The 72089-nt window shown below is 40.6% G+C and overlaps 1 long non-coding RNA gene and 1 pseudogene across 1 annotated transcript; one reads left to right on the plus strand and one right to left on the minus strand.

Annotated features, from left to right (window-relative positions):
- Positions 1-10508: 10508 nt before the first annotated feature.
- Positions 10509-12346, minus strand: LOC117451541 (uncharacterized). Its single transcript, XR_004552677.2, has 4 exons — positions 12092-12346; positions 11891-11969; positions 11753-11798; positions 10509-11647 (listed from the first exon to the last, which is right to left on the minus strand). It is a non-coding gene; the product is annotated as an uncharacterized lncRNA (long non-coding RNA).
- A 2167-nt stretch (positions 12347-14513) lies between these two features.
- On the plus strand, positions 14514-29828 carry LOC117451363 (nuclear GTPase SLIP-GC-like; annotated as a pseudogene).
- Positions 29829-72089: the final 42261 nt, after the last annotated feature.

Below are 72089 nucleotides of genomic sequence, written 5' to 3' on the forward strand. Positions count from 1 at the left end.
GCAGCTTCCATGGAAGAGCTGTGCTTTTGCTTCTGGTATGCACTTGGCAGGGGAAGAGGAGAAAACGAATGACGAAGAACACGAAGGCGGATTGATGTTAGTCAGGAGAATACATCTAACTGCTGACAACACTAATAGTCAGGAATCGGATAGAGTGGCCAGTTAAGGAATGTTTTGTTGAAGATTTAGCTTTCACTAAAAACAAAGTTTTAACGGATGCTTTGTTGCTTCAGAAAATAGAAATAAATAAAAGTAACTAATAGAAATGGTGATAAACTTTGGGACCAATCAGTACCACCAATCGCCTGTTGGTGATATTGAAAAGCATACCTATTATTATTATTATTATTATTATTATTATTATTATTATTATTATTATTATCCATTCATTAAAAGAACTGCACCCTAGTACTGAACCTGTTTGGCAGGAAGAGCACACATTTCACATAATTTCACTCAAAAACAATAGTCAATAACAAGTTTGGAAAATCATTTGATTATCTAACAATAGAAACTGATGTTATCAAAAACCTAGAGCAGATAGATCCTTCAACAAGAACATGAACAATACAAGTGATTTGTATTGGTTTAATGGAGTGTATTCCAAATCAAATACATGTATGCATTAAGAATCGGTGTGGATAAAAAAAAAGTAGGTAACAAGAAACCAGAGAAGCCATCATCTCGATCTCCCTATTTCTCATATATGAATGAAAAACACAAAATACCATTAATTTGCAGTGAGTTTTGTGCTTTAAATTAAGAAAATACAGATCAAAATCATTCTTTAAGAAGCCTAGTCTACATCCAAATCAACCTCCAGTAGTGCTGTGATCAATGTTGAGGATTTAAATCATTCATTGAAATGTCAGCCTAAACTAGAATCAGACATCAATCTGCCAAGAACTCCTGTTGCCTGAGCTAAGGAAGCCTGTTGTATAAAATACCAAGATTCAAAGTGTTTAGTAAAAGTGTACTGAAAACTGGATTTAAAAGTATTTATGCTTCTGGCCAGTGACGGGGTTCTAGCTGATTTGGTGCCCTGGGCGGTGCACCTCCCATCGTATTAATTTGACTAATTGCAGTACTACTTTATAAACATTGAAAGTGTTAATTTGATAGAGATAGTTTACCCGCCGCCCCCCTCTCTCTCCCCCATATTGAGGCGACCTGAGATCACCCCCGCCCTTCTTTGAGTATGAGAACTTCTCTGCCAGATGCCTGCTGTGATAACCCTTCGACCCACAACACCAACAACAATACACTATGAATTTTTTTTTTTCATTAAGACTGTTTAAAACTGTTTCCCCTTGCTCGAAAACACTAATACTTACTTCAGGAACTTGTTGAGCTTGTCGTCTTGGTCAGGTAGGTAATCAAGGACACAACTCATGATGTTTTTCACCTTAGACAGAATGACTTATTCTGCAAGAGTAAAAGTAAAGAACTATTCAGCAGGAACCAATAACCAGTATATCCATTAAGATGTATTCCCAATGAAGCAATCAAGAATACCTGAGAGTATTATTTGCATCATGTATATACTATGGCAAGTATCTTCCAGTTTCAGGCCATTATAACTTTAAGACCTGTGTTGCTACCTATATTTAAGTCCATTTGCTGAACAATAAAACATTAAACATATTATACTTATCAACCCTACTTTCTATTATTTTGGAAAGTATAATAAATACCTCTTTGTGTAACTTGTATATCCACACGTGGCTGTTTTCTGGCGGGTGATTGGCTGGACTCACCCTGGAGATCCAACTTCCTCTTGTCTTGTTTTTGTTGTTGTTGTAAATAACATATATATTTTTTTTAATTCTCAAAAGTGTTAAGATAAAGCAGGTTTATTATTGTTTATGAAATATCAATAAAACTCCATGTAAGAAACTGTGTACCTTTCTCACCTTTATCATTTGTTTTGCTGGTGGACGGACAAACCTGAGGATGAAGAACATGAACATTTGACTCTTTGTCCTCTCACAGGGTGCTACAGGCTTGAACACACATCGTCACAATTCACACACACCAACATTTGCATTTAATTTCCAATTCAAAACTCTGTGCGAAATAACATATACTTCAAACATGGCTATGAAGTGATTACATTCAGCATTCTTTTAACGAATGAACAGCACTGTGAACAAATTAAAGAGTTCACAGTTCTTCAGTTAAAGGTGACTTTATCTCAGGATGCTTCAAATATCAATGCGTGAAGGATTGAGTCAAGTTCAATGATAACAAGCATGGTCAATTTAAAGTTATCATTACCTGAGCAGAAACAGCTTCCTCCCATTTACATTGTGAATAAAATAAATACTCTTGGTGGCCATGTAAAATGTTGAACAGACAATGACAATACAAAAAGTGAATTAAACTGCATTCAACTAACTTCAACAGAAGATTCAGATGTTTCCGGATCTGTTGTGTTTTGTTCCTCCTAGTTAGAAAAAAAAATAGTCTCAAGTACCTAATAGTAAAGAACTTTTATAAAATGATAGTAAAGTCAACAAGATATATTATACTCCTTTGTATGTAGATGTTGTACATTTCTTGAGATGAATGAGACCAATTCATACAAATGCAGATATTACCTTTAACAACCTGAGTCTCTTTTTGAATTTTGACCGTGGTCCCACATATGGGATCAAAGCAACAATTTCTTGATCTTCCAGACAGTAAAGACTTTCCTTGTCAACGCCCTGATCTGTAAACAAAAATGTAAATTAAGAAATGTCAACCAATTGCACATATCTGTAAATGTGTATTTCGCATGGAGTGAGTTCAGGTGTTGAAAATATGTTTTAAAGAGCATTACAGCCTCATAAGGTTGTCTGAACTGAATTCATATTGGTAATATTTTGTTATTATTTTCTTGATTTCTTGATTTCAGTGCTGCTGAAAAGATGCTACAGAAAGTGAGTTACTCTGAAGTTAATATATAATAGTTTCTTCTCTGTGTGAAGATGAAGTCTTTATGATTGTTTAGTATGTCAGCGATATGTTAGAAAGTTACTGAGTAACGATGTTGAGGCAGTTTATGTGTCTTCAAGTAGATGCTAAGATATTTCAGTATTGGAAGGTCATATCGACTTTCTATAATATTTTTTTTCAGAAATTCATTTATAGGAGAGCCTGCAAGCTGTTTACTTACCTGCTATTTGCATTCATCTACACCCCAACAGAAACATGAGCTTTCAAGTTTTCCAGTGGAATGGAATCTATGAAACATAAAAAAGTTTATTCTGAACAAAAGATAAATTGTTGTCAATCACAAGCTGACATTAACATTTGAATCATGAACTACTCTATGCCAGAACATTTATTGGCAATTTTCTTGTCTGATAATTGTTTGGTTAAATGTTCAAGTAAAAATCTTCCAGGTGGTTCCAGATTCTCAGATGTTAGCTGTCCAAACAAAGTGATTATAACCGTCTTGAAGGCTACCAAACTTGATTTCACCCAAATAAAACAGTAACATTAATAATACTAATCTAATGATATCATATAATGGTATAAGATATTCAAATTCAGGGCCGAATCAGAAATGCTCAATGCGGTTGTTTTTCCAGAGAAATATGCTCCCCTCTGGGATACTTTTCTGCTAAATGACACTTTTATGTTCGGTTCTGTAACATGACTTTAAGTGCGTGGTTTCTTGTTTGTTTTATGTGTTACAATTTGTATATATTTAAGGCAGAAAAACAGAACAACATGGTACAGAACACAGACATACCACATGAAAGAACATACAGCTCCCTTACAAAACAAACTAAAATACGTGCGTTGGTGTTTAAACTAATTTAATCTTAATGTGTTTTTCAAGAGCCTGGGACAAAGGTAGCAACCACACAAGAAACCCTAACACATTAACATACAACATATTACCATTCATTTCATATCCTCCTGGGACTTGAGGAAAAAAAGTGTCTTCCAATTTCCTTTTTTTTGTGATTTCCTACCTATTTAGGGTTAAAAAAACATCTTGCAATTTAGAATTTTTTTATTTTATTTTATTTTAAAATGTTACAGTATGTCCACTGCGAGGACGTCGGGACCATATTAGTTTGAAAAGACAGCCAAAATTAACAGATGGACTATGTAACGTATTATGGTTATAGAGTGATATTAATACAATAAATAATACATTCACGTTTATTTAAAACATGAATAAGTAATTGATCTGAACATTGCTGTTTATTTGGTCAATACAAAACTATAAATTGTTTGATGGTGAATCTTTCCAGATCTTCAAAGACTTTGTAGTCAATGTCCTAGGAAAGTACCTCATTGGACTCCAGTCAGCATGGGCTGTAGGCTCATCTTGACTAGTTTTATGGATGTTGTCTCCATTTGACCAAGCTCACAGAAACAAAGCTTGCATTCCTGAGGCAATTCTCATTTTTCATGGCTCCACTTAAAATAAAAACAACAATAAGACATACGTGCTACTCTTGGCCCACAGGGGGCCTTGTCTTTCCAGCTCGTCCCTATCTGTCTCTATGTATCTATCTGTGCGCTCATGGAGCATCCTGCATCTTCCCCCCCCCTTCTTCTTGACCCTCTTCTATCCCAGGTGTGAAAGCCTCATCTCTCTCATCATCTGAGAGCTCAAAATCTTAATCTCCCTGAACTATCTGGTACAGAAAATGTGTGCTTCAGTTCCGTCTCCTGCAACAATATTGAGTCATAAAGTCCATGAAGATGGTCCTGACGTCCACTAGAATGGACATTTATAAAAGGGCTGTTATTTGAAAACTTGAATTATTTAATTGCTTTCAGAACTAATTATATAGTTCCTCACATGTTATTAAACAAGAATATATATGATTTTCATGGTACAAATGACAATTATTCAACAATATTTGACTTCTCCTCCTGCTTCAATACAATTTTGTTTTTCGTATGCCAGCCATTTTGGATGAAAAGAAAGAGGAACTTCCCAGCATGCATTTTTAACCAATGACATATCACTGGAAAGACCAGGATGTCCTCTGTACAGCACATCAGGGATTGATAGAGTAGCTCAAAAGAGTAAAAGGAGATGCATGTTAACAAAATGTCCACTACAGTGGACATTTTCAATGGACTGGGTCCCAGGAGGATAATATAGAACAAAGCTAAAAATGAAACAAAAGAATATGAATCGTTCCAAAGCTTACCCGTAACGTACAGCCTGTTGATATGAATATGCCCAACCCAACCTGGAAAACAAACTTAAAGTATTTTTGTTTCCGCTGATAGGTGCAGAACGTTACTCCTCCCACACTAAATTAATCATGTGTTATTTTAATGCAATTTGAACTGCATTTGTGTCTGAAATGTAAACCCTTATCCTATTCCCTGTTAAAGTTGTCCTTTTCTCTAATCATGCGGGTATTTTTATGTCAAGTGTTTGTATAATTCTAAACTCATAGGGTAGAATTAAGAAGTCTAAAATGTGAAACAACTCTTCAATTCTCAAACACTACATGAGGTCTCTATAAGGGTGGTACACTTTGAGACCAATCAGTAAGTAGCACATTGGTGACATTAAAAAGCATACTGACTCCATTACTAGGCCACTCATCATAAATTAAAAAAGCTGCACCCTAGTACTGAACCTGTTTGTCAGGAAGAAGGCCAAATGGAAAATTATTTGTTTATCTAACAATAGAAATGTATGTTATTAAAAACCTAGAGCAGATAGATCTTTTAACAAGAACATGAACAATACAAGTGAATTGTATGTATTTATTAAAGTGTATACCACATCAAATACATGTATGCATTAAGAATCGGTGTGGAATGGATGAAAAAAAGTAAATAACAAGAAACCAGATCAGCCATCATCTAGATCTCTCTATTTATCATATATGAATGAAAAAACAAGACACGCCTTTATTTGTTTTTTTAATCCCCAATTGTGTTTTTGATGATCATGAATTTTAATCCTGTAGGCTCTAGATATTTACACTGAAACCTTGACTGAAGCGGAAGGGGAGTACATGACGGATAAACATCTCATGATGCTTTGCTGTGGGTCTTGACACAGGTGATTTTGTTTTAGTCCTTTAAAGTACATGAACATACATCTAGATACTTTTCTTCTTACTTGCTTTCATTTAGTTTTATGGTTTTAGCAACATTTCTGGTCATTTGGTCTCAAAGGATTCAGTTTAAGATAATGTTTTGTTATAATCTGTGTGACGGCCCCTAGGCCTTAGACTCAGGTCCCTGGTTAGCCACTCCCCCAAATCAGGAGAGATTGCTGACACCTGATTTGGGTTGACTGCTCAGCTACAAGTATGGGTGCCTGAGCAGGCAGTCTTTCTCTCCACTTGGGTTTGTTTGGCCTTTCTTTATATACTGATGCATGTTCACACACACACACACACACACACACACACACACACACACACACACACACACACACACACACACACACACACACACACACACACACACACACACACACACACACACACACACACACACACACACACACACACACACACACACACCTGATTAACTGACTTCATAGTTAATTTAGTTTCTTTAAATGGGCGTGACATGGGGGCTCGTCTAAAGTCAAAAGTCAAATTTTGACACATTTTGTTGGTATGAATTTATTTTCTGTGCTAATTTAGGTTGGAGTATCACACATGGATGTAGTTGTTTTGGAGAGCTTTATTATAATCTAGTTTGGGCCAGTTTTCTTTGAGGTAAATATGCTAAATGTTTGGTGTGGCATGTGACTGGTGTTTTCCTCTGTGAGGCCAAGCAGCAGGTTCTAATAGAGAGTCTGTTGTCAGGGGTTGGGTTTATTAGTGTGACAGAGAAAGTGGCTAGAGCAGTTGTCTCGGGATCACGTCCATGGTTTCTTGTGGGGTCGCTGTGTATACAGTTGCTTTCCAGTGCCACTGGGTTTCAGTGAATAAATACCCGCCACAAGTATCTGTACGAAGACTAGGTACGAGTTTAGTCAGATAAGGGACATACTCTAATTGGTTAGTTGAGCATGGGGAGTCACCAGTTGTTGCTGCTGTAAAGGTTTGGTGTATGTTACCTCAATTTGGTTATCTAGGTTGCTAGATTTTGTGGTTTGATATGGCTAACATTGTGGAAGATTTTGTTCAGTGTCCCTCGGCTGAGTTGTTGGAGCAATGTACAAAGGAGCAGTTGGTGAAGATTGCTCATTATTACTCTGTTGATTCTGATTCCAAGCAAACAAAGGAAACCCTGAAAAGTGTTATAAAGGCTCATTTGCTAGACTGTGCGGTACTGATGGACAGGGGAGGTAAGAGCATTGTCACTAATTATGTGTCTGGCTTAACATTTGAACAACAGAAAGAATTGTTGATTCTTGAAAAAGAGGTGGAACAAATCAAATACAAAAAGGAACAAATGAAACTGGATTTGGAACTGCAAAAATTGGCTTTGATTAGGGCAGGTAAAATGTCTGCATCGGCATTGAATGAGGAACTTGTAAGTTCACGCTTTGATGTTGCAAGTAATTTACTGTTGTTGCCAAAGTTTAATGAAAATGATATAGACACTTTTTTTGTCTGTTTGAGCGTGTTGCTGATTCAAGGGGCTGGCCTGATGAGGACAGAACTTTAATGTTGCAGTGTGTTTTCAGGTAAAGCACAAGAAGCCTACTCCGCTTTATCTTCTGACGCCTGTAAGGATTATGATACGGTGAAATCGTCTGTTTTGAAGGCTTATGAGTTGGTGCCTGAAGCGTACCGCCAACGTTTTAGAGACTGGCGAAAGAACACATGTGGGATTTGCACAGGATTTGATCTTGCATTTCAAGCGCTGGTACTCTTCTTCTGGGGTAAAAACATTGGATCAGTTATGTGATTTAATCATTCTGGAGCAGTTGAAACAGTCGGTCCCTGAGAACATTGCAACCTATATTAATGAACATAAAGTCACATGTCCTAGGGAGGCAGCAGTACTGGCTGATGAGTATGTGTTGACGCACAGGCGCATCTTTGGTGAGCGTTATGAAAGGAATGAATCTCAGAAAGCAGGATCTTTGTCCCCAAAGTTTGCACAGCATCCTAATGGCACAAGCAATGCAAATGTGTGTAATTATTGCCATCAACAGGGTCATTGGAAAAAAGAATGTCCTTTGCTAGAGGGGAAAAGCAACAATTTTCGTGTGAAGTCAGTTGGTTTGGCTACAACTGTTCATAATCCCAGAGTTGGTGAAACAGAAGTCTTGGCTCCATTGCAAATGCAGGGTAAGGCAATTGATATCTCAGAGGTTGAGTCGGGTTATGCTTCGTTTATGTCTGACGGTTTTGTAACCCTAGTTGGGAGTGACAAGAAAGTTCAAGTCAGGATTTTGAGGGACTCAGGCGCTTTGAATACTTTGGTGAGGGAGGCCATCTTGCCTTTTTCTCCAGATTCAGACACGGGGCGCTGTGTTCCAGTTCGAGGGATTGGTCTGCAATCCATTTCTGTGCCTGAGCATAAACTGTTTCTGTCCTGTGATTTGGTCCAGAGAGAAGTGGAGGTTGGTGTTCGTCCAGAGTTGCCCGTGACTGGAGTGGACATCATTTTGGGAAATGACCTGGCAGGTGGTCGTGTTTGGCCAGATCATGCAAAGCCATTCAGGGGTAACAAAATAAACATTGCAGGAAAGAGTTTTCAAGTTAGAAGCGAGGACTGGTTTTGTCCAGATAAGTGTGGAATGATGAACTTTGCTAGAAGAAGCAGTTGTTACAGATGTGGCAAGAAGAAAACCATGAGGGCACAGATGATGAAAGCTGGAGGAACAGATAGTTGGAAAACTCTGGCTGGGAAGAGCAGGGGTCTCTTCAGTGTAATGATTGGAAGTGCAAAACATGTGGCAATGTCAATTGGGCTAGAAGGTCAGAGTGCAACATTTGTAACACACGGAAGTATGTGAAAGAGAGCTACAGTAACCTCTTTGGGTAAGATGGGGCAGGCAAGGGGAGCTTCGTCCCATTCTTCTTGAAGTTTTGGCCGTACAGGCATTCCCTGTTTCGTCCACTAAGCAGCAGTAGTTGCTTTTCCTGGGGTTAGGCTGTAATGATTGTGGTGTTTTGTGCAAATTTCGGTAGTCACCTCATGTACTTTTGTCATAGTTCCTTCTTTGCCTAGTATCACTTTTGATAGGCTTATAATGCAGTTTTTGTGTGCTCTGAACGTGTTACTCGGATTTATGAATTGGAAGAAAATGTTGTGTCTAATGTTCTTGTTTTGTTTCAGGATCTGAGGTGCTACCTCATTCTTAAGGGGGGAGGTGTGACGGCCCCTAGGCCTTAGACTCAGGTCCCTGGTTAGCCACTCCCCCAAATCAGGAGCGATTGCTGACACCTGATTTGGGTTGACTGCTCAGCTACAAGTATGGGTGCCTGAGCAGTCAGTCTTTCTCACCTCTTGGGTTGCTTGGCTCTACTGGACCTTGGTTTGTTTGTCCTTTCTTATATACTGATGCATGTTCACACACCCACACATTACTGATTAACTGACTTCATAGTTAATTTAGTTTCTTTAAATAAATGCACTTCAATTGGATGAATCATGTGTGGTCTCCTTCCTTTGTCCGTCCTTGAGCTAGGGCGTGACATCTGGCCTACGTATAAGGTCATTAAGCCACTTGGAGAGGGAGATTTACTTGTCAGAAGTTTTTCTTGACATGTTATACTGGTACCAACAGCATCCTAATCACCATTGCACACACTTTAAAAAGACAAAGTTCTGCAACAATAATGCAAATGTAGCAGGTTGGAAATGTTATGTTAAGTTTGACTTAAACAGACACTATTTTTTGTTAATAATATAATCTTTCCAACACACTTCGAACTCCTCACATTTAGACAATATACTGTAATGTCAGTAGATGGCGCTCTGGCACTGCTGTGGATCCATTAGTGAGCCTATAGCCAGGAGCTCAGATCATGCGCATGTCAGAAATTAACAAGCTGTGACCTGAGGAGGACGTTAACTTTGGTTCTCTCTCTACCAATCCACAGGCACTGTTTATATGTTGGCTACACAGTGCTCCCTAGTCTGTGTGACCCTTGCTGCTGGTCCAGATTACCCCTAGGTCTGGTGCTGGTAACGCACACTGAGACATTAACATTTAACTTTTATATTAAACGTTTACTGTTATTGTAAAGAACATTCAACACTGGAGTAAGTTGAGTAAGGATGTCACTTTCATGCTTCAAAGAGATATTAGTATAGGGTGGCTTTGCTGCTTCAGAAAACAGAAATAAACAAACATAATAAGAATGGTGGTAAACTTTGGGAACAATCAGTAAGTAGCACGTTGGTGACATTAAAAAGCATGATGCATTACTACTCATTAAAAAAGCTGCACCCTATACTGAACTGGTTTGGCAGGAAGAGCAGATGGAAAATGATTTGTTTATCTAAGAATAAAAATGTATGTTATTGAAAACCTAGAGCCGATAGATCCTTTAACAAGAACATGAGCAATACAAGTGAAATGTATTGGTTTATTGGAGTGTATACCACATCAAATACATGCATGCAATAAGAATTGTGGAAAAAAGAGTAAATAACAAGGAACCAGATAAGCCATCATCTAGATTTCATACATGAATGAAAAAACGCCAAACACCATTAATTTGCAGCGAGTTTTGTCCTTTAAAATAAGAGAACAGATACAAAAAAATCATTTGAGAAGCCTAGTCTATCCAAATCCCCCTACAGTAGTGCTGATTTAATTAATTCATTGAAATGTCGCCCTAAACTTATCAAACAATACAAACAGATTCAAAACAGAAAATACATATATGAAAAAGTCAAAACAACTGTTAAATCATTAAAAGCAAAATGTCTCTGTGACATCACAGCAGTGGCTGAGATCCAATATCTATTCTCCGATACATGGGCTTAGTGAGGACCTTTTCACTGGGGGATCTCATTCAAAGCAAATCAAAGACAGCAAAGCAACTCATAGTTTGTCATTATGGTCAACATGTTCCCAGAGATCTCTCCTCCTCTCCAAAACAAACTGATCCAGAGAGTAAAGCTGCTTCAGCACTGAATAAAGCAGTTTACTTTTAAAGTCAGTGTTTCCTTGATGGATACAAGCCAGAGAGGCTACACGCTAATGCAAAGTGACCTTAGCTTATCTGCAAACAGTTCTGGAGGTTTAACGTTTCACAGTTGATCTGTAAGTCCTCTTACATCGCCAAACATTGGTACAAACCAAGGTGTTAACCTCTGATTGTCGTCCTAGAATCAGACATAAATCTGCCTAGAAGTCCTGTTGCCTGAGCTCGGGTAAAAGACTGTTAGTTAAAAAATACCAAGATTTAAAGTGTTAAGTAAAAGTGTGCTGAAAACTGGATTAAAAAGTACATTTATGAAAGCTAAAATGCTGATGCCCACAAAAGCAGGGGTGGATGTGGGGGTCGCTATTGACATGGAGATATATATTGATAGACTGTACAACATAAGATTATCATCAAACTGCTTTTTTGAAAGGATTTTAAAATGACATGAATTAGGGCAGCCCCTTATGCTAACAGTAAAAAACAGTAGTAGTAAAAAGAGATACAAAAAATGGTTGAGACCCAATCCAGAGGCCTCATGTCTTTTATCCTCGGTAGGTTAACTGGCATCTGCTGTTACTCTCCACTGATCAACCCTGAAACGTCCACCAGAGAGACAAAGAGCGATGTTGTGAAATTGAATATTAATAACACTTATTAACATCTTAACAGTTTGGATCATCAGGTTCACTAAAACCTACCTGTGCACATCATGGACGCACTGCAGCTGCTTGACAGGGTGAATCACTATTGTAAAAAAAGGACTGTTAGTATTTTCTGAAAACAAGTCATAAACTGGCTAATTTTATATTTTACATTATGTTTAAATGTAGTTTTACCAAATAATTGCACCATAATCTGGATTTTAGGTCATTTCATTGTAGTGTTTGTTTACCAACTCAAGCTGCTCACTTACATCTAAAAAACCAAAAAAAACATTGTTTCAAAGAAGTGGATTAATTTAATACACTAATGAAAATGTATCGCCTTCTTAATTACGATCAAATGTACAGTATTTTTTTTGTGGTTGTTTCCTTTACCTGGGATGGAGACACCATCTGTTTTGAGTGACAGCTCGATTGATTCCTGCATCGTGCTCTCCAGATTCTCCTGGATCTCCGACTAAATCAGCATTGAAATATTTATCACTTAAGTTATCACTGCCCCCTAGGCCTTAGACTCAGATCCCTGGTTAGCCACTCCCCAAATTAGGAGCGATTGCTGACACCTGATTTGGGTTGACTGCTCAGCTACAAGTATGGGTGCCTGAGCAGTCAGTCTTTCTCTCCGCTTGGGTTGCTTGGCTCTACTGGACCTTGGTTTGTTTGTCCTTTCTCTATATACTGATGCATGTTCACACACCCACACATTACTGATTAACTGACTTCATAGTTAATTTAGTTTCTTTAAATAAATGCACTTCAATTGGATGAGTCATGTGTGGTCGTAAGAGTCGTAACGCACGGCCGGACTTATCTCAGCCAATGACAGCTCTGCATGCATCCCCTGGATATTATTTTAGAAACTGCTTTCATTGCGGCGATGTTTACAGTGAGAACAGCTGTGAGGTCCTTGCAGAAAGGAGAGCAGTGTGTATAATATATATCACTCAGTATAACAGGCCTACTCTCTTTATTTGCTGTAGTTTAGTAGATATCTACAAACAAAGAGTCGATATTTTTCTAAAACCATTCAGATCGTTTGCTAAAATCACACTTAGGCCTTTTCTCATTTCATTAAATCCCCCTCCTCCACTCCTCGGTCCTCCAGTAGTGACCCGGGCCCTTTCTCATTTCTCGAACTCCCCTCCTCGAGACTTAGTCCCGCCCACAGGCGATGCGACCGGAGGAGCCGAGGAGAGAGGAGGGCTGCAGTCGAATAGTCCAAAGATCAGCTCCTAAATTCTAACCCTATCGTCTATTCCTTGACCTCTGAGTGAAACGTCACGGGGTTAAGGGATAGTGGATAGGAGAATTCAAAAGGACTTAGGAGAAGAGACTGCGGTACTTTAGAGAATCCGAATGCACTTTCACTATCCGACGTGTTTATGATGCGCCAGCAGACGTCATCAATGTGCCTCTGCTGCTGTGGGGGAACTATGGAAACTACAGTTTTCTATACAGCGGACTATAACATGGATGTTCAATAAGAACGAGGGACCACTGTAAAGTCATCTAGAGACTCTGCACCGTGCTCTGATGCTGTTGCTTTGCTTTGTGAACGTGGACAACAGAGAAACATATTCTTCATGATCAAAGTTGGAATTGAAATAAAAAAGGAAAGTGAAACTTATGCTTGTCATCCTCTCCCTCCGGTCCACATGAATACCAATGATCCCAATACGTATGATTGTATGAACTAAAGATCTTAAAATCAATACAAATGTATTTATTATAAACGTTAGTCCTTAACATCTATCACTGTGTATATCACCATTCAAACATCTTTTAAAAGTTAAACAAACCCCACACAGCTCAGTAAAGACTGTGAAATGTTGACTTTATTTGATAATTTCAGTAAAAACTAACGTTCATATTTCTCTTTTTGATTATAATACTGATGAACGTTCAAAACAAAGCACTTTGGCAACTTACCACCTATGTTTTAAAATGCTTAATAAGCACCGTAACTTTCATGATATCATTTCTCGGTCATAATCGGTTGTTTCCGTGAACGGCCGACTGTGTGTTGAGTGACGGCAAATGCTGCGGCTGCAAGGCATTGTGGGGCAGCATTTTCGCTTCTCCTGTCGGTTAGGGAGGTCCAGTGGTTCCTAAGCTAAAGGAGGTTATAAAGGAAGTTTGAAACCTCCTTTCCTATCATTCTCATCATTCTAGAGAATTCGAACGGCACTTATCATGGCTGCCTGCCACTGAGGGACTTCCGGGTCATTTCACTCCTTTAGGAAGGTTCCTAAGCTAAATGGACTATTCGACTTCAGCCGAGGAGAAGCAGCAGGCGGTTAGAGAAATGAGAACTCCTCTCCTCTGAGCGGTCATTTTAAAGAGATGTCCATTAATGATGACAGGAGGCACAACAGCCATTCATTCACAGTGCGGTATAATGAGACAATAACAGGCTACAGATGAGGACACACACATATATGTATATAGTTATATAAATATATACAATTTCAGAATCAAACAGAGCACTCATAATAACGTAACACTATCAGAGACTGGATATACCCCCCCCCCCCCTCTCTGGTCGTAACAATGAGGAAAATAAATTATGGGCCAAAAGTTTTTATTTACAAGTATTAGTAAGCAGAGGACACCAAACCCACTGAGACCTGTCTGTCCGCTGCATCTACGCACTGTACAACACACACCTTCACATAATCAGGCTACTGCTGTTGTGTATTTTATTATGTGAAGCACGTGCTTTTGTTTTGAAATCACTTCCATGAGTTTCGCCCCGCCCCTCGCTCCAATGACCATTAGTTAGGTAAAAAACAAAAAGGCCTCTCAGACGATCTTCCGTTTACGTGTTTAATAAAGAAAAACAATTGGACGGTAGCTTTGGAACGGGTAAGCGGGTAAGCTTTGGAACAGTGTTAATTTCGTCAACGAAAACTATGACGACAAATGTTCGTCAACGACCTTTTTTACATGCCTTGATTTAAGACGAGACGATGACGAGCTAAAAGATTATTGATAACGAAAACTTTGACGAAATGTATATTTAGTTTTTGTTGACGAGACGGGACTACGGTGCTAATGGTGGACTATCGGACATTCAAAATGCAGGGTATTTTCCCCCAATTGTCCGTCTTGTCAAAATACATCTTACGTTTTTAACTTGCAATATCATTATTTCCGCTCTCCAGAAGAGCGATCTCCCATTGTTTCTCCCTGTGTGCAGGGGGCGGGGCCAGTACGCTGCAGCGGCACACAGAGATCTGCCGGGGACGGAGCGTTGAGAGTATAATAATAATAATACATTATATTTCTATAGCGCTTTTCTTGAACCCAAAGATGCTTTAAATTTGAGAGGGAGGTTAGACAAACAGAACAAGAAAGAAACAAAACAGAAAAGCAGTCAGGAGGAAGTTGGTTGAGAGGGGGGGCTTATGGATATACAGAGTTCAAGAGGTGGGTTTTGAGGCGGGACTGGAACAGGGTGAGGGACTCAGATTCACGGAGGTCTTGGGGGAGGGAGTTCCAGAGCGTTGGGGCTGCCACAGAAGGCTATATCCCCGAAGCTCCGGAGTTTGGACTTGGGGATGGATATAGAGACACTCTACAAGGCTCGATGTGGGCAAAGCTCGTTTAAACTAAGCGCGTTGACACGAGTAGAGTAGTCTGTCCAAACAGCCGGCCAAAAGGCGTCATATTCAGTCGGAGGAATGCACAATTTTAGACTTCCTTAACTGGTAGCTTGTGAATTTGCTCCAGGTGGAACTAAAGTCTGATTTAACACTTGATTATATTTCACATCATTTATCCAGATCTGTGAAGTAACTAAAGGTATTGATTGAATACATGTAGTGGGGTAAAAGTACACCATGTACCTCTGAACTGTAGTGGAGTAGAAGTACACAGGAGCAAAACATTTAAATACTCCAGTAAAGCACAAGTACCTCAACATTTTACTCAAGTACAGTACAATATAATAACATTATTATATATATTTCACATTTAAATAAAGCAATTCATTTGGTTAACAATTTGTTAACGATAACAAAAAGTAAATACAAGAATACATAGCCGTGGGAACATGTTTCAAATGGGGGGTGCTGTGGGGATGACACCAGGGCCGGTTTTGACCAATTTGCTGCCCTAAGCAAGATTTTAGCTGGCAATGAAAAACTTCTACAAAAGACCAATACACTACAAAAAGAGAAACGTATTGACATGGTGGACAGCTTATATAAAAAGATTTTTTAAAACATTTTAAAGTAAAATGCTTCAATCTGGGGCACTTTGAGCACCCAATTACTAGAGACTGATCTAGGGGGTACAACTCTAGTAAACACCCATATGAAAAAGATCGGTTTGCATTTTATTAATCAAATAAGTATGTGAACATATAACCTACCATAGCCAATAACAAATAAATGTAGGCTAACTTGTTTTTATTTTTGTGGTTAATTTATATCTTATTTGACCAGTTAACATTTATTTATTTATGCATATTTTTAAATCTCTCCAGTTTTAAATAATATGTTTGGTTTACTGTCCTATAGTATACATTGGAATGATTTCAAACCTGTTTTTATTTATCCTAATAATTATAAAAGGTGTGCCTTATTATAAATATTTGTTTACATAAATTGTGATCAAAACGTTTGAGACCCACTGAGACAACTTAGACTAAAGGGAACTATCTAAACCCTCAGAGTCCTTTACCTCACTGAACCTCTCAGTCTGACAGGATAGAACTCTCCCTCCACATTATTGTAGAAACAGCTTCTTATATCCGTTTATATCTCTCTCTCTCTCTCTCTCTCTCTCTCTCTCTGGCTGTGAGCAGCGGGCGCCTGATAAACCAACATCCCCCACTTTCATCACCCATCGTACAGGGCAAATGGAAAATCTAACCGGGGCGAAAAGGGTGTTATCTTTACTTAATTATGAATGTTGTTACATCAAGGCTGAAAATTCGGGTTTTTTGTATTATATTTGTATGTAATCTTGTGGAAGGGCAGATCCCCTGTCCTCCACCAGGGCGTGCTGCAGCACCCCTACTTCCCACGGCCCTGCAAGAATGTCGTTAAAATACCGGATCGATCTTCTTATCGTGTCCACAAGGCAGTCAGTTACAGGGCTTGGTTAGATGTGGTTCAGCCACAGCTGAACACATTGCTGTCCCTGTCCCTGACAATCGCAGGGGTGCCTAAACGTAAATATTTATTGTTTTCTAGAAAGCCACACATAACCAAATATTAATAACCCTTTCCGGGATCTTCACAGAAAAAAAAGTCAGGAAATAAATAATAACACTATTAATTAAATAAATAACACTATTTATTAAATAAATAATAACCAAATAACCCTCTCTGGGATCTTCACAGAAAAAGTCAGGAAATAAATAACACTATTTGTGAAATAAATAATAACCAAATAACCCTCTCTGGGTTCTTCACAGAAAAAATAAAGTCTGGAAATATATAATAACACTATTTGTGAAATAAATAATAACCAAATAACCCTCTCTGGGTTCTTCACAGAAAAAAAGGTCCATTGAACATTAACTTTCTGTTGTGCCGTGCACAATCTTAACAGGTAAAAGTTTAGCTTAGTTGTCAGAGCAGAATCTCTTACTCAAATGACTCATATGAGCAGTCTCTAAAAGTTCTTGTGTTCCTTCCTTATAATCCTTTTGTAGGTTCCAGTAGGCTTGTAGACACCACTGTTTGTAGCTCTCTCTCATCAACTTCCCTGTGAAAACCACAAAGCAAGCAGGCTGAGAAACCAAACTAAGTGATACAGCACCGACACAGTAAAATACATTTCACTACCAGTATGGTTGTGGAGATGGATTTTATCGCAGTAGATTTTATTATGATTACATTTGTTTATACTCAGAATGACTCATTCAAGTCAGAAAAGTGAGCTTACCTATGTATGTTCATCAGTGTGAACCGTGGGCCTGCATCTGGCTGGTGAGAAGTTGAATGTCAGGTTCCATTCTTGTCACAGCCAGTCTCAAACACTGATGCAGATGTTCATTGTCAATCTTGATCTCATCGGAGTTTTCAGGTGTTTCATGTGTGAAAAGGTTTGCTCGCAGATATACGTGCTGCCAAAAAGTGTAAACATCTTCATTGCGTGTTTTTTTATGTTAGGGTACGTGTCGTTTGGGAGGGGGCGGCATAGAAGTCAATGAGACTGTTGGGCTTGAATGCGTCTTTCAGAACATCACAGTTCTGTTACTCGGCCAACTCAAACTGATAAGAAGGCTGGGCTTCATCGATGTCGGCAAGAAAGGGGTTCTGGAAAAGACGGATTTCTTTTTCATTAACATGTAGTATCCGGAATCGCTCACCGAACTCCGCCTTCAGCATTTCCAGTGCTTCCACACACTTTTCAGCTGGGAACGGGACCGCTGGGTTCTCTGCAGAGAGGTTTTGGGTAGCAGGGAGATGGATGAAGTTGTGCTTTTTCACTTGTTCCAAAAGCAGCGCAAGTTTCACCTCAAATGCTTGTCAGAATACATGTCGCAAATGAGTTTCCCCTGGCCTTGTAGCTGCAAGTTAAGGCTGTTCAGCATTTCTGTCACGTCTGTTAAAAATGCGAGGTGCCATTTCCATTCTGGGTCGATCAGCTCTGGGACCGTTTTGTCTTTTGAATGAAGAAATGCGTTAATTTCGGGTAGCAGCTCGTAAAAACGCCTCAAAACTCTGCCCCGGCTCAACCATCGGACCTCTGTGTAGTACAGCACATCGCCGTGCGCAGACTCCAGTTCAGACAGGAATTGTTGGAACTGCCTGTGTTTAAGTCCCTTTGCTCTGATGAAGTTTATGCATGACACCACAACCTTCATGACAGAATCCCACTTCAACACTTTGCAGCACAGTGCTTGCTGGTGAATTAGGCAGTGGACTTGTAGCGGGGCGGTGAGATCCCGTTCTTCCATCTCTCGGTTCATGCGTCCTATTAGACCCCGAGACGCGCCCACCATACTAGGAGCCCCGTCAGTCGTGATGCTGGCAAGCTTTGACCAGTCTAGGTCCAACTCTTCCATGGTTTGGCATACTTTGCCGAAAATATCCTCCCCCGTTGTAGTCCCTTTGAGACTTTGGAGGGCTGCCAGCTCCTCGCACATCTCAAAGTTTGCGCTAACTCCACGAATAAAAATGAGCAGCTGCGCTGTGTCTTGCACGTCCGTGCTCTCATCCAGTGCTAATGAAAAAAAGTCAAATTCTTTCGTCTTCTGCTGCAGCTGGGCATATACATTACCCCCGATGTCTTCAATGCATCTGGTGATTGTACTCACCGACAGACTCACGGTAAAGACATCTTTCTTCTCGGGACACACTTCTTCCGCGACAGCATTCAAACATTTCTTGACAAACTCTCCATCAGTGAAAGGTTTACCGCTGCTTGCTATCAGTTGAGCAACCCGAAAGCTGGCCCGAACAGATGACTGGTTTAGCTGAGCTTGGCGTACAAATGTATTCTGCTGATCTAACAGTCCACTTTTTAGCTTTGAGAGTTTGTCTGCTCGCATTTGGCCTTGCAAGTTATCATACTTGTCTTTGTGACGGGATTCATAGTGTCGGCGCAGATTGTATTCTTTGAATACCGCCACCGCCTCTTAACAGATGAGACAAACAGCCTTTTCTTTGCATTGAACAAAAAAATAATCGTTTGACCACTGCAGGTTAAAGGAATGGTCCACTCATTAGATAATTAATCAAAACTTCAGTATTTAGTGAAACGTTATGTTTAAACCATACCCTGAAGAAATCAGCGATATTCCCCGGTAAATAATGATTTTATAGCTCTTTTTTATCAAGACCTGTATATTCCGTCTGGCCGCCGCCATGTTTGCCATTTTCAGTAGTCACGTGATGGTCGTGACGTCATCCATGCGTTCACTTTGTCAACACACGGAAACATGGTGGAGTATTTCAGTTCGGACTCGTCAGCAGAGGAACAAGTTTTGACCAATGTGAAGAGATTGGATGGGGGAATTCATCCATACATATCAGTATGACAATACGACACCCTCTGTCCTTAGACCCTCACATCGTACAAGGAAAAACTTCCGAAGAAAACCCACAGTTTAAAGGGAACATGGGAGAAACCTCAGGGAGAGCAACAGAGGAGGGATCCCTCTCCCAGGACGGACAGATGTGCAATAGATGCCGTGTGTAAATTGAAAAGATAATACATTTGCAACATAGGTAGTCCAAATGTTTGGAAATGCATGTGTGTATAATGGGAAGATGATATAAGATACTATATGTATGCATGTAGTACCACCCTTGCTAGCGATTCCCTCTCTAGTTTAGCATACTCAGCTTCGTTGTCCCTGGCCATAGAATCACGATTTTATGGGGCCGGAAAAACTGGGGGGAAATACACACTAGCCGGTACTACGCTATATGGAAAGGCCACCAAAAACTGTCCTGGCCTGGACGTTAAAACGGGGCTAGCCGCTGCAATGGAAATGCGCTATAACATACCTTATTCTTACTCCGAGCACTACTTCTGCTCCTCCGTCGCTTCACACTTGCAGAGGGCGATTTCTCTACTGGCCGAACTGGTGTCCTGGTCGGTGATGACACCAGAAAGACCGATGGTACTGCATCTCCATTGAGTAATGGTTGTTCTTTAAATCCCATGTTATGTTTGATCATACTCTCAGAGTAGTCGTCCGGAAATTTGAAATGTTCGCTGCATACATGAGCCTGTAAATCTCTCGGTTCGGGCCAGCCACATTTCGCTAGCCACTGCCTCCGAATGTACTTCTTATGCTTACCTTTTGGCAACAGATGGAACCGAGCATTCCGTGGATTGTTCCTATCCGAATTATGGCAATATTTCGCGATACAGTGAGGCATATTTGAATAGAGAAACTACAGTAAATAACATGGAGATCAACGTGTCTTCGAAAACCAAACGCATGGATTACGTCACGTCCGGGAAATGGCAGCGCCCACAGTGTTGATGTTATTTCGGTATATAATCAGTTTAAAATCACTGATAATGTCATCGGATTAAAAAAAAAAAAAAGAGAGACTGGCAGAGACTGGTCTGTTTTATCGGATGATAATTTTTAAAAAATGAGTGTCATGAGCATACCATTCCTTTAAATACCCTGCATTCTGAATCCATTTTTCTCTTACCTAACCTTTTCGCCATTATTCCGTTCTATTTGACTGGATTCGCATGGCCGGACTGAAAAAAAATCATAATGCGTCTCTGGTATTGTTCAGGGGGCTGGGCCAAATGTGGAGGTGGGCCGTATTCGGCCCGCGGGCCTTAGTTTGGGGACCACTGGTTTAAAGAGAGAAAACATTTTGGCTAAAAGTTGACTACAATGTAATTTTTCATCGACTAAAACTAGACTAAAACTATGAAGGATAGAAATTACTAAAATGTGACTAAAACTAATAACCATTTTCGTCTAAAGATGAGACTAAATCATAAACAGCTGCCAAAATTAACACTGCTTTGGAACGATTCATAGTATTTTGTATGTCCTGTTCTATATTAAATGTATTGTAATATGATGTATTTGAATGTGTTAGGGCTTCTTGTGTGGTTGCTACCTTAGTCTCGGACTCTTGAAAAAACACATTGATCTCATCGGAACTACCTGGTATAATAAAGCTTCACATGAAATAAAGAAAGATGATCGAGTGACTCTTATTGCCCGTTCGAACATCTAAAGGACGATGCTGTGGAAAAAAAAAAAAAAACTAAATCAATTCGAATGCGTGCCATATCGCTGTAAACCAGTATGTTGATGAGACTTGAGTCATTGGGCGTGATGGGTGTTATATGTTACATAACTTTATATTATATGTTCTGGTTTAGCGGATCTTGTGCTAAAACATTTATTTTTGCTTACCTTGTGTTCTGACATATATTTCCTACATGCTTCATATTAACACTTTCATTAGGCAGCCATTATAACTTTAATAATAACCCTTTCTTTTTCTATTAACATCAAAACTCTCACAAGTAGTTATTTTGTTGATTAAAACAATTATTTGTTTACTTTCCAGTTGCTATTCTTAATCATGGATGATTATGTTCGCAATATATTAACTGAATGGAAACTCAGCGAATGGATAGACACATTTAAAGGTAAAGTATTCCCTTGCTTTTTGTTGGGCAAAACTATTATACAAAGTCGATATGACCTTCCAATACTGAAATATCTATAAACTGCCTCAACATCGTTACTCAGTAACTTTCTGACATATCCCTGACAGGCTTGTACATTTTCACACAGAAAGGAAACTATTAAATCTTAACGTTCAGAGTGACTTATTTTATGTAGTATCTTTTCAGCAGCACTTAAATCAAGACTGAAAATAACAAATAACAAAATATTAATATGAATTCAGCACAGACAACCTTATGAGGCTGTAATGCTCTTTAAAACATATTTTTCACAGCTCAACTCACATTTCACTCCATGCAAAATACACATCTACAGATATTTGCAATTGGTTGACATTTCTTAATTACATTTTTTTTTTTTACAGATCATGAAGTTGACAAGGAAAGTCTTTTTTGTCTGGAAGATAATCACATTGCTGTCTTGATCAAAAAAGTGGGACCACAGTCAAAATTCAAATATAGACTCAAGTTGTTAAAGGTAATGTCTGCATTTGTATTATTTGGTCTCATTAATCTCAATAAATGTACAACATCTACATACAAAGGAGTATAATATATCTTATTGACTTTACTATCATTTTATAAAAGTTCTTTACTATTATGGATTTGAGACTATTTTTCTTTCTAACTAGGAGGAACAAAACACAACAGATCCGGAAACATCTGATTCTTCTGTTGAAGTTAGTTTACTTTTTATATTGTCATTGTCTGTTCAACATTTGACATGGCCACCAAGAGTATTTATTTTATTCAGAATGTAAATGAGAGGAAGCTGTTTCTGCTCAGGTAATGATAACTTTAAATGGACCATGCTTGTTATCATTGAACTTGACTCAATCCTTCATGCATTGATATTTGAAGTGTCTTGAGAAAAAGTCACCTGTAACTGAAGAACTGTGAACTGTTTAATTTGTTCACAGTGCTGTTCATTCAGTTAAAAGAATGCTGAATGTGATCACTTCATAGCCATGTTTGAAGTATATGTTATTTTGCACAGAGTTTTGAATGGGAAATGAAATGCAATTGTATGTGTGTGAATTGTGACGCTGTGTGTTCAAGCCTGTAGCACCCTGTGAGAGGACAAAGAGTAAAATGTTCATGTTCATCCTCAGGTTTGTCCGTCCACCAGCAAAACAAATGATAAAGGTGAGATACAAAGTGTTTTATGGATTATATGCAGTTGTATTCATATTTTATAGAATGAAGAACAATAAACCTGCTTTATCCAAAAAAAAATTTGGACAAACAAGGAAAGAGGAAGTCAAATCTCCAGGGTGAGTCCAGCAAATCACCAGCCAGAAAACGAGCATGTGAGGATATACAAGTTACAAAAAGAGGTATTTATTATTACTTTCCAAAATAGTAGAAAGTAGGGTTAATAGGTATATGTGTTTAATGTTTTATTGTTCAGCAAATGAACTTACATATATTTAGCAACGCAGGTCTTATTAAGTTATAATGGCCTTAAACTGGAAGATACTTGCCATAGCATACATGATGAAAATGATACTCTCAGGTATTCTTGATTGCTTCATTGGGAATACATCTCAATGGATATACTGGTTATTGGTTCCTGCTGAATAGTTCTTTACTTTTACTCTTACAGAAGAAGTCATTCTGTCTAAGGTGAAAAACATCATGAGTTGTGTCCATCAGAAACTACCTAACCAAGACGACAAGTTCAACAAGTTCCTGAAGTAAGTATTAGTGTTTTCGAGCAAGTGGAAAGAGTTTAAAGAAACCGTAAACCTGTCGAAATTATACAGCACTGAGGACACTGTTGTGATTTGTAAAAGTCCACATTTTTTTAGATCCAAAAATGTGTCTGACGATAATATTATGCTTAAATAGGATGTTCGTACATGCAGATGGATTTCTTCTTGATTTTGACACACTCTTTTAGTGTTTGTTACATTTGTTAATTTGATCAAAAACCCATATTCAAACTCTTGCACAACAGAAAGAACATCAACGATTTGGAGACAGACAAGATGGAGGTGGTCGGCGTCTTTGGTAGAACGGGGGCTGGAAAGAGCTCTCTGATAAATGCCGTCATTGGAGTGAAGGATCTCTTGCCCTGTGGAAGAATCCGTGCATGTACCTCAGTGATGATTAAAGTGAAGGCTAACATGCACAACCCAAAGTATGAGGGAGAAATCGAGTTCATTACAAAAGAGGTAAAATAAGCTAAATATGTTTGTTAACTTAGAGCTATTTCAACGTTTATGATCAAGCTGCAAATAAATATATAAGCTGACTACACAACATGCCATATAATAAAACATATATTTTTTAGGAGTGGGAAGAGGAGTTGAATCATTTCCTTGATGATCAGGAAAAAGCCGAAGATTATCAAGACAGTGTTAAAAAGCTGTCAGCGCTGTACGGAAAATGGAGAAAAAAATCTCTTGAAAACCTCATGGAAGACAGATACTTCAGAGAAATTCCTGAATTTCTCAAATCCAAGAGTAAGATATTGACAAAGGATACAGTAAGTAAGATTACAACTTATATCATTTCATTAAACAGACTCTTGATTGGCGTAGTTTCACGACAGAACACCTTAATGCGAACGTAAATTCGGTATGTCATCAGAAAAATGGGCTTGATCTAACTGGGCTCTAATAACAATAACTACAAAACCATATCTACTTTATGCACGGAAAGAAAATATCTAACAGTAACTAACTTGCTTGCAACAACCTAGATATTTTAAGGCACTACCAGCTTTACATTTGAAATCATGTTAAAAATGTTAAACCTAATTGTTCCCCATTGCTAAAATATAAACGTACGGTTTGCTACTTTTCGATTTAATTCAGATGTTGTTGTTTCAGGGATAGAGATTCAAATTGACTTTTAATGTTATGCTGTAATAATTATTTAACACAATCTTTTAAAGCAATTTCAAGTTAAAGTTTGTTCATGTAAAAGAAATGGCCTCTTATTTATTTTAGGCTGAAGACTTATCTAGAGAATTGGTCAAATACACACGATGTGTGGAAGATGCTAAAGAGGTGAAGAGGGGGTATTGGCCACTGGTGAAGTGTGTGACCTTCAGGGTGCCGGAGAATCGTCGTCTCCAGCACGTCACACTTGTGGATCTTCCTGGAAACGGGGACCGTAACAAGAGCAGAGACAGGATGTGGAAAGAGGTGATTTATCCACATAAAGTTCTGATTATTGTGGAAGGTTACACTGACAATGTAACCGTTATTATTTGCTGTATTCCCCTCCAGCTTGTTGGAAGTTGTTCTACTGTGTGGATTGTGGCTGAGATAAATCGAGCAGCTTCAGAAAAAGAACCCTGGGAGATCCTGGAAGAATCCTACAGCCTCATGGGAAATGGTGGAGAGTGTCGGCAGATTCATTTTATCTGCACCAAGTCTGATGAAATTGGAGGTTCAGGCAATCAGTAAGTGGTTTAAGATGCCAAAAGTACTCAGTTAAATGTACCATCCAATTTAGATGCTGACGCTTGAGACGGAGATGGCCAAGAGGAGAAACCATGGAAACATTGATTACGTTAACAGGCACATTAGTATCCTGGTTTTGATCGTATTCAGGGATATAATGTGCACTTGAAACATGATGAACCAGGTTATTCATCATCATAACAGTATCCATGTTTCTAAAATGTCTGCATGTGTGTCTTGATTCCTCAACATCTCAGCCATTTATTTCTGTCCTAATGTTGTTGCTTCACAAACACTTTGTGATGCTGGATTAAGCTCCTCCATGTGATCACTGGTTATTGAAAGTGATGAGTATGCTGCATAGTGATATGATATCCTGGAATGTATAGGCAGTTTATGTAATTCTTCAAATACAAATCTTTTCATAAAGGTCAGCAGCTGATGTTCGTGCTCAGATACTGAGAGAAAATGGGCAAGCCAAGACACAAGTGATGGCAGAATTCAGCAAACTAAAAGAGGTTAAGGTGAGTTATATTGAATAGAAATCAAACACAAATATTGTCCAAAACGGCAAACCTGCTTTGATATCGAAACCTTTTTTTTTTTTTTTTTAGAAACAATTCAGTGAGGAGTGTTTCAAGGTTTTCACAGTGAGCTCCACAGAGTTCATGAACAAGAACAGTCTAAATCCAGTTGACACAGGTGATTCAAGTCTCCATAAGTGAGCCCGGATGACAAAATGGTTTTATCTCCTCCAATAAATGTGTAGAGATACTAATTGAGTATAACACTTAAATTCAAAAATGTAATGTATGTATGTTACATGTTTTACAGAAATTCCCAAACTGAAGGAAATCCTGCAAGATCTCAATGACTGGCACTCTGAGACATTTAACTATGTGTCTGGAGCTCGCGGGATTCTCTCTCTGATTCAGGGAGCCAGCATCAGAGAAGGGGTAAGATCAACTAACAACATCTTTCACTGTCTTTAATATTGACATAAAATAATAACATTCATAGAAAATAAGTAAGCTGCATACACTAAAATGTTGTGTAAAAATTGTAAAGTAAAAGACAGACTGCTTACATGTAATGTTACCTGTGGAGCCAACAAGGTATTGGATTTTCTGAGTTTGTGTTGCTTCAGAGAGGATGCATTGCCACAGTTATTAAAGGGTTTTGTACTTTTTGTTGTAAGGGCTTGAGTAAAAAAGTCCCATATTGAATTATGGTTGTATTGCTTTAAATAATGAATCTGTTGTGTATGGTTTCAGGCTGACATAAAGAAAACTGTGTGTGAACAACTTGAAAAAAGTGTGATGAACTTGATAAAGTCAAGAAACCCATGGATGAGACCGTTATGGCTTTTGCAAGATGCCTCAGTGAGGGGGTTGAAAAATCTAAAAGTTCATGTGAAAAAGTCTTAAAGTCGGTCCTTGATCCGGTAAGTATTTAAGTTGTAATTAAATCAAAACAACTGATTGCTCTTAATATGAATGTCTCTTACAAAATGTGTTTTTGTTTCAGCTAAGTTACGGGTCATTGAAGTGTGTAGTTGAGAAGGGTGGCATCCACAAACCAACAAGTGGGGATTTAATAAACATCAATATGAAGTTATCTTCATGTTTGACCAACAGCATTGACAAGGAATTTAAGAAGACCTTCCCGTAAGAAATGACATAATAAACACATAAAACCCTATGTTGGATGAGTTATGTTTTACAATACATTTATATACATTATTGAAATACAACTTGTTAAGGTCTTATGAATGTAAGCATTTCCTCTTAATATGTTTTAGAAATGAAGGAAAAAGAAAACCATTCAACGGGGTCTTCAATGCGTTTTCACTTGGCACAGAGAAGCTGATGACGAATAAGGAGTGCGAAAATGTCAAACTGCAGCTGACATTTCTCAAGACAGAGGTAAAAGATCCTATTCATTAGACGTTATCAAATATGTTTGTAAAGACAGGGAGACTGTAGTGGAAGGGTGAGCAATATTATTAAATATAATACATTTTGATCAGTCAACATTTTCATATACATTGTACTGGAATAACTCAATATGATCTGGAGATGGCTTTGAAAAGTTAACTGCAGCTGTAAAGCGGACCCTGCCCCAAGTCATGACGACACACTCAAGATTACAATAGAATATTCTGATATTGGGCAAAGTGCACCCCCAGCTGGTGGACAGGTCCTATCAGTTTGAATAATGTACTGATTTTCCGGGTAAAATCTGGAAGAAATTATGAGCCTTTTTTGTAACTTATTGATTTTAAAATATGTTGATATCTGCTTCACATTCTCTCTCTTAGGAAGAAAAAATGAAAACCAAACTCAACAAACTCATCCGTAAGCGTAAGAAAACGATCTACAGCATCCTGACAACAACAATCGAGGAGACCATGAAACCATGCTATGACAGTAAGTCAGAAGATCATTACAGACGTAGATACACTTCTACACATTTTTATGTTGCAACCTTTTGATGTCAACATGTTTCTGTTTTATGTAGGAGCAAAAAGATTTGGAGGACCAGGCATACTGAAAAACATGAGGGAAACTATTGAAATGCACGTACATGATTCAAAGAACGTCATGTTTGCTCAGGCTAAAGACGCCATGATTAAACAGCTGAAAGACTTGATGGTTTGTCACAATTTATATTTCGTCATTCAGAAATAATTCTTCACTGAAACATGTTGGGCTGCACTTATCAATGTTTATCAATGATTTTTGGTCATCATTTACATAAAGGACTTTTCTTAATTCAAGGGAAATTCAAATAGGAACACTGCAACACAAACATACATGTCCATGTCAGTGATAAGTGATAAATATTTCAATGCTGATTTAGTCGGAGATCCGGGAGAAACTGGAGAGCACGATGCAGGAATCAATCGAGCTGTCACTCAAAACAGATGGTGTCTCCATCCCAGGTAAAGGAAACAACCACAAAAAATACTGTACATTTGATCGTAATTAAGAAGGTGATACATTTCCATTAGTGTATTAAATTAATCCACTTCTTTGAAACAATGTTTTTTTTGTTTTTTAGATGTAAGTGAGCAGCTTGAGTTGGTAAACAAACACTACAATGAAATGACCTAAAACCCAGATTATGGTGCAATTATTTGGTAAAACTACATTTAAACATAATGTAAAATATAAAAATTAGCCAGATTATGACATGTTTTCAGAAAATACTAACAGTCCTTTTTTTACAATAGTGATTCACCCTGTCAAGCAGCTGCAGTGCGTCCATGATGTGCACAGGTAGGTTTTAGTGAACCTGATGATCCAAACTGTTAATAAGATGTTAATAAGTGTTATTAATATTCAATTTCACAACATCGCTCTTTGTCTCTCTGGTGGACGTTTCAGGGTTGATCAGTGGAGAGTAACAGCAGACGCAGTTAACCTACCGAGGATAAAAGACATGAGGCCTCTGGATTGGGTCTCAACCATTTTTTGTATCTCTTTTTACTACTACTGTATTTTTACTGTTAGCATAAGGGGCTGCCCTAATTCATGTCATTTTAAAATCCTTTCAAAAAAGCAGTTTGATGATAATCTTATGTTGTACAGTCTATCAATATATATCTCCATGTCAATAGCGACCCCCACATCCACCCCTGCTTTTGTGGGCATCAGCATTTTAGCTTTCATAAATGTACTTTTTAATCCAGTTTTCAGCACACTTTTACTTAACACTTTAAATCTTGGTCTTTTTTAACTAACAGTCTTTTACCCCGAGCTCAGGCAACAGCACTTCTAGGCAGATTTATGTCTGATTCTAGGACGACAATCAGAGGTTAACACCTTGGTTTGTACCAATGTTTGGCGATGTAAGAGGACTTACAGATCAACTGTGAAACGTTAAACCTCCAGAACTGTTTGCAGATAAGCTAAGGTCACTTTGCATTAGCGTGTAGCCTCTCTGGCTTGTATCCATCAAGGAAACACTGACTTTAAAAGTAAACTGCTTTATTCAGTGCTGAAGCAGCTTTACTCTCTGGGTCAGTTTGTTTTGGAGAGGAGGAGACCCCTGGGAACATGTTGACCATAATGACAAACTATGAGTTGCTTTGCTGTCTTTGATTTGCTTTGAATGAGATCCCCCAGTGAACAAGTCCTCACTAAGCCCATGTATCGGAGAATAGATATTGGATCTCAGCCACTGCTGTGATGTCACAGAGACATTTTGCTTTTAATGATTTAACAGTTGTTTTGACTTTTTCATATATGTATTTTCTGTTTTGAATCTGTTTGTATTCTGTTTAGCATTGTTTGATAAGTTTAGGGCGACATTTCAATGAATGAATTAAATCCTCAGCACTACTGTAGGGGGATTTGGATAGACTAGGCTTCTCAAATGATTTTTTTTATCTGTTCTCTTATTTTAAAGGACAAAACTCACTGCAAATTAATGGTGTTTGGCGTTTTTTCATTCATGTATGAAATCTAGATGATGGCTTATCTGGTTCCTTGTTATTTACTCTTTTTTCCACACAAAATTCTTATTGCATGCATGTATTTGATGTGGTATACACTCCAATAAACCAATAAAATGCACTTGTATTGCTCATGTTCTTCTTAAAGGATCTATCGGCTCTAGGTTTTCAATAACATACATTTTTATTCTTAGATAAACAAATCATTTTCCATCTGCTCTTCCTGCCAAACCAGTTCAGTATAGGGTGCAGCTTTTTTAATGAGTAGTAATGCATCATGCTTTTTAATGTCACCAACGTGCTACTTACTGATTGTTCCCAAAGTTTAACACCATTCTTATTATGTTTGTTTATTTCTGTTTTCTGAAGCAGCAAAGCCACCCTATACTAATATCTCTTTGAAGCATGAAAGTGACATCCTTACTCAACTTACTCCAGTGTCGAATGTTCTTTACAATAACAGTAAACGTTTAATATAAAAGTTAAATGTTAATTTCTCAGTGTGCGTTACCAGCACCAGACCTAGGGGTAATCTGGACCAGCAGCTAGTGTTACACAGGCTAGGGAGCACTGTGTAGCCAACATATAAACAGTTCCTGTGGATTGGTAGAGAGAGGACCAAAGTTAACGTCCTCCTCAGGTCACAGCTTGTTTATTTCTGACATGCGCATGATCTGAGCTCCTGGCTATAGACTCACTAATGGATCCACAGCAGTGCCAGAGCGCCATCTACTGACATTACAGTATATTGTCTAAATGTGAGGAGTTCGAAGTGTGTTGGAAAGATTATATTATTAACAAAAAATAGTGTCTCTGTTTAAATCAAACTTAACATAACATTTCCAACCTGCTACATTTGCATTATTGTTGCAGAACTTTGCCTTTTTAAAGTGTGTGCAATGGTGATTAGGATGCTGTTGGTACCAGTATAACATAAACTTCTGACAAGTAAATCTCCCTCTCCAAGTGGCTTAATGACCTTATACGTAGGCCAGATGTCACGCCCTAGCTCAAGGACGGACAAAGGAAGGAGACCACACATGATTCATCCAATTGAAGTGCATTTATTTAAAGAAACTAAATTAACTATGAAGTCAGTTAATCAGTAATGTGTGGGTGTGTGAACATGCATCAGTATATAAAGAAAGGACAAACAAACCAAGGTCCAGTAGAGCCAAGCAACCCAAGAGGTGAGAAAGACTGACTGCTCAAGCACCCATACTTGTAGCTGAGCAGTCAACCCAAATCAGGTGTCAGCAATCGCTCCTGATTTGGGGGAGTGGCTAACCAGGGACCTGAGTCTAAGGCCTAGGGGCCGTCACACCTCCCCCCTTAAGAATGAGGTAGCACCTCAGATCCTGAAACAAAACAAGAACATTAGACACAACATTTTCTTCCAATTCATAAATCCGAGTAACACGTTTCAGAGCACACAAAAACTGCATTATAAGCCTATCAAAAGTGATACTAGGCAAAGAAGGAACTATGACAAAAGTACATGAGGTGACTACCGAAATGTGCACAAAACCCGCAATCATTACAGCCTAACCCCAGGAAAAGCAACTACTGCTGCTTAGTGGACGAAACAGGGAATGCCTGTACGGCCAAAACTTCAAGAAGAATGGGACGAAGCTCCCCTTGCCTGCCCCATCTTACCCAAAGAGGTTACTGTAGCTCTCTTTCACATACTTCCGTGTGTTACAAATGTTGCACTCTGACCTTCTAGCCCAATTGACATTGCCACATGTTTTGCACTTCCAATCATTACACTGAAGAGACCCCTGCTCTTCCCAGCCAGAGTTTTCCAACTATCTGTTCCTCCAGCGTTCATCATATGTGCCCTCATGGTTTTCTTCTTGCCACATCTGTAACAACTGCTTCTTCTAGCAAAGTTCATCATTCCACACTTATCTGGACAAAACCAGTCCTCGCTTCTAACTTGAAAACTCTTTCCTGCAATGTTTATTTTGTTACCCCTGAATGGCTTTGCATGATCTGGCCAAACACGACCACCTGCCAGGTCATTTCCCAAAATGATGTCCACTCCAGTCACGGGCAACTCTGGACGAACACCAACCTCCACTTCTCTCTGGACCAAATCACAGGACAGAAACAGTTTATGCTCAGGCACAGAAATGGTTGCAGAACAATCCCTCTAACTGGAACACAGCGCCCCATGTCTGAATCTGGAGAAAAAAGCAAGATGGCCTCCCTCACAAAAGTATTCAAAGCGCCTGAGTCCCTCAAAATCCTGACTTGAACTTTCTTGTCACTCCCAATTAGAGTTACAAAACCGTCGGACATAAACGAAGCAGAACCCGACTCAACCTCTGAGATATCAATTGCCTTACCAAGACTTCCGTTTCACCAACTCTGGGATTATGAATAGTTGTAGCCAAGCCAACTGACTTCACATGAAAATTGTTGCTTTTCCCCTCTAGCAAAGGACATTCTTTTTTCCAATGACCCTGTTGATGGCAATAATTACACACATTTGCATTGCTTGTGCCATTAGGATGCTGTGCAAACTTTGGGGACAAAGATCCTGCTTTCTGAGATTCATTCCTTTCATAACGCTCACCAAAGATGCGCCTGTGCGTCAACACATACTCATCAGCCAGTACTGCTGCCTCCCTAGGACATGTGACTTTATGTTCATTAATATAGGTTGCAATGTTCTCAGGGACCGACTGTTTCAACTGCTCCAGAATGATTAAATCACATAACTGATCCAATGTTTTTACCCCAGAAGCAGAGTACCAGCGCTTGAAATGCAAGATCAAATCCCGTGCAAATTCCACATGTGTTTTGTTACCACTCTTTCGCCAGTCTCTAAAACGTTGGCGGTACGCTTCAGGCACCAACTCATAAGCCTTCAAAACAGACGATTTCACCGTATCATAATCTTTACAGGCGTCAGAAGATAAAGCGGAGTAGGCTTCTTGTGCTTTACCTGAAAACACACACTGCAACATTAAAGTTCTGTCCTCATCAGGCCAGCCCCTTGAATCAGCAACACGCGCAAACAGACACAAAAAAGTCTCTATATCATTTTCATTAAACTTTGGCAACAACAGTAAATTACTTGCAACATCAAAGCGTGAACTTACAAGTTCCTCATTCAATGCCGATGCAGACATTTTACCTGCCCTAATCAAAGCCAATTTTTGCAGTTCTAAATCCAGTTTCATTTGTTCCTTTTTGTATTTGATTTGTTCCACCTCTTTTTCAAGAATCAACAATTCTTTATGTTGTTCAAATGTTAAGCCAGACACATAGGCGGTGGTGGCGAAGTCGATAGGGACTTGGCTTGGGAACTGGAAGGTCACCAGTTCAAGTCCCCGAAAGACCAAGTGCTACCGAGGTGTCCCTGAGCAAGGCACCGTTCCCCACATTGCTCCCCGGGCGCCGTTCAAAATGGCAGCACACTGCTCCTAACACTAGGATGGGTCAAATGCAGAGAAATAATTTCCCCATGAGGGACTAATAAAAGTTCATCTTAATCTTAATAATTAGTGACAATGCTCTTACCTCACCTGTCCATCAGTACCGCACAGTCTAGCAAATGAGCCTTTATAAACACTTTTCAGGGTTTCCTTTGTTTGTTTGGAATCAACAGAGTAATAATGAGCAATCTTCACCAACTGCTCCTTTGTACATTGCTCCAACAACTCATCCGAGGGACACTGGACAAAATCTTCCACAATGTTAAATTCTCCCACACCACGCCGCTCCTCCGCTCCCTTCACTGGCTTCCGGTAACTGCTAGAATCCACTTCAAGACACTGGTACTTGCGTACCATGCTGCAAATGGATCTGGCCCTTCCTACATCCAGGACATGGTTAAACCGTATACCCCAGCACGTGCACTTCGCTCTGCATCAGCCAAACGACTCGCTGCACCCTCGCTGCGAGGGGGACCCAAGTTCCCATCAGCAAAAACACGTGGATTTGCTATCCTCGCTCCAAAATGGTGGAATGAGCTCCCCATTGAAATCAGGACCGCAGAAAGCTTACACACCTTCCGGCGCAGACTGAAAACTCATCTCTTTCGACTCCACTTCGAGCGATAGAATGACTAACAAAGAACTGCTAACAGAGCACTTATATACTAATAAAGGACTGGCTTATCTAAAGCCAGTTGAGTAGCACTTGAAACGATTGGCTCTTTGAAACCTGATGTTCTTATATGATTCTGTTTTCTTCAAGGTTGTGTCTTCCTGGTCGAATGTACTTATTGTAAGTCGCTTTGGATAAAAGCGTCAGCTAAATACAATGTAATGTAATGTAATATCAAACCACAAAAATCTAGCAACCTAGATAACCAAATTGACGCAACATACACCAAACCGTTACACTATGCAACTAGTGGCAACAACAACTGGTGACTCCCCATGCTCAACTAACCAATTAGAGTATGTCCCTTATCTGACTAAACTCGTACCTAGTCTTCGTACATATACTTGTGGCGGGTATTTATTCACTGAAACCCAGTGGTACTGGAAAGCAACTGTATACACAGCGACCCCACAAGAAACCATGGACGTGATCCCGAGACAACTGCTCTGGCCACTTTCTCTGTCACACTAAACCCAAGCCCTGACAACAGACTCTCTATTAGAACCTGCTGCTTGGCCTCACAGAGGAAAACACCAGTCACATGCCACACCAAACATTTAGCATATTTACCTCAAAGAAAACTGGCCCAAACTAGATTATAATAAAGCTCTCCAAAACAACTACATCCATGTGTGATACTCCAACCTAAATTAGCACAGAAAATAAATTCATACCAACAAAATGTATGTCAAAATTTGACTTTAGACGAGCCCCCATGTCACGCCCTAGCTCAAGGACGGACAAAGGAAGGAGACCACACATGATTCATCCAATTGAAGTGCATTTATTTAAAGAAACTAAATTAACTATGAAGTCAGTTAATCAGTAATGCGTGTAGTGTGTGTGTAGTGTGTGTGTGTGTGTGTGTGTGTGTGTGTGTGTGTGTGTGTGTGTGTGTGTGTGTGTGTGTGAACATGCATCAGTATATAAAGAAAGGCCAACCAAACCAAGGTCCAGTAGAGCCAAGCAAACCCAAGAGGAGAGAAAGACTGCCTGCTCAGGCACCCATACTTGTAGCTGAGCAGTCAACCCAAATCAGGTGTCAGCAATCTCTCCTGATTTGGGGGAGTGGCTAACCAGGGATCTGAGTCTAAAGGCCCTGACACACCAACCCGATTTTGGGAGTCAGAGGCCGTCAGAGGCTGTCGGGCATTCGCGGCGCCGTAGTCAGGTTGGTGTGTCCCGCACCGTCGACCGTGACACGCCTTATTTGGACTGCCTGACCCGATGCATGGCCGATTCAACATGTTGAATCGGCCATGCATCGGGTCTGGCAGTCGGACCAAATAATCACTCTGATTGGCTGTTCAGCTAGCAAATCAGTGCATGAGAAGCGAAGCGGAAGTGAGGGACGTAAACAAACGATTTAAGAAGGCACACACAGACTGCTATTCATTTTCATCTCATCATGGCGATCTGGAATGATGCAAACGAAGACCTGCTCATCACCTTGATCCAGGAGAGGCCAGCTCTGTATGATATTACGGAGAAAAGATACTCTTCTTCTTCTCTGTCTTCCGGTTGTTGCCTCTTTTGAATGACGAATACACACTACCGCCGCCTGCTGGTAAGGAGAGTTATTGCCACTCACGCACTGAAGTCGGTGCGGTGTGTTCCCGTGCGACACATGGCCAAAACGCAGGAGAACACGGCCAGGCAACAGCCGACTTCCGCTTTGGCTAGTCCTCTGGTGACTGCTTGGTGTGTCAGGGCCTTAAAGGCCTTAAAGGCCCTGACACACCAACCCGATTTTGGGAGTCAGAGGCCGTCAGAGGCTGTCGGGCATTCGCGGCGCCGTAGTCAGGTTGGTGTGTCCCGCACCGTCGACCGTGACACGCCTTATTTGGACTGCCAGACCCGATGGACTTGGCTAGTCCTCTGGTGACTGCTTGTTGTGTCAGGGCCTTAAGGCCTAGGGGCCGTCACACAGATTATAACAAAACATTATCTTAAACTGAATCCTTTGAGACCAAATGACCAGAAATGTTGCTAAAACCATAAAACTAAATGAAAGAAACTAAGAAGAAAAGTATCTAGATGTATGTTCATGTACTTTAAAGGACTAAAACAAAATCACCTGTATCAAGACCCACAGAAAAGCATCATGAGATGTTTATCCGTCATGTACTCCCCTTCTGCTTCAGTCAAGGTGTCAGTGTAAATATCTAGAGCCTACAGGATTCAAATTCATGATCATCAAAAACACAATTGGGGATTAAAAAAACAAATAAAGGCGTGTCTTGTTTTTTCATTCATATATGATAAATAGAGAGATCTAGATGATGGCTGATCTGGTTTCTTGTTATTTACTTTTTTGTATCCACACCGATTCTTAATGCATACATGTATTTGATGTGGTATACACTTCAATAAATACATACAATTCACTTGTATTGTTCATGTTCTTGTTAAAAGATCTATCTGCTCTAGGTTTTTAATAACATACATTTCTATTGTTAGATAAACAAATAATTGTCCATTTGGCCTTCTTCCTGACAAACAGGTTCAGTACTAGGGTGCAGCTTTTTTAATTTATGATGAGTAGCCTAGTAATGGAGTCAGTATGCTTTTTAATGTCACCAACGTGCTACTTACTGATTGGTCCCAAAGTGTACCACCCTTATAGAGACCTCATGTAGTGTTTGAGAATTGAAGAGTTGTTTCACATTTTAAACTTCTTAATTTTACCCTATGAGGTTAGAATTATACAAACACTTGACATAAAAATACCCACATGATTAGAGAAAAGGACAACTTTAACAGGGAATAGGATAAGGGTTTACATTTCAGACACAAATGCAGTTCAAATTGCATTAAAATAACACATGATTAATTTAGTGTGGGAGGAGTAACGTTCTGCACCTCTCAGCAGAAACAAAAATACTTTAAGTTTTGTTTTCCAGGTTGGGTTGGGCATATTCATATCAACAGGCTGTACGTTACGGGTAAGCTTTGGAACGATTCATATTCTTTTGTTTCATTGTTAGCTTTGTTCTATATTATCCTCCTGGGACCCAGCCCATTGAAAATGTCCACTGTAGTGGACATTTTGTTAACATGCATCTCCTTTTACTCTTTTGAGCTACTCTATCAATCCCTGATGTGCTGTACAGAGGACATCCTGGTCTTTCCAGTGATATGTCATTGGTTAAAAATGCATGCTGGGAAGTTCTTCTTTCTTTTCATCCAAAATGGCTGGCATACGAAAAACAAAATTGTATAGAAGCAGGAGGAGAAGTCAAAGATTGTTGAATAATTGTCATTTTTACCATGAAAATCATATATGTTCTTGTTTATTAACATGTGAGGAACTATATAATTAGTTCTGAAAGCAATTAAATAATTCAAGTTTTCAAATAACAGCCCTTTTATAAATGTCCATTCTAGTGGACGTCAGGACTATCTTCATGGACTTTATGACTCAATATTGTTGCAGGAGACGGAACTGAAGCACACATTTTCTGTACCAGATAGTTCAGGGAGATTAAGATTTTGAGCTCTCGGATGATGAGAGAGATGAGGCTTTCACACCTGGGATAGAAGAGGGTCAAGAAGAAGGGGGGGAAAGATGCAGGATGCTCCATGAGCGCACAGATACATGGGAAGTTCCTCTTTCTTTTCATCCAAAATGGCTGGCATACGAAAAACAAAATTGTATAGAAGCAGGAGGAGAAGTCAAAGATTGTTGAATAATTGTCATTTTTACCATGAAAATCATATATATTCTTGTTTAATAACATGTGAGGAACTATATAATTAGTTCTGAAAGCAATTAAATAATTCAAGTTTTCAAATAACAGCCCTTTTATAAATGTCCATTCTAGTGGACGTCAGGACTATCTTCATGGACTTTATGACTCAATATTGTTGCAGGAGACGGAACTGAAGCACACATTTTCTGTACCAGATAGTTCAGGGAGATTAAGATTTTGAGCTCTCGGATGATGAGAGAGATGAGGCTTTCACACCTGGGATAGAAGAGGGTCAAGAAGAAGGGGGGGAAAGATGCAGGATGCTCCATGAGCGCACAGATAGATACATAGAGACAGATACAGTAGGGACGAGCTGGAAAGACATGGCCCCCTGTGGGCCAAGAGTAGCACGTATGTTTTATTGTTGTTTTTATTTTAAGTGGAGCCATGACAAATGAGAATTGCCTCAGGAATGCAAGCTTTGTTTCTGTGAGCTTGGTCAAATGGAGACAACATCCATAAAACTAGTCAAGATGACCCTACAGCCCATGCTGACTGGAGTCCAATGAGGTACTTTCCCATTACATTGACTACAAAGTCTTTTAAAGGCCTTGACACACCAACCCGATTTTGGGAGTCAGAGGTATATGTTATTTCGCACAGAGTTCTGAATGGGAAATTAAATGCAAATGTTGGTGTGTGTGAATTGTGACGATGTGTGTTCAAGCCTGTAGCACCCTGTGAGAGGACAAAGAGTCAAATGTTCATGTTCTTCATCCTCAGGTTTGTCCGTCCACCAGCAAAACAAATGATAAAGGTGAGAAAGGTATACAGTTTCTTACATGGAGTTGTATTGATATTTCATAAACAATAATAAACCTGCTTTATCTTAACACTTTTGAGAATTAAAAAAATATATATATGTTATTTACAACAACAACAAAAACAAGACAAGAGGAAGTTGGATCTCCAGGGTGAGTCCAGCCAATCACCCGCCAGAAAACAGCCACGTGTGGATATACAAGTTACACAAAGAGGTATTTATATTACTTTCCAAAATAATAGAAAGTAGGGTTGATAAGTATAATATGTTTAATGTTTTATTGTTCAGCAAATGGACTTAAATATAGGTAGCAACACAGGTCTTAAAGTTATAATGGCCTGAAACTGGAAGTTTTCAGTACACTTTTACTAAACACTTTAAATCTTGGTATTTTATACAACAGGCTTCCTTAGCTCAGGCAACAGGAGTTATTGGCAGATTTATGTCTGATTCAGTTTAGGTTGACATTTCAATGAATTAATTAAATCCTCAACATTGATCACAGCACTACTGGAGGTTGATTTGGATGTAGACTAGGCTTCTTAAAGAATGATTTTGATCTGTTTTTTCTTATTTTAAAGCACAAAACTCACTGCGAATTAATGGTATTTTGTGTTTTTCATTCATATATGAGAAATAGGGAGATCGAGATGATGGCTTCTCTGGTTTCTTGTTACTTACTTTTTATCCACACCGATTCTTAATGCATACATGTATTTGATTTGGAATACACTCCAATAAACCAATACAAATCACTTGTATTGTTCATGTTCTTGTTGAAGGATCTATCTGCTCTAGGTTTTTGATAACATCAGTTTCTATTGTTAGATAATCAAATGATTTTCCAAACTTGTTATTGACTATTGTTTTTGAGTGAAATTATGTGAAATGTGTGCTCTTCCTGCCAAACAGGTTCAGTACTAGGGTGCAGTTCTTTTAATGAATGGATAATAATAATAATAATAATAATAATAATAATAATAATAATAGTGGTACTGATTGGTCCCAAAGTTTATCACCATTTCTATTAGTTACTTTTATTTATTTCTATTTTCTGAAGCAACAAAGCATCCGTTAAAACTTTGTTTTTAGTGAAAGCTAAATCTTCAACAAAACATCCCTTAACTGGCCACTCTATTCGATTCCTGACAATTAGTGTTTTCAGCAGTTAGATGTATTCTCCTGACTAACATCAATCCGCCTTCGTGTTCTTCGTCATTCGTTTTCTCCTCTTCCCCTGCCAAGTGCATACCAGAAGCAAAAGCACAGCTCTTCCATGGAAGCTGCAGTTATAGTAACTTTTCAGATTGTCAGGAAACCTTTTTGTCAATATTGTGTATCTACAACCCAAACATGTATGTTATATATAAATATGTTACATATGTTATATGTATGATATGTTATTTATAGTGTTGATATTCTTTGGAATTTCAATAATTTGAAAATACATTTCTTTTCAAATTATGTTCTTCCAAAAAACCTCAAAATTAATTAATAAAAAATATACATCCTCACCAAAACATTAGGTGTTGTTCAGGCCATTTGGCAAGTGTGTTGTGTTCAATACAAATTAGATAAATGTGTGATTTTTGGAATATTTAAATATTCCGCTTCTGTTGTCACCTTAAAAAGGGCATATTTAAAAGCAATATAGTCAGAGTGAGACGCCCATTTTGTTTGCCTTTTTTCTTTTGTTTCAGATGTAGCGGCTCAGGTTAGAGACTTGTCATTTAGCTTACTTCTGTTTTCTTTTAGGGACATTTTGTTTAGCCAACTTCTGTTTATTGATGTTGGGCATCATTGATCTCCAAAGTTTAAATAAACTGCTGAAGTGGAGTTTTACTTGTCTTGCTGACCTTTGGGAGTTAACTATCTCATGGTCATGGAGTAGGAGGCTGTATAGGTTGGGTTTGGAATTAGGCAACAGCTGGAGCCTTTTCTGACTCCACTCTCTTTCAGGAGGAGTCAAATACCGACTACAGCACAAGCCAGATGATAACCCAATCAATCATGATAAAATTGTTAAATGATTACGTAATCCATCTTCAGGAATACAATACACTTTAATATACAAATGGTGCAAATATGCAATGTGTAAAGTGCACAGATACTGGCTGTCTGGATGCAGAGGAACAGAGAAAAATGCTGAACACAAATCGATTACTGTGTAACATTTCGAATCTGACGGTAGTGATGCAAGAATTTAATTAGTGTCAGGCACTATAGGAGCTGTCGGAATGACAATAGCGTTAATAGCTTGCAAATCTTGGACAAAACGTCACTCATCAGGGCGATTGTGCTTAGGAATGGGCAAGATGGGCGTGTTACATGGACTACTTGTATGGATTAATACGCCCTGATCGAGCAGAGATTGGATGACTCCTTCAATTCCCAAAATGGCTCTATGGGGTAAATTATACTGTCTGATAGCTGGCAATCTGGCATTGGCTTTAAGTGTGACTCTGTGTGGAGGGGCTGAACAAACAAACCCCACATGATTTTTGTGTTTAGCCCATAATGTGGCAGGAACCTCAGAAAAATCTGAAGGGGGTCCATATTGTGTGATTGCAGGTGGCTGTAAATGAAGAAATGTGCTTTGAGGGAGAGAAAGTTGCTCAGAGAGACACAGCATGTAATGTTGTTCTCCGAGGTTAATTAGATCGTGTGTGTGTGTGTGTGTGTGTGTGTGTGTGTGTGTGTGTGTGTGTGTGTGTGTGTGTGTGTGTGTGTGTGTGAGTGAGAAGCCTTTGTATCCCTCAGCAGAGCATGGCAGTGGGCTGCCATGACCCCCACTTCTTCAGGGTCACTTCCTGAAGTGACCGCTATTGCGAGGTGAGGAATCGTGTCTGCAGCATACAGAGCCTGTTGTTTGGTTGTGAGCCTTAGGGGCAATGCACACCCCTGGGGTCCTAAAAATAGAAACTTTTCACATTCCAACTGATCTGAGCTGTTGCAAAAACCTCTTACTGATAGTGCATAGTCATCTGATGGGTTAAAAGCAGCTGTGCAGTGACAATTCAATACAGGCCGCATAAGGGACATTAAAGAAGCACACACAGGGGAAATGCTAGCAATTTTCTGAATTCCTGTTGTTGAGAAAACAGAAATCATGTTGAAATCTGGAAATGACCAACAATAAAGGTTGTCCTGAGATGATTGAATGAATTGGACAGCTTGATAGACTTTGCTGTCAGGAATAGTCAAAAACAATCCGTCTGGAGTGCAATGTATTGTTGCTTGTAATTTCCAAAGCAAATCTTTGCTCATTAGATTAATAGGACTTCCATCTGAAATAATGAAAGAGTGTTGGACATGTGATCCTTCAATTGAAATATTAGTATAGTTTTCTCTGAAACGGGCTCTGACATAGGAATGCCAGAAACTCCCATTGTTGTGACAAAATTATTGGTTGCTTCACACACTTTTTCCTTCGTGCGCACTGCTGATAATGTTGCTCCGCTGTCAATCAAAATGTCTACCGCTTTACCACTGAAATCAACGGGCATAATCGGATCTTCACGCGGGTTATTGGAAAGGCGAATTGTTGCTGCTTGAATGGGGAAATGCTGTGAATTTGACCCTATTTCTTCATCATGGCACCTCTATCTTCTGTTAAATTGACTTTGCTGACCGTTTTGCCCCTGTTGAGCCTGCCTGTCGTATTGACTGTTCAGGGGAGGGGGGGGCAGTAATGCAGGGTGTTGGCGGGGGGGCTGGGGAAGAGCAGGCAAAGGTTGTGCGTCCTGCTGTGCTCCCCAGCGCCGTCCGCATTGTCCTGCCCAGTGATCCATTGCCCCACAGATGTGACACGGCGTCAACTTTCTGGGATTTTTATTCTGCTGCTGTCTGCCCTTGTCTTGGTAATTGTGTGATGTCCCCTGATTTTGATACTGCTGTGTGCGGTTTTGTCCCTGAAACTGCTGGGAGTTATCCGCACTCTGATAAGCCTGTGTATTTTGAGGCAACTTTTGCGCAATTCTGGGGGTCAGAAATATCTGATTTCTGTGTAACGCGCGTATTGTTGCGAAGGTTAATTTCCATGTTTTAATTTGCCAATCTGGGGTAGCCATCATATACGCCTGAGCTGTTTCAGGGATTAAATTATGCAGCAAAGTCTGTATGGCGAACAAATCATTGCCCTCTCTTTTAATGCCCGCATTATTATCCCACGCTGTAATGAAACGCTGGAGAAATTCTGGGACTGTTTCTGTTGGGTTCTGTACGCAAGCCGTCACCAGCGAAAAATCTGTGTGAGTTTTGGCGCATGCTTTGATTGCAATAGCAGCTACAGTCTGGATCCATATATCACGCGTCTGTGTCGGAGGCCAGTCACCTGCAGCCGTACATGCAGGGAATTTGAATTCTAGGCTAAGCAAATGACAACTAGCTGCGCATTTAGAAACTCGATCAATCAAAGCTTTGAGTTCAATGGAGCCTCGCTCGGTGCCAACTGACTTTTCATTTTTCCGCTCATCGTAACCTCTTTTTTCTGCAATAGTCATCCAAGCTTTAATGCAGTCCTTCATGTACGTTACATCCCAGGAGCAATTCGCCTCCTGTTCAATTAATTTGAATGCCTGCCACAACACGGCCATGTCAAAAGTGCCCGTTAACGGCCAGAGATGGGGTCGTTACTAAAAAAAAGTAATATATTACACATTACATATTACTTTAAAAAAAAGTAATATATTACACTACTTCGTTACTCTCTACATAAAGTAATTCGTTACTTTACTCGTTACTTTACTCGCAGGGCCGGCCCGCCCCTGCCTGCAGGCAGATCACGCAGACTGCAACATTTCAAATGTTCTGTTTAGTTCAGTTTCCATTGTCGCATAAGACTGATCCAGATAGCTCCTAAATGTTTTCCTATCCGACCATGGCTGTCCTCTGTCTCCTGCTATCTGTATATGTTGCGCAGTCTATCTCTGCTCACGCTGTTGCGTCAGCGTGTTCTCCTGCGTGTTGGCCATGTGTTGCACTGGAGCCAAACTGGAGCACACCGCAAAGACTTCAGCCGAGCACGTACGAACTGCGCATGCGTGAGTGGCAATAACTCTCCTTACCAGCAGGTGGCGGTAGTGTGTATTCGTCATTCAAAACAGGCAACAACCGGAAAACAGAGAAGAAGAACAGACTACGTGTGTGTAATAAATAAACAACAGTTATGTGCGTTAGCTTCACCTTAGCATGTGTTCTTTGCAGGTGTTTGTTGAGGTTTGATTATGACTGATTTTAGAAAGTAACGAAGTAACGCGTGTCGGTGCAATGTTAGTAACTGTAGTGTGATTACTGAATTATAAAAGTAGCGCGTTACACTACTCCGTTACCGACAAAGTAATATAACTACAGTAACGCGTTACTTTGTAACGCGTTACTTTGTAACGCGTTACACCCAACTCTGTTAACGGCCAATCAAACAGAATCTGTCCTTTCTGACTATTCTGTTGTGAGTGCTCACAAAGCAAACGATGTGAACGGCATAACTTTGTTCCAATCCAAGCTTCTTCCGACAATTCCTGACGGCATATTAGGGGAAAAAATGTGCGTGTAATGGCTGTCTGTAATAGGATTTTTTGTAAGTGTCTTGGTGCGTGAATCATTCTCCCTCTTACCAACGGACTCGTTTGCGGAGACAGTATTACCCATGTTTAACGGTTAGTACAATAAAACAAACACTGCAATTAGACAAACAAACATAAAAACTCTCAACAACTCAGCCTGACAAAAACTCTTCCAGCCTATTTTAATCCGAATTAGGGAGACTTTCAGAGGGGGTTTTAATTATGAAAGCCTTCTTTACTCATAATGTTGTGTTTCAGCAAACACAGCTAAATTCAGCAATTCATATAACATTCTCATACCACGCATTGACCACTTTCTTTAGTTCAAAAATGGTAATAGTCGCGGAAATAATGCTGTATGTTCCTCTCTCTGCATGCTGCTCTCCACAGGGGGCGGAGAATCAGCACCTCCGCAGAAATGCTGTTGATTTAGGCTTTAATTATCCTCTGAAAACTCCTAAATTCGGCGATTTGTTTAAATACAAATCTTGCGACATTGCTTCTAATTCAGAAAATCCACTTTACTGGTGCTCCTCTTTAAAAGTTTCTCCGAATATTTGCTGTATGTAATTGCCTGGTGATTTAATTCCAAGAATCACACACAGAGGAAATCGATGAAATTCGATATTCCGAGGTTATTTATTAGCCCCAAATATTCTCATAGTTTTCACATGGGCCGTGATTGCTCGTAAACACATGTCCCAGCAACAACCACGGGGAAATTGGCCAGGACAACGTCCCCTTGACACCGATTCCCGAGGTTATGATTAGCCTCCAGATGTAAATGAGTAGAGAAACCCAAAAAAAATTGCAGCAGCTCAGTTCTCTCAGGTAATTTTGATACACCGTTGATCCCAAACGCTGGTAAGACAATCTCAAAATAGAATTGAACTTACCAGCCTCTTTTGGTGTCCTGTTCCGTGACGCCAATCTGTGAGAGAAACTTCTTTTCAGCAATGTTGATGGAAGAAATGGAGGCTGGAGTCCGCTTTATATCAAAACACTGAGTTTAATTGAGAGCCAACGGCCGTGAGTGAGTCCAAGGCATTTACACAACGTGCATTGAGAAATCCCAAGTCAACACTGAGGAATACACAGAAAACACAGGTAATTCTACCCAGCGGATCCAGGAGGAGCCTCTGTTTGCGCCCTTTCTAATAATAATTAAATAAAGGATCTTCAGAGACAAAGAAAGTCTGTTTAAGATCATCTGCGCAGTTGGCCACACTTCCCCCAACAGGAAGGCAGGACCTTTGACCTGTGCCTTGCTCTAAGTTGCAGCAGAGAGAATTACAGCGAGGGAGCAAACGCTTCCCTCGGGGAGGGAGAAAAAGAGCCAGAGCAGAGTATAAACAGAAGGGCAACCATGCGCGGGAAGTCTTCTTCGCTGCTTTTGTGGCAGACTACAGCGCCACTTACAGGCCTGGCATATGTACTACATCGTCTCCAGCGCAATGGCCGGCCGTGGCCCAACCCCACATTCCCCTGATAGGTGGAGAATTGACCAATAAGCGGAGCACCACTTCTGTGACGTAGAAAATAATTCAAGATCAGGCAGGCCGGTGTGTCCTTGGGCAAGACACTTCACCCGAATTTGCTCCTGTGGGTATTGTCCACAGTAGATGACCATTACATGTATGATCTGTATGTGTAATGTGTATTTGTAAAGCGCTTTGAGAGTCATTGAGAAAGCGCTATAATAAATATAAGGATTATTATTATATTATTATAAGATCAGTCTGTATCAGATCCGTTGCAGCCCCGTTTTTAGAGATTTGGGTATGGAGGAAAAGAGAGAGGGTTGTGTTTTCTGACACTTGGTGAGTTCCCTGGAACACCGGGGACTAGGGGTGTAACGGTTCACAGAAGTCACGGTTCGGTTCGTACCTCGGTTTGGGGGTCACGGTTCGGTACAACAAGAAAAAGCAAAAAAAAGTCCCAAATGCATAATTCCAGGTGTGTTGTTATTTACTTTTGAACAGTAGTGCAAGTTTCAGTTTAAAAATAAGGAACTCTGACATTTTGAATAATTAACTGTATTAAACAGTTAAAAACAAACCACAAACAGTACCACACACACTCAGGTGGCCATAGTATCTATAATGGCTGATGTCAAACAAAAAGGTTTCATCAAGCTGTAAAACTAAAAAGAATGTCTTGAAAATATTACATCATAAATAATAAGAAAGTGTTTCAAGAACGCAAAGTCGTTGAAAAACATATGCCAAAAGCTTCCGTTATTTATTTTGGTTTCTCGGCTCTCATGTCTATTGGCTTCTTAAAAACAGCGGGGATCAGCTGTTGAACTGCTGTTGTCTTTTGGGGCTCCGGTGATTGGCAAATCTGGGTGATGCCTTCTGATGTGATTTAGCATGTTTGGCGTGTGTTCTATTAGCATACCGCACCGCTATCGAACAACGCCGACACACCGTCCTCTTCCGATCCACTGCGCATTGCTTATCGTTTTATAGATCTATTCTCATCCACCATCTTTGTTTGTGACGTAAAGAGTGTAAGAGTCACGTTTCTGAATCAGGCACTGGATGCAGTCACAGCCAATCGGATTCAGAGTGTTGCCTGTCAGTTATTTGAAGCTTCAAATAAATAACTAGAAAGACAGCTCTGTTTGATTCACCATTTATTTGTTTTGATCACTTTGACTTGTACTCTCCACAGTGTTGGGTCCTAGATTTCCATAACAGTTGCCTGTCAGTTCCGTTGCTATGGTTCCGTTGGTATGTGTACTGAAACGAGAGCCAGTATAATTCCACACGCGAAAACAAAATAAAATTGGAATACGTTATTTTAGTGTCTTAAAAGTAGACTGAGGTATGAAGGGTTAACGTTACATCTTAGGATACTTTTTAGTCATGTTCTGTATATATACTAACATATAAGGGTATTGACTTAGTGTGGTTTCTCTTTTTGTCGCTGCTTTTAATTTAAACTGAGCTGTTATGTTCATCAGTAAAGTGGAACCTCTGTGTGAACTATTCATATCTTAAACTGCACTGTAACTTTTATTCATGTATTTTTTCTTTTAATGTTTCTTTTATTATCTTTTACTGTTTTTAAATGCCTTTGTCTGAATGTCTTTCATTTTTGTAAAGCACCTTGAATTGCCTTGTGTTGAAAGGTGGTTACTCCATGTTTACTAGCTATAAGATTAACGTTACAGTACATCACTCTTTTTCACTTCTTACTGAGTCAGCCAGAGTGCAGATATCACCATTAGATTCACAAACCTGAAACATCCATTTCTTCACTGCTGGTGATGACATTGTTGTCAGCTGCTGATACTGCTGCTGCTGCTACTGCTGCTGCTGCTACTGCAGCTTGTGGCGCCTGCTTCGATGAAAATAACTTTCTAATATCCATAACTTTATAGGCTATTAGCTTAAAACTCGTCAGGCACTAGGAAGGATCACTTCCTCTTCAGGGCAGGGAAGGCAACGCAGTACGCAGGCTAATGTCCCGCAGCGGCTGCCTCTCTGGTGGACTCCGGTACTGCACATTACTCCCTAGACATTTTCAACAAAATAAATATTTAAGGAGAATAGGCTACTTACTTCCGGGTGTAAAATGCTCCGTTATCCAATGGGAATGGACGCTCGTAATACAATACAGGGGACATGATCATTAACTTTTAAAAAACGTTAACTAAAGGGAACAATCTATTTGACACAGCTGAAGCTCTGGCCTTCCTTAAAAACTAACTAATTTAATAAAAATCACAGTTGCATTACACACAATGCACTGTTTTTTGAGAACACAAATTCGTAACTAATGTAATTTTTACATTCTGACGAAAAATAAAAATAATTATGAATACAAATAAAATAAAAGAAGCCTCCCGTGAGTTACTACAAGCTATAAAGTAGATTTAAAAAACGTTGTATAGAATAAAAGCTCACTGCGGGACGTTGTAGAAATGCGTGTGTGCACCACGACAAAGGAGCCTCATTCACTTTACATTGGGGTTGCTTGCGTGGTGCCGACACGTAAATGTAACAAAGTTCGTGACTCCACCACGCATTGTGGTGTTAAGGAGTCGTGGTGGAGTCACGCATTCTGGTGAGATCAGGTTGAGCCAGTCACATTCTCAGACTTTCAGTGAAGCATTAAATAAAACAGTTGATTTCCAAACAGTTGTTCAGCTCTCCAGGACTGCATTGTTTCCATATAGCGAGTGATACACTCCAACCATTCTTCGCAGGATCAGCAAGTCGATATTTTAAAAGTGGAAGGACCTTAGTAGCCTTCATGTAAACATATGCTGTAGCATTTCCTATTTTGATTAATTTTATTACCAAAAGAACATTTAAAGAGAACAAAAACAGCAATAGAATGCAAGGCATTAGGACAAATATGTTTATGTGTCATCTTGACCATAGTAGGCAGATTCAAAAATATTTATAAAAACTTCCTTATTTTGTATCACAACAACTAGAATCATGCCCTGTTAGTTTTTATATCTCTTTGCTAACTTATAAAGAGTATTATAAAACAAATCACTTTCCGTTTACATGTATAATGCAGTGTGTGGAAGCAAACATATTCTAAGTATACAGCAGGGTTTACTTGTTTTTATGAATACACTTGCATTTCTAAAAGGTGCAATTCATCTAATGACCTGCACTGGAGGATTGGCATGCAAGAGCAGTATTTTAATCTTTAACCAAAACTACCACAATTAAACTGATGGTAACATTTAAAATGTATGTTAGCATATTTTACCAAAACCAAAATAATAATATAAATAACTAAGCATAAGATGGGGGAGGGAATAGTAATGAAGGGGGGAGGGGAGGTTAGTAAAAACATTTTAATTATTTATATGTGTCATTTCTGCTGCATTATCAAATAAAGATGTATTTAAACGGAGCAGCTCATACTGGAGCACTGAGAGACGACTGGCTACCGAGTGATAAGAAGATTGATTAATTGGAGATGACAGTCATTGGGTCTGCCAACAGGGAAGAAAACATCACAAAAGGATGAAAACATGTATGCTTAATGAGGTCCCTTTTTAGTGGCCTGGTAGTAGTTTAAAGGAAGGAATAGTGTGGAATTTACAGCAGGCACACCTCCTCCTGTTGGTTTGGGGTGACAGACAAAGGCAGTGATACCTGTTGCAATTTAAATCCAAGTATAACCATGATTTGTTTCCCCCTATTATTCTTAACTTTTTTGTCACCTTTCAATATAATCAATTAAAAATAATTGCTCCGGTTGTATACCATCAGGGTTCCTTAGATTTTTAGCCAAACGGTAAAATGTCAATGCAGCATTCTCACGCAACATCCCCTCCCACATCGTGGCCCACTGAGTGACCACAAGTGACAAATGACCGGCTCCCGTCCTCAGTAGTGACTGTCACAGCTCATGAGGGGAAGGGGTCAGGGTGAAGCCCACAACTGGAGTGAGATCCAGTGCATCCACTGTAACTCCAGGTAAAGGAATGAAACAAAAGGTGAAGAAGAGGAACAGCTCCATTCTGGCCAGACTCTCTCCAGGACACATCCTGCGACCTTTGAGAACCAAGAGTTTCAGCAAGTTAACTGGATGACATTTATATGAGTAACAGTCGGCTCTCTATTATTGTGATCACACGATTCAGATATAATAATATCTACAGACCATTTTATTATGGCATTACACCTGCCGCAACACGTAACCAAATGAGATTCAAAACATTATAGTCCTGAATCATGACAACATGATTATTGCGCGTGGATCACTTTATGTGTCATCCAGAAACAGTTTCCGTTGTGTGGTAAAGATTTTACCCTGTTGTGTCTTTTTGCATGTGTTTTCTTAATTTGCAGTGTGATGATCTCTCAGGGCCACAGGCAAATTAATCAATGATCAGTATCATCAACCGGGGTGGTTTCACTGGAGTTGACATATTACCTCCAGATTTTGTTTACGGGTCAGGAATGCATCGGCACATGTCAGGGTTCAGAGTCTCCTTCAGGTCAACTATCATGCTCCTCGTTTCCTTCATGCTGTCCTCCACCAGTTTCATCAAATCCCTCCAAGGTCCCAGCCAAGGAAACACTTTGTATATCTGTAATACAGCAGAATACCCAACCCAGTCTCACAAAAACAAAAAAACGTGTAATAACTACGTTGGTCCACAACGTAGAACGTAGTATTTCTACGAAAACGCCTCTGAAATTGTAAGATCCCTACGTTTTTTTTCACCATTCATTCCAATGGCTGGCGTCTATGTCACGTGATCTTCACATTTCTCCCTGCAGAAAAAAAAAAACATGGCCGAACTTCGTTTTATTCTCGGTGTAAAATGCCTATTTAAAGTTACTTTGGCCATTAAAATGCGTTTTGATATCATTTGATGTGAGAAATATGAGTTGTTATTTCAGATTATGTGTGCAGTGGATGTACATGATCTTTAGTTTGCTAGTTATTACGAAGATTAATTCAGGAAATGGTGTCTATACAACGTTTTCATTGTTACCAAGGTGGTTGCTAGGGACGCTGCTATCGATATTATTTCTGTTATGTTGTGTAACTGTTTAATGGTGTTATCTTTATTGCTAGCCCCTTCCCCGTCAACGTATAGTGTTGGTCCACAGAGCAAACGTATTAGTTTAACAAAATCCGCATCTAAAATGGTGCAGAAACGTTATTTTCCCCTGTACAATTCCAGTCTCACATCTCACAGCACATCGTCATTAACAACTACCGGAAACAGACCGAAAACACTTTATTCCGAGTGTACTTGCTTTTCTCTTTGAAAGTCATCACATAACGGCATTGTAATACACGGTTCGGCTGCATTAAATATTACATATCTGCCGTAGTTCGGTATTTATAGAGCCCTGATGAGAAGACTTCTAGACAAACATGAGGAACTGCCGCCAACAATGGAAACGTGACGTGGATCATAAATATATCAACAATTAAACAACATCTTACATTTCTTTTCACACAATACGTCTCCTTGCAGTATCAACACTAATTCGGCGGACTTTTATATTTGATCCAATTGGTAGATAGGCTGTATTTACACCATAAAGGTGCACAGCTGATATAAAGGGATACCTAGTGGTTAAAGCATGTTATTGAATTTCATTATTTTTATTATTAGATATTAATAGGATCCCTATAAAGTATATTCATTACTCGTTATTCTCTACTAATAGTTAATTAAAGACTGTATATAATGACTATTTTTCACATCCCTTTCAAGATTTCAAGATTTTCTAAGGTGTATTGACATATCATATAGGCCTACACAACTATGGTGTAGTTCTGCATTGAATGAAAAACTTGGGTCGCAGGTTCCTCAATAGTGCATTACAAGACATCTATCAATATTTGTGCATACCTCCAGCAATGTTAACTATGTTGAAGCACTTATTTTAACTGATATTATACATGTGTATTATACTCTTATAAGATGTATGTAGATATTTCATCTCCGGCCTTGTCAGGTATTGAACAATCAATAAATAAAGAACACAGAATTGTTAAATATAAAACACAGAATTTGTGTGATTATACTAAATGATTTACAAATAAACACCACTGCATACAACTGTTACACATGCTGATGTAACGCAAATGTTCCAACTTGGGATCAATAAAGTATATCTTATCTTAAGCTGATCGATTTCACCCATTTATTAATTATATGTTTTAAATTTGAGTGTTTCCTATCCCCTAAACCTCCAGGGATGTACACAGTTTAATACTGGCAACTTCTTATTATGGGAAATACGAAAACGTCTTTTAAAACTACAACTCCCAGTAGAGACGTGCCATAGAGAACATGTTGCGAAACACAATAGCCAGCATGTGTAGTTCTGGGGACGGGGTGGGGGAGGGGGGGACGCGGTGGACCCGTTCAAATCCAGTTTTGGACAGTCTGCCGTGGTTCCATCCCATTTCAAGTGCTGTTCGAGAATCGGCTTAACCCTCGGAGCACACTCTCCAATTACAGAGCTTGAGGACTATCACGGGGTTTGTCAAACAGAGCACATGGTGTAGTCCAAACGATAGCTGGGGATTCTGGGTAGTGTAGTGTCTTCTGCCATCCTTTCCTCAGAAAAAATATTTGTTTCTCCGAATCGAAGGGGTAATTATGTGTAATTAACAAGGATAATCTGGTGTTTTTTAGTCGATGAGTAGTGCAGATATCACTGTAAAATCAATCGACAGTAAGAGGAATACTTACTTCCGGGTGTACAATTCTCCGTTATCCAATGGGAATGGACGCTCACATTGCCTTTAAGGGCAGCCGACACAAACGAATGCCTTGCTTCCATGAGCGTCAAATCCCGACGCAGATGGGAATACATTGCAATCAGTTGAAAGCTATTTGCGTCCCTTTATGACGCTGAAGGAGCCTAGGAGCGTTTGGACGCCACGGACACTGACCAAACGTCGCTCCTGGACGCTTAGGGAGTGAGAGTGTGTTGACCCCAGCCATACCCTGGCGCTGCCACTGGTGGCATGTATGGGGCGGGCCATTCTGCACATGCGTTAAATGCGTTAAATATTTTAACGCAATTAATTCAAAAAATTCATTACCGCCGTTAACGCGATAATTTTGACAGCACTAATTTGAACACATTTCAGAAATCGAAATCTGAACTTTGGATAAAGCCAGATTCAAAATTATTGTTTCATTTTGTAGTCATATTAGTATCTAAGGCTTTTACAGAAGGGATATTGGATATCTCTTTTTATCACTCCATAAAGCAGAAAATACTGTCAACAGCCCTAAAATATCCATTTCCGCCATGTTTTTAGGTGTACAATGTTGTATAATTCAGGCTATGAATTATATATGAACAAACCATTCTGTAAAAGCCTTCATAATATTGATAGGAATATAACTGGAAGGTTTGGTGTTTACCCCAGTGGACGAGAGGGTCGCCTCCCTACGCCTGCGGGTTATGGGGGGGAAAACTCTGACTGTTGTGTGTGCTTATGCACCCAACAGCTGTTCAGAGTATACGGCCTTCTTGGAGACCCTGGAAAGAGTCCTGTATGGGGCTCCTGAAGGGGACTCTTTAATCTTGCTGGGAGACTTCAACGCACATGTGGGCAATGATGGAGACACTTGGAGGGGCATGATTGGGAGGAACGGCCCCCCTGATCTGAACCGGAGTGGTGGTTTGTTACTGGACTTCTGTGCTAGTCATGGATTTGCCATAACAAACACCATGTTCGAACATAAGGATGCTCATAAGTGTACGTGGTACCAGAGCACCCTAGGCAGAAGGTCCATGATCGATTTCGTTATCGTATCATCGGACCTGAGGCCGTATGTTTTGGACACTCGGGTAAAGAGAGGGGCGGAGTTGTCAACTGATCACCATCTGGTGGTGAGTTGGGTCGAGTGGCGGGGGAAGCCTCTGGATAGACCTGGGAAGCCCAAACGTGTAGTTCGGGTGAACTGGGAACGTCTGGAGGAGGCCCAAGTTCAGGAGGCCTTCAACTCGCACCTCCGGCGGAGCTTTTCGGGCATTCCTGTGGAGGTTGGGGAAATTGAACCAGAGTGGTCGGTGTTCAAAGCCTCTATTGCCGAAGCCGCGGCGGGGAGCTGTGGTCTCAAGGTCCTAGGTGCCTCAAGGGGCGGTAACCCTCGAACCTCCTGGTGGACACCGGTGGTCAGGGAAGCCGTCCGACTGAAGAAGGAGGCCTTCAGGGATTTGTTATCCCGGGGGACTCCCGAGGCAGTTGCAAGGTACCGACAGGCCCGAAGGGCAGAAGCCTCATCCGTGGCCGAGGCAAAGCAGCGGGTGTGGGAGAAGTTCGGAGAAGACATGGAGAAGGACTTTCGGGCGGCACCAAAGTTGTTCTGGAAAACTGTCCGACACCTCAGGAGGGGGAAGCAGGGAACCATCCAAGCTGTGTACAGTAAGGATGGTACGTTGTTGACCTCAACTGATGGAGTGTTAGGGCGTTGGAAGGAACACTTTGAGGAACTCCTGAACCCGACAACTCTGCCCTCTATGTTAGAGGCAGAGCTGGAGTATGACGGGGGATCAACACTAATCTCCCGGGGGGAGGTCATTGAGGTCGTCAAACAACTCCACAGTGGCAAAGCCCCGGGGGTGGATGAGATCCGCCCGGAAATGCTGAAGGCTCTGGGTGTTGAGGGACTGTCATGGTTGACACTTCTCATCAACGTTGCGTGGAAGTCAGAAACGGTACAGAAGGAGTGGCAGACCGGGGTGGTGGTTCCCCTTTTTAAAAAGGGGGATCAGAGGGTGTGTGCCAATTACAGAGGCATCACACTACTCAGCCTCCCCGGTAAAGTGTACTCCAAGGTACTCGAAAGGAGGGTCAGGCCGATTGTCGAACCTCAGATTGAGGAGGAACAATGCGGATTCCGTCCTGGTCGTGGAACGACGGATCAGCGTTTTACTCTCGCAAGGATCCTGGAGGGGGCCTGGGAGTACGCTTATCCGGTCTACATGTGTTTTGTAGACTTGGAGAAGGCATATGACCGAGTTCCCAGGGAGTTACTGTGGGAGGTGCTGCGGGAGTATGGGGTGAGGGGGTCTCTACTCAGGGCCATCCAATCTCTGTACTCCCAAAGCGAGAGCTGTGTCCGGGTCCTCGGCAGTAAGTCGGACCCATTTCCGGTGAGGGTTGGCCTCCGCCAGGGCTGCGCTTTGTCACCAATCCTGTTTGTAATATACATGGATCGGATTTCGAGGCATAGTCATGGGGGAGGGGGTCTGCAGTTCGGTGGACTAAGGATTGCACCACTGCTTTTTGCAGATGATGTGGTTCTAATGGCTTCATCGGTCTGCGACCTTCAGCACTCACTGAATCGGTTCGCAACCGAGTGTGAAGCGGCTGGGATGAGGATCAGCACCTCCAAATCTGAGGCCATGGTTCTCCAGGAAACCGATGGACTGTCCACTCCAAGTATGGAATGAGTCCTTACCCCAAGTGAAGGAGTTCAAGTATCTCGGGGTCTTGTTCTCGAGTGAGGGAACAATGGAGCGTGAGATGGGCCGGAGAATCGGAGCAGCGGGAGCGGTACTGCAGTCGCTTTACCGCACCGTTGTGACGAAAAGGGAGCTGAGCCAGAAGGCAAAGCTCTGTCTACCGGGCCATTTTCGTTCCTACCCTCACCTATGGTCATGAAGGATGGGTCATGACCGAAAGAACGAGATCGCGGATACAAGCGGCCGAGATGGGTTTCCTCCGCCGGGTGGCTGGTGTCTCCCTTAGGGATAAGGTGAGAAGTTTGGTCATCAGGGAGGGACTCGGAGTTGAGCCGCTCCTCCTTCGCGTCGAAAGGAGCCAGTTGAGGTGGTTCGGGCATCTAGTTAGGATGCCACATGGGCGCCTCCCTAGGGAGGTGTTCCAGGCACGTCCAGCTGGGAAGAGACCAAGGGGTAGACCTAGGACCAGGTGGAGGGATTATATCTCTTCGCTGGCCTGGGAGTGCCTTGGGATCCCCCAGTCAGAGCTGGTTGATGTCGCCAGGGAAAAGAAAGTTTGGGGCTCTCTGCTGGAACTGCTACCCCCGCGACCCGACCACGGATAAGCGGGAGAAGATGGATGGATGGATGGTTTGGTGTCTCTACGTGCTACTGAAGTTGAAATTTCGAACTAGGAGAAAAAACTCATTTTGAGAAAACGACCTTTAAAGATTGCAGTGAGGCGCTAGCTAAACCCTCCTGTTCTTTGGATGACAGCTTGCGCATCTACGCAATAGTATGAAGCTGCAGCGTCGGAGACAGCAGTTACAGAACCGCAGTTACAGAACCACACACACAGGTCCCGCGTCACGACCACACACACAGGTCCCGCGTCACGACCACACACACAGGTCCCGCGTCACGTGACGGGGTCCCGCGTGACGGCGGCACATGACGGTCAACGCACGTTCACATGAATGGTTATATATATATTCTGTTAATTTAGTTGAGAATTTCAAAAATATAGTCTTTTATATGTATATTAAACAACACTGTTAATTTAGTTTTGGGTATGTTTATAATTCTCGTTTCATTATTATTCAAAAGAAAACAACACTGTTAAACACTGTTCTTTCAAAAATATAGTCTTTTATATGTATATTAAATAGAGCCGGGACTCGATTAAAAAAATTAATCTAATTAATTAGTGTTAGTGAATTCTAGAGCCCTGAAGGCAGGAGAGACTGAAAAGAGTCAAGGGAAGCTTATAAAAGTTAACAGCATTTAATTACACAAAAGATGCGGTGGTGTACAACATGAAATGTGTCATGCGTCCGGTCAGTCCGAGGAAGAGGTCAAATCTTGGCTTGCTCTTCCTGTTGTCATCTGAGGTATTCTCCTATTGGCCGACGTCGTCGGGGGCGGGTCCAATGCAATTCCTGCCTTGTTGTATTGTTAAATTACATCATTCTGGTGTCTGTGGTTATTTAAACATTCCCTAATAAACGTTATTCAGCGGCAATAAATGAGTGCTAACCCAGTGTGCTCTGTGTACAACACCACATGTCATTTCACCTTGATTCATGGTTTGAACATGCAGCATTTCGCCACATGCTAATGCTAACCGGAAGTGAAGCATTTTCAGAATAAAAGTATTAAGTTAATAGTTAGTGAACTTCAGGTTTTTCAGAATAAAACTGATTTAAATTAAATAGTGTATTTAATTCAAATTACGCCATATCAACATTGATTTTAATTTCTAACAATCCCTCCTTACATACCTTTTAAGGTATGTAAATAATATTGAAATCAATGAGTTCTTCATCCGAACATTGCATGGTACATAACTCATAAAAGTAAAAAAAACAAATAAGAATACATATTCATCATAACTATGAAGTTTTTCATTTGTGCATAACTTCTAGCTTAAACCTTTAATGTCACTTCGTAAAATAGCAGCAATTAGCTTGGTATGGAAAACGTCTAACTCCCTCCTTTCACATCATAAATCATCTTCTTACTGTATCTGGTGTAAAGGCACTTGTTCTTTTACAAAGTATAAGAAGGATTAAACTATCTGAAAATAGCTAAATATTACTCTTTATTTACTTCTACTGTGTCTCTGGTGTAATTTATGAATCTCTGCTGGTTCTAGTAGATATAGTTCTCCCCATCCACATTCTTGTTGGTTGTGGGACAGAGGAATAATAATTCAGAACCTGCTGATATTTGAATCTTACTACTGGGCATATGTTACAAACAAAAAACATCTTCATGGTGAACTAAATAAAATCCTTGTAATCTTTCTCAAATCTAAATATAACAATGAACTATTCCTGTTTGTGGTAAAGACACACACTAACGTTATGTAATACAATTTCATTATGGATTCAAAAACAACTAAAGTCATGATGCTGTCAGAGTGAATGATTTCCTGAGTGTATCTGTCCTGTAAGGTACGTCATTCTCTGCTTGGATCGTGTGCAGAAATCCCATCGATTGCACCTGGCAATACGGCTTCCACCTGTCTATTATCAAGCTGAAAAATGAATACAGAATTCCAACATACTTTCATCAAATGTCTTTCTATTATGAATTTAAATTAAATGTATATCCCCATAATGAACTAAACAATAAAGTCTATGGCTTTTACTTCTAATTCTTTAACAGGCTAGTTACAAGATGTTGTCTAAATTAAATTCGGTCTCATTACATTACTATGTTTTAGCTTAACTGTAATATGTTCTTTCTACATTTCAAACCTCAGTTACTCTAATACCTGTTAAAATATTACAAAATTGTTTCATCATCATAGGTCAACTTCTTCGGTATTCCATTCTGGAATTACATCTCTCTGGTAGCCCCTTGGCCACTGCATCTGTGTTACCTGTTATAACTCAATCAATATTAGAAACATTCATCATCCATCAAACAGTATATTATCCCCATATATGGAGCAGGTTAATTATAAAACTATCATTCAATGCTCAGTTTGAACATCTGGGTTGGGGCGGTAGGTTTCTGTCAATCCTTAAAAGAAAAATTTAAATTGTGAATTTTACAGCCATGTTGACATTATACATTATACACACTCCCCCCTTTTTACACATGAACTCATGTGTAACAAAACCTGTAATGGGAGGGGGGAAAAAACTGTCAGGTAAATATTGGTTAGGGACATAACGAACATTATTTACAATTTTACATCCATTATCATCATTTCCACATTAAACACTTCAGTGAAAAGAAGTGTTTCTCTCCGTCCTTCAGATTTTAGTTTGAGTTTTACATTTGCAAACCGCCAACTCCTGTGGGAGTAAAATATCAAGTAGATTAGAAACGGGACACATGTGCGGTTTCCCCTTTTGTGGAATTTTAGGAAACCTCTCGTTTCCCTTGGAGCTCCAAAATAATATGTTAGTCCAAAAACATGCTTGGTTAGTTATTGTTTTAGAATCATGCAGTTACACTGATCACATGCCGGCATTCATTCACACTCACACCGTCTGGTTGTCAAGTCAGGTTTGGTCAGGTACACCCCAGAGTCAGTCATGGACAGTGCTTTTGTCACACTGTCAGTCAGGGTCAAAGGTCATTTGGTCTCGGTCTTTTGGCCATGTCGTGCTCTGCAGAGTCTTTTCAGATTCAGCGTACCCTTTATCTACAAAAATATATCATATGCGGAGCGCCATTCCTTATTCATTCACGATTTCAACTATGATTTTCAAGATGGTTCTAACTTTTCATTGGGACTTCTGCCTCCCACCTTTCCTGAAACTTGGTACAAAACTCACTTCCTTAGAGTACTACTACTACTGCAATTCATTTACACCTAATTAGTATTAAAATGTCTAATAGATCTATTTCAGAAAATTGTGTAGATCACTTTTATCTTGTGTAAAAACATTACTAGGATCTGTGTAGCTCTGCTATGCATTTCATAGCTCATCTTCAATTCTGGTCCACCTAAAAATCAATGTTAAACTCTTTAGCAGTGTGTGGAACCCTGGATGTCCGAACATGCAACAATTACTCCCTCCTTTATCAAGGATTTAAAAACAGAAGTCATTTCATATTTCCTATGGTAATAACTATGCTACAATGGTGAAATCAATTCTTTAGATTGGAATACTATATCTGGCTTGGCACTAGCTCTCCCTTTAACATTATCCATACAGATAAAGATTTGTCTTATAGAGTGGTTCCTAAAACTATCCCTTTAATGGTGATCAATATTGTAACAAATGAGATCACTACTTTATTCACACGTGAATACAAATCTCTTAAAGAATATTTGTTAACATGATGAAAAGATTGAAGAATATGGTTCTACTCTGTCATGTCTCCCCCTTTAACCCTCAGTGTGTTTGTTCTCATTTTACTTTAATAGTTTCCTCTTGACTGCTATTTTTAATTTAATAAATCTTTCTGTCTTTACGTATTTATGCTTTAAATGTGCGTTTTGTGAATAAGTGTGTTTATGTGTAAACTCACTCATTCCCGTTCTCCTTTTCTCCTCCTCTGGTTTTCTCAAGCCGTGACCCCGGCCTCCTCACTTCTAATCGACCATGCCAACTCCTCTGATTCTGTCTCTCTTCAGTCCATCAGCTGTAGTCCATCAGCTGTAACTCTTTTAGGCAGCCATTGGCCCAGTTACATCTGCAGCCCCCATCATGCCAATGTTCTTGCACTGCTTTGCATTTCATCTCCTCCTTTACAGTCTCCCTGCTGTTTTTATGGAGGGCGGATTCTGCTCTCATGTCCCACACTTTGCTCTTGTGCCAAATCTCGTGGCTCAGCTTGGAACTTCATGGTCCCGTCTGAGGGACTGATGAGAGTATCTCTCTGCCTGTCAGCATGCTGTTTGGTTCTGGATGCCACAGGTGGAGATAGTTCTGGCTGCAGTCTTGTTGTTGTTGTTTCAGCTCTGGTTCTCTGTCTGTTCGATGGAGAAGGAGGAGTCTCCTGTTGGGTTAGGTCTTTTGTCTGCTTGGAGGGTCGGGATCGTAGCCTTTCTAACTCAGAGGGGGAGTCCAGGTCTCGGGACGCATTACCTATAAAGTCTAGCACACTGAGGTTAAATAAATCCAACCCTTTCCACTCTGACTCTTTCTAATCATACTATCTGTCTTAATTGTTAAATGCCATCTAAACAACATAATTGATGTCTACTAATGATATTACAAAAACTCACTCTAAAAATTGTTTCATCCATTGCTACATATTTACCCAACAACTCTTTCAGGAAACCATTTTCTCCTATAAATTGAAAAACGTACATGTTTCCAGCATCACATATTCCACACACTACGAAGAACATCTTCATATTTTCTCCAATATTTTAAATCCCACCGTTACAATAGTAAACCTGCAGAGCACACTAATCAGATCACAGTAATGACATTTGACTCAAGTGTAGGCCTATGTCTACTTTCCATTATACTTATTACTTGTGCTGAACATTTATTTATATTGTCTAAATTCCTTGTCTATGATATGCAAACAGTTCGAGTGTAAAATGTGTTTTTCTCAATGTATTTACACTCTACAGATTCTTGAGTTTACTCATCTCCTGGTGCTGTCCTTGTAAAAAATGTTCAATTCCTTATTGTTTTGTACCAGTTTTCCAAAATCAGTTCTAACTGCCGTGCCGTTTCAGGAAAGGTGGCGGTACGGCTACACAATGTGTAAGTGGGTGCCAACATGTTCCCTTTTTAACTTTGATCCGGAGTGCATCTGCAGTGCGTTCTACAACTTCCCATGGTCCACTCCATACAGGTTGCAACGAGTTCATCTTGTGGATTTTTACATTTACCCAATAACCTGATCCAACAGAAATATTCGTCATGGCCCTGGCATATGCTTCCGCCTCAATATTTCTAATATCTAACACTGGTTCTCCTCTGCATTGTGAGGTGCTACCTTGTGGTGGATATTGCTGAGTTGGGCAATCTCTGGCCAGATGTCTACAATCTCCACATATGAAGCAGCCATCATTCCTTCTTCCTCTCCATTGTCCCTTTTGTTGATGCTGTATGGGAGTGTATACCTGTGCTTGCGGCTGTACTTGGGTAGGAAGATACACAGGTGTCTGCTGTTGAAGATACTGCGGTGCTTGTGGCTGTACTTGCTGGTGGAAGATACACAGGTGTCTGCTGTACTTGGGGATAATACTGTTGTGTCTGAGGTTGGAATTGTGTAGGATTGTATTGTAGTACTTGTGGTGGGTTTAGTATTTGTTGATGCGGACAATCTCTGGACCAATGGTCCATCTGACCGCATGTGTAACATCCCACTTTCTTGAAACCCTTTCCTCCGCCTTTTCCTCGGAATCTTCCTCCACCTCTTTGCTGGTACTGCATCTGATTTTCTGGCACCACCTGAGCTTGAACTGTTAGCGGTGCTTGCATTACTGTCTCTGTTTCTATGGTCTTCTCTGCTTTAGTTGCCATTTGCCTTGCCGCTTTCTTGTTTTTATTAGCTTCGGTATCTTTCTCAGCTATTTGTAGCTTCACGAGTCTCCTTGCTTGGATTTTATCGTCCTCATCAAGTCCCGTTTTTGCTGCCTGGTGTCTGTTATCGTGGTGAATGAGATGTTGTCTCCATTGTTCAGCGGGTTTATTGTCCAATCCCACCACTTCTTCCAGACGTGCCTGCACTGCTAGAGGAAGGGCTTTAATGACCGAGTTCTTCCACACCATTTCAATAGCTGGAGAAAGATCATGTCTTTCACCCGTGCAAGCCTCCCACACTTCTTCACATTTCTTCAAGAATGCATGCATGTTTTCGCCCGGCTCCTTCTTCAAGCTGCTGAGAGCATGTAAACTGCGTGTTGTCGGGTAGATGTGACGAATAGCAGCCCAATAATTCGACCTGATGTAGTTGAATGGAGTGTCATCTGGGTCATTTGTGCAATTGGCCTCGGAATCTATTGCTCTCCTTCAAGTCTTCCTTCGATCCGTCCGAGCAGGGCCCTCATGTCTCCCAAGCACAGGTGGTCTTGGGCTGTGTATCGCTCCAGATCATTCACCCACTTCTGACCTCCTTTCGTGAGTGGAGGTAGCTTTGACACTAATGCTTCCATGTCCCTGTGAGTCCATGGTTGGTATTGAAATCCTCTTCTTCCAGCCGCTATCAATGGCATGGAGGTATGTGCACTGGTCTTGGTTCTTTTAGTTTTGGGGCATGTCCCAGGGTAATGTTGCTCGTTTCCGCTGTCGTCATTTTCATCTCCCTGTCCATTGGAATAGTCAGGAGAGTAGTTTGTCCGGCGTTTTCTTTGAGTTATTTGTTCTTCTTGTTCTCTCTGTCTATCTGCCACCATGTCCTGGAATCTTACATCTTCTTGTCGTCTTTCCGCCAGAAGTTGTTGGTATTTATCTTCTTCCCTTTGTCTTTCTGCAATAATGTCATTATGGGCTTCAACTGCCTTCCGTTTTTCTGCAATAATGTCATTATGGGCTTCAACTGCCTTCCGTTTTTCTTCAATAATGTCATTATGGGCTTCATCTGCCTTTCGTCTCTCTTCCATTCCTCTGATGAGTTCTGCTTCCATTCTTCTGTCGAGTTCCTCCAGTCTTCTGTCGAGTTCTGCTTCCATTCTTCTACTGAGTGCTTCCTCTCTTCTGCCGAGTTCTGCTTCTATTCTTCTGCTGAGTGCTTCCTCTCTTCTGCCAAGTTCTTCCATTACTGGCAGATCTTCTGCTGCTACCACATGTAAGCTGTTTGTCAATCCCTGGCTGGTATATTTTAGATAGAGAATCAGATTTGCAACCATAACTTTTCTTTTTTCAGCTTTTTTCATAGCGTTTTTAGCAGGTCCATACCGAGGGGGTTGTCCGGCTTTGATCCATGCTTTTTCCTGTTGTAGGTATTCAGCATTCTCATGTTCAACTACAGCTTTTCTATGGGCTTCCGTTGGTCCAGGTTGATCATCTGCTGGAATCAATCCTCTCGTTTGCCACTGCTTGAACAGTTCCTCTATTTGGTTCCATTTCTTCTGTCTTTTAGTGGGAACTGTCCCAGCATCTGACCAGGTGTTTACTCTCGCCTTAATATCTGCAGTTGTGCCTGGCACTGGGAGTGCTCTTAACTTGGTGTCTTCTGGCGACATGTTTCTTAAGTTCACGGATAATATTATTAAGTTATCAAAAATGAATTACTAATCCTCTGAATAGTACCTTTGTATTCTTTATAAAGATATCCTATGTCATCTGAACTTTTTTTTTTTTTTTTTTTTTTTTTAATTTGGAAAAATAAATGTAAATGTTGTAAAACTGAGATTAGAAAATCAAAATTAGACAAAATTAAAATTATGCAAATTTCTAAAATCTAAATAAATAAATGAAAATGAACAGTGTATGGTTTTTACTTTGTAATATTAAAATAGGAATATGGTGCAAATCCAAATAAACCGTGTAGGCCTACAGTGTATACTAAAGTTTATGAAATTATGCAAATGTCATAAAATGTGTTAACTACAATACTTCAATTCAAAGAAACCACATGTAATCTTTATCTGTGTGGTGAAGAATGTATTAACTGTAATACTTAGTATGTCCGCTAGGGGAGCTGTTTTATTTGTAACTCCTCTCAAATGTATCAACTAGTACTTCCGGTTCATAAACCTACTTCCTGTTTATTTCCTCAAAATATAAAGTTCAAATTACTTTCTTTGAAAAGCATGAAAAACAAAACAACTCAATCTACTCTCAACATTAATCTACACCTTCCCTGTGTATTTAATCAGTAGTTACCGGTTGTATCTTTACTCGAACTATTTCACCACTAATAATGCTAACTGGCTAGCTAACTAGCTTAGCAGTATAGCATTAACCACATGTGATTGGGGGAAGGGGAACAATGGGAACACTCAAACTCTGCAGATAAATAACCACACTGCTTGACAATACAAAACAATCTTCATTTATCTTAGCTCTAAATTCTATAGATGCTGACCTTAAAAGCTGATCTCATACCAATCTTGTACACAATCGTTTCGGCTTAGATCATCACACAAAAATACTTTATTAAACCAGACTACGCAGGTTTAACACATCAAACATATAGACTAACATGAATGGACCCAGTCCAGCGTAAAACAGATCAGGTCTGGTACCTACCCAGAGGTATCCCAGATACAAGCTAGTGCCTCCCCAGAAGGTCTTAATACTATGTAATATTCACATTAATCGGGCGGCGCCGAAGATACAACAGAGACGAATAGAAACACTATATACACACTCCACACCACTTGCAATCACCACGGAATTAAACAGGTAACTGTCTCACCTTTCGTTTAGGCCCAGCCAAAAACTTAGTGTGATGCTAGTTAGCTTGCAGCCTTCCCCGTCTTCCAGCTCAATCTAGCTTCAGGGTCCACCCAGTGACGCCAAATGTTAGTGAATTCTAGAGCCCTGAAGGCAGGAGAGACTGAAAAGAGTCAAGGGAAGCTTATAAAAGTTAACAGCATTTAATTACACAAAAGATGCGGTGGTGTACAACATGAAATGTGGAGTGGAGGCGGCTCTCCCCATGCGTCCGGTCAGTCCGGGTCAGCCGGAGGAAGAGGTCAAATCTTGGCTTGCTCTTCCTGTTGTCATCTGAGGTCTTCTCCTATTGGCCGACGTCGTCGGGGGCGGGTCCAATGCAATTCCTGCCTTGTTGTATTGTTAAATTACATCATTCTGGTGTCTGTGGTTATTTAAACATTCCCTAATAAACGTTATTCAGCGGCAATAAATGAGTGCTAACCCCAGTGTGCTCTGTGTACAACACCACATGTCATTTCACCGTTGATTCATGGTTTGAACATGCAGCATTTCGCCACATGCTAATGCTAACCGGAAGTGAAGCATTTTCAGAATAAAAGTATTAAGTTAATAGTTAGTGAACTTCAGGTTTTTCAGAATAAAACTGATTTAAATTAAATAGTGTATTTAATTCAAATTACGCCATATCAACATTGATTTTAATTTCTAACATTAGAGGCTTTGTAATTAATTAATCGAAATTAATCGCATTTTTAATCAAATATACATATTTGACCTGAGAACAGTGAGAAGCAATTTTCACATGGATTTTACTCCAAGTGGTCTACAGTCCAAGTGCATGACACTGTGGGCCATCTAAGCTAATTTACAGATGGCCCTGAGCCCAATAGAGATTGCCCTGAAAAATGCACTCGGACGAAATGGCATAAAGGGTTTGGGGGGCCTCCGTCCTCCTAGACATTTTTTATTTTTGCAGGTCTTAGATGCTGTCTGGTGCATTAGACTGAATTATAAGATGAACCACCACAATATTATATTGTACAATTTCAATTGTATTCTTCATTTCACTTGTTTGTTTGTTCTTGTTTGTGTTTTCTCGCTTGCATGCCCTGCATAGCTATAAGAAATACTTAAGTTGTTGGTCAAAACACTTTCCATCTGATGAAGGCAAATGCCTTCCCAGATGGAAAAAAGTAGAAAACATTACATTCAGTTATAACTGCCAAAACAAACATTATTTACACTATTATGGCACCTGTTAAAAATGTTTGTAATGTTAACTACTGTAAGTTGGTCGAACGAATGCCTCCTCATCCGGAAGCGGACCGAGCAGACCCGAGCAGCAGTCGAGAGGAGCCGAGCGCATCCGCGAAGCACACGTCAGAGTTCCCGTTAGCCGGCAAATCTAAATATCTTCGGTCAAAATAATTTCCCTTTAGAGCAATACCGCTTCAGTTGCGCCACTTATGTGACAGACAAGAAGAGTATGTGACAGACAAGAATAGTCAAGTCTAATGTCTAACACTTAATGTGAAGAAAGAGATGTCCTGTATGGGTTGATTGTGCGTTGATCTGTTGGTAATGCCTCGGGGTTCCGGTGGGCATGTAAACAAATGCATAATGCTGCGCTATACTTTGTGGCCTCATCCAGTTGCATAGCGACACTTATTGTGTAGTTGTCTTTTAATAAGCAGGTAGTCATATCATTAGCTAGAACTAGCTAGATCTGATCGATATGGACATAAACGCGAGTGAAGTCTAATCTGACGGGAGAGAGAGATCAGCTGCTGCTGACGAGTCGAGACTCGACATGCAGCTCTGCATAACCACATGCAGCGGTGAACGGAACAAAACACACACTTGAGGTTAGAATATCACACGTAGCTATTTTAATTACCTCTCAAACTACCTAAACGAGTTATAGATATGTTTAGTTTTACTGTCGGGTAACTCATTACTGGATCCGCGAGCTGCATGATACTGGCATAATAGATTGCCCGATCGGGCAACCAGCAGGTGAGGCTTCATTGCCCGAGCTAAATACTAGATGGCCCCGGGCCATCGGGCAGTCCTTAATGTCACAAATCCAGTGAGCCAGGGAGTTGGTTATTTTCTCAGACGTGGACTTACTTATCCTGGCCCTGAAACCAGTCATCTGGTTGTGTGTGGGTTGGGTCAGGGTGTGGTTCCTTGCACTCGGAGTCGGGCTAACGTCCACGCTAGCTGCTACATGCTTTGCGTTTAGGTGATGCTTTAGGCTTGATGTGCTGCGGTGATATGCACATTTTTTTTTGCATAATTTGCACACAACCATGCTCTTATCGACGCTTCCATCCGTCCGTTTTTTAAAACAAAATTTCCCATCCATGGGGCCGACCAAAGCGGTCTCATCAGCTTGTTCGTTCATGTTTGACTATTGTTCACCGTGGTTTGTTGTTGTTTGAAGTCCCATGCTGAAGTCATGAACGTTAGTTGGTGCTCCAGTATAATCGGTACGCCTGAAACTCATCCAGTGAGAAACGTTCCGCTGTGCAAAAATAAGTGCGATTAAAATGCGTTAATTTTTTTAACGCGTTAATTTTTGTGTAATTAATTAATCTTAATTAACGCGTTAAAGTCCCGGCCCTAATATTAAACAACACTGTTAATTTAGTTTTGGGTATGTTTATAATTCTCGTTTCATTATTATTCAAAAGAAAACAACACTGTTAAACACTGTTCCTTCTACAGTATCATAATTCTCATTTCATTATTATTCAAAAGAAAACAACACTGTTAAACACTGTTCCTTCTTCAGTATCATAATTCTCGTTTCATTATTATTCAAAAGAAAACAACACAATGTAGTAGGTTACAGATGAGTAATTACCCTGTTAAATTGTAATAAGTAATGTAACTTGACTATGTAACTATTTGTATTGAAATCCTAATGTTAATTATGGTTATTTTATGTTTTTTGTGAGTCACTTTGGATAAAAGCCTCTGTCAAATAACATAACCATAACATACAGTTTCATTAAACAAATAAACAAAATGGTTAACAGTTGGTTTTGCAGCGAGTCATCATAGGCTAACAGATTACATGTATCACTTGTTGCTTGTATGGCTGTTCAATACAACAGAATAGTTGTTAACTTTAAAAAAAACATGATTCACATTGCTCACACTCTTACTGTAATTAGTGATTCAATTACTCAACTATGACACCTAGTTGGGCTTGCCAAAATCACGCTAGTTTCATTAAACAAATGATCAAATATGCTAACGAAGCTAATGCTTTTGGTAATGCTTTTGCCGAAAGCTATAGCTAACGAATAGTTGTTTTTAGAGACTTTAATACGGTTAGAAGCTATCATAAGCAAACAGATGTTTGTTTGTATTGCCTTAACACTATCATAGTTAATGTTAGCTAATCACACTTCATCTCAAGACACCGGAATTGTTATTAATGTTAAACAAATAAAACTGTAAAAGCACTTCACATTACTCACACTCTCTGCTCCGTCACGTGCCACCGTGACGCGGGACCTGTGTGTGCGGTTCTACAAGTGCGGTCCTGTAACTGTTGTCTCCGACGCTGCAGCTTCATGCTACTCCATCGACGCACTCCGTGAAGGTATTTCATGTTCGGGGTAATTTTTTTTTGTATAACCTTGATTCGTGCAAGTGACAATTGTTGTCGTCTTCTCTGTGAACGTTTTTTTCGCCGTTCTTTTGCCATTTTGAGATTTCAATTTCTAGCGGAAAGCTAACCAGGAAGTGTTTTAGCACACCACGTGACGCATCTGAACGAATCACGTTGTCAGAAATTGACACCAGCCAATGAGATTTCGTTTCTTGGTTTAAGACCCCTTTGTGCTTTCACGATTGGTTGCTGATACAAAGGAAATGACCATATTTGGATCCGATGAGATTGTGCAGGAGAGACGGAGCTTTCCAACAATATCTCTCTGTTGACATGGTGCACACAGCGGTCGCGGTACTTTATGTTACGTTAGAATGCTAACTTTTGGTGAATTTAGGAGAAATCTACAGACGCAAATAGACAAACTATAGTAAAATAAACACTTAAATGTGTATTTTGTACGTTTTCCTTCCAAAAGCCTGAAAGAAAACATGTTATAGAATCAAAATAGCACAATATCTCAAAATTGACCAGTACTTGAAAAACGATGTTTTTGCCTGCCGTGTCTTGCCTTAAACAAGAGGATGGAGAGCTCTTGGATGCGTTTGCTACCAGGCTGAGGGAAAAGGCTGCCTCTTGTGAATATGGAGCTATAAAAGATTAACTCATTGTTACGAACTTGGATACTCAAAGGTAAGGACTCAAATGCACGACCCGAGAGCCAGAGGTAAAGTATAATTAATAGGGCCGGGACTTTAACGCGTTAATTAAGATGAATTAATTACACAAAAATTAACGCGTTAAAAAGATTAACGCATTTTAATCGCACTTATTTTTGCACAGCGGAACGTTTCTCACTGGATGAGTTTCAGGCGTACCGATTATACTGGAGCACCAACTAACGTTCATGACTTCAGCATGGGACTTCAAACAACAACAAACCACGGTGAACAATAGTCAAACATGAACGAACAAGCTGATGAGACCGCTTTGGTCGGCCCCGTGGATGGGACATTTTGTTTTAAAAAACGGACAGATGGAAGCGTCGATAAGAGGACGGTTGTGTGCAAATTATGCAAAACATTTGCATATCACCGCTGCACATCAAGCCTAAAGTATCACCTAAATGCAAAGCATGTAGCAGCTAGCGTGGACGTTAGCCCGACTCCGAGTGCAAGGAACCACACCCTGACCCAACCCACACTCAACCAGATGACTGGTTTCAGGGCCAGGATAAGTAAGTCCACGTCTGAGAAAATAACCAACTCACTGGATTGCACTCCACTATAGACCACTTGGAGTAAAATCCATGTGAAAATTGCTTCTCACTGTTCTCAGGTCAAATATGTATATTTGATTAAAAATGCGATTAATTTCGATTAATTAATTACAAAGCCTCTAATTAATTAGATTCATTTTTTTAATCGAGTCCCGGCTCTAATAATTAATATACTTTATTTCTTCCACAAAATATATACAAAAGAAAAAAGCACTCTTACGAGGTGACAAAAAAGGGTCCAGAAAGATACAACAAAATATCGCTCACAACATGAGGAATTAAACTTTCCATAAGTTTCAGAAGCATAACGTAGGTTTGAACAAAGAAGCAATCGACGACGAGCAGAGTACTGGCATGAGGACAGGACAAGACGAACTGACACTGAACACTGGGAGACTGGGGAATTTAAACAGTCAACAACAAAACACAGGTGAAAACAATCAGGAGCGGGGCTGACGCTGATGAGGGCGGGAGAACACATAAGGAAAAGGAGTCAAGGGACCTGAAGTGAGACGTGACAAAAACAAAACAGGAAGTGAAAAACAATACAAAATAAATAACATGAAACTGAGGTTATCTAACTGTAACCCAGCTTCTATGAGTATTGGCTTCGCCCTCTAAGGCTATCGCTATTGGGTTTACCCTTCTGCGCCCCCGCGCAGTACTGAAAACACTTGTAGTCCACGCCCACCCGCTAGGTGGGCCCCACCCTCGGGCCACCTTCCGGTATAAATAGGGAGGTTGCCCGGTGATCTGCTCCCATACAATACAACTTTTCTTCAGCTATTCGTAGAGCCAGTGGGGCCCGGCGCTTAGAGGGCTGCGCCAATACTCATAGAAGCTGGGTTACAGTTAGGTAACCTCAGTTCTATTTTGTATATGGCTTCGCCCTCTAAGGCTATCGCTATTGGGTTAAGGGCGAAGCATGATGTAGTCTGCGCCCCACTGGGTCCGTCCAGCACTAGAAGCACATACACACCTGCTCAATAACACATCCCTGCCTGTTGTGCCATGCGTAATGGCGCATCACCGTCCCTGGAACATAGCAAACATACCTGTTTTCCTGACGGGGTGAAGGCTGGGAACAATACATACCGACCGCTGTGAGAAGTAGAGACGAAGGTCCCACCTTATCCTGCGATCATAGAGGGGGAACAGCCGCTCTCTCCGCGCTAGCCAGGTAGGAGAGCGCTCAGCTGGATCCCTGACATTACTCACTCTAATCAGACACTTCGTACGAAGTGTATTAGAGGAAGGGGAACATCCCTCTTCTACGAGGGGAAAAGGCCGCTCTCTGTGTGCCGAGAGGCAGGAGAGAGGCGCTCAGCTGGCTCCCTGATGTTACTCACTCTGACAGGACACCCAGTACCGGGTGCGTCATAGACGAAAGGGAAACATCCCTCAAATAAAATTGAATACATGAACAGGGGGAAGACCAAGATGCAGCCGTGCAAATATCTTCCTCTGACATTCCTCCGCTCAACGCCGTGGAGGAGGAAATTCCTCTGGTTGAGTGCGCTTTGATATTCTCCGGGGGCTCCACCCCAGATGAGACATACGCCTGTGAGACAGCCTCACACAGCCAGTGTGACAGCCGTTGTGTAGACAGAGGTTGCCCGATAGAGCGCTCTCTGTAATGCACAAACAGGCGCTGAGAACGGCGCACTGCCGCTGTGCGCGCCACATAGCAGGACAGCGCACGCACCGGGCAGAGGAGATGAGATGTGGCTTCTTCCTCCGATTTATGAGGAGGCGTAAAAAACCCATCCAAGGTGATCACTCTTGATCTAAAAGAGCTAGTGATGACCTTTGGCATAAAGGCTGGGTTAGGACGTAACACAGCCGAACTGCAGAGAGAGAGCGGATAAATCTCTCACCCTTTTCGCCGATGTTAGAGCTAAAAGCAGTACTACTTTGGCTGATAACATGTTGAGGGGAACCTCCTCTAAAGGTTCAAATGGGGCTTTGCATAGTGCTCGTAACACCAAAGCCAAATCCCACTGAGGCGCCAGTGCACGTGACACCGGTCTGAGTCTTCGTACCCCTTGCAGAAACCGTTTCGTCAGGGGGTGACTGAACAACGTCCCTGTTCCGAAACCCACATGACAAGATGATATGGCAGCCGCATACACCTTGATTGTGCTGAACGCCAAATTCCTGTCCAACAACAGCTGGAGGAATGACAGCACGTGAGGCAGGGGGCACGTAATGGGGTCCAGGCTTCTCCTTACACACCAACGCTGGAACGCTGCCCACTTGGCTGTGTAGGACGCTCTGGTAGACGCGGCCCTGGCTCCCTGAATGGTGCGTACAAAATCTTGAGAGAGACCCCAGCTCTCTAAGTGTTCCCGCTCAGGGGCCATGCCCATAAGGGCTGGCCTATCACTGGGTGACTGCAGATCGCTCCCTCCACCTGTGAGAGAGCGTCCCCCCGCCACGGAATCTCCCACGGCCTGCCTGACAGCATACGCTGTAGGCATGGTAACCAGGAAGCTCCCGTGCGTTCCGGGGCTATCAGGATCACTGACAGCCGCTCTTCCTGCACTTGGTCCAGGAACCGAGGAATCAGCGGGACTGGTGGGAAGGCGTACAGCAGTCCCCTGGGCCATGGCCGATGTGCGAACGCGTCCACCCCCAGGGGTGGGTGGTCCCGTGCTGACAGGGAGAACCAGAGCTCGCATTGCGCGTTCCCGCGTGCGGCGAACAGATCCACCTCCGCTTTCCCGAACCGGCCCCAAACCTGGGCAATCAGTTCCGGATGGAGGCTCCAGTCCCCCTGGCGAGGACCTCCTCTGGACATGAGGTCTGCCCCTTTGTTCAGCTCTCCAGGCACATACAGCGCCGAGATCAACAGCCGTCTGGCTGTGTTCAGGAGCTGCACTGAGCGTACACCCCCCTGGCGATTGATGTAGGCCGCCACGGCTTTGTTGTCTGTGCGAATCAACACATGCTGATTCCGCAGCAACGGGGCAAAATGCTGAATTACTCTCCGTACGGAGATCAATTCCAGCACATTTATGTGGAAAGACTTGTGAGCCGGCCACAGTCCTCCCACTGCCTGCGACATG

The sequence above is a fragment of the Pseudochaenichthys georgianus genome, chromosome 8, assembly GCF_902827115.2.
Source record: "Pseudochaenichthys georgianus chromosome 8, fPseGeo1.2, whole genome shotgun sequence".
In the NCBI taxonomy this organism is placed as follows: domain Eukaryota; kingdom Metazoa; phylum Chordata; class Actinopteri; order Perciformes; family Channichthyidae; genus Pseudochaenichthys; species Pseudochaenichthys georgianus.